The 63738-nt window shown below is 38.7% G+C and overlaps 1 protein-coding gene across 1 annotated transcript; it reads right to left on the reverse strand.

The window, feature by feature from the left end:
* Window positions 1-326: 326 nt before the first annotated feature.
* Window positions 327-41280, reverse strand: ADGRF1 (adhesion G protein-coupled receptor F1). Its single transcript, XM_077162005.1, has 17 exons — window positions 41155-41280; window positions 39686-39890; window positions 30556-30705; window positions 29506-29603; window positions 25821-25878; window positions 24064-24213; window positions 20721-20894; window positions 19008-19108; window positions 18156-18214; window positions 14864-15015; window positions 13578-13741; window positions 11985-12173; window positions 8584-9957; window positions 6931-6972; window positions 5779-5838; window positions 2111-2177; window positions 327-907 (listed from the first exon to the last, which is right to left on the reverse strand). Exons 4-17 carry the CDS (start codon window positions 29581-29583, stop codon window positions 834-836), a joined length of 2742 nt encoding a protein of 913 aa, XP_077018120.1. The 5' UTR covers window positions 29584-29603; window positions 30556-30705; window positions 39686-39890; window positions 41155-41280; the 3' UTR covers window positions 327-833.
* Between the last annotated feature and the right edge of the window lie 22458 nt (window positions 41281-63738).

A 63738-nucleotide genomic window follows, 5' to 3' on the forward strand; every position in this document is an offset into this window, starting at 1 on the left:
CCTGGATGCCTTTGATTGGACATCTCTATAGACTTATGTTAATTGGGACATTTTCTCAGCCTTAGAACTGTAAACTAGCAACTTATTAAATTCCCCTTTTAAAAGCCATTCCATTTCTGGTATATTGCATTCCTGCAGCTAACAAACTGGAACACCTCCATTTCCTCATCTCTACCTGAGGTCTGCCTCAGGTTGGGACCAGATGAAAGTGCTTTGCAGACAAAAAAAAAAAATCACATTATATATGAAATCACATTATTATACTTCCTGATGAATGGCTACAAAGACATATGAAATGGAAATTTTCATTTTATTTCTGATGAACTTTTTAAGTTAAGTGATAAACCAAAAAAATAAATGCAAACATAAATTCAGCCAGGAAATTTGGGAGGGAAGCATATTTTATCCAGGAAATTGCACCAGTGACTCTTTTTTTACAATAAAGTGAAAATGCCCCATCAGTTTACGACTATTTCATGTAGCTTTCTCACTCTAATCAGATGATTGGAAATGTTATGTGAATAACGTTTCGAAGGAAACTGTATTTTGTGGCAGTGAGAAGCAGGTGCAACCAACACAGACACCGCAAAACAGACTCTTTTGCATTTGTGGGGCCATGTCTTTGCATCAAACCACATGAAAAAATAAATCTTCTCTCCATTTAACTATAGGTAAAGGAGGCTGTGATGAAGCCTTTGAGACCAGTCCATTTTATTTCCAGGCTCCTAAATCAGAAAATTCCATCTAATACTGAGCTCAATTTCTTCACTGACATTTGGCTTTAAATGTCAAGCCATTCTGAAACATTTTCCTTGATTTTAGGGTTCCTGGCCTTATTCAGTTGATAAAAACTGAGTTAATATGATGTCATTTGAGGATTCTCCAGTATGAGAAATCATGTAGGTACCTGAAGGAAAAAGAGTATAAAATTTATTGTTGTATTGCTGAAATTAAGCATCAGACAAATAAATGAAAGTAAATCTATCTTTACAGCTGGGAATAACTTTAGGAAGATGTTATGGAATGACCTAGAATGTGACTGTCAATAAGCACAGCATTTCCCTGACACCATTGAAGCTTAAGCTCATCAGTCATCTCTCACTTGAAAGGAGAAGCCCTCGTGATCTCTTCATTTCAATTTACTGACTGGAGGAACAAATGTCCAAAAAGGTAGAGACATAAAAAGCAGGAATAACAGGAACCAAGGGTTCTAGATGGGCATGTTCTTCAGACACTTCTACTTTACCTGGGATCAAATTAATTTTGATGGGAATCTAAAATCAAGTGCCCATTTTCCTATCATCATGAGTGAGTATATTAACATTATATAATGTGAAATGAAACTCAGTTTCTTAAATATGACTTCAACTTGATTTGTAACACAGTGTCTGTGCCTCAACCCCCCCCCCCCCCCTTGTCCTCCAGGAGTTCCTTGACTATTTACAATGTTTAAATAGTGGTCTTCCATTAGCCAAATACCACAGACTTTAGGAATCACCAATATATGAACATAGGAACAACGCGTGTCATAGGTGGAAGGGGCAGTATCTGCTCACACTTAGGAAAGCATGGACCTTAAGGTGACGCTCTGATAAAGATACATTTGTGTCCATCTAATCACACTCCTTCACTGCCCCAGATGTAGACAGTGTCTAGCTGAGGAAACAGGGACAACTTGTGACAAAGGTAAAGAGCATCAGTTGTTGGTCTCCAGGAGCACCAAATTTCCAACATTGTTCTGCTGTCCCTGGGCACTATCCCGGTGATCCTGGACACACAGCTGGCACTCTCCCACTTCTCAGATGAATTAAAAACAAAAATCAGGGAGTCCAAGGGTAGTTCAGTGGTAGAATTCTTGCCTGCCATGCAGGAGACCTGGGTGTGATTCCTGGCCCACGCACTTCCCAAAAACAACAAACAAACAAACAAAAATTCAACAAAGGGTGCTGCAATAATGGGATTCTCACATGGAAAAAGAATGAAATGTGGCCCCTGCCATACAGCATACAAAAAAAAAAAAAATCAAAAGTTGTCACTGAATTTCTTTCATATGATGTGTTTATACTCTCTCTCCCTACATTTTATAACCTTTGGTTTTATTGAAGCTTACCTTTGTGTTGCAAAGGGTTGAGAGTGTTTGAGAATTTGGATTTGGCAGATAACTCCGATGAATTTTGCTGCATAAAAGATAAACAAGTCATTTGAACATTAGTAATACTCTTTCAGTGATGGTCTGCATTTCCTGACTTCTTGATGTCCTTTATTCTATCTACACAGTGCTTTAATCTCTTTTCAAGAAATTAGGGTTGTCCTTCCTTACAACCCTTGTTTCAATCTGTTTAAAATGCCTAAGGAAAAAAAAATGCCTAAGCAACTGATGTCTAGCAATTTTGTTTCCTGAATATTTTTGCAACTTTTACCAACAAAATAGAAAACAGGTTTAAAGGAGATATTATCCTTTTTCACATCCATGTTTATACTTCTTTGGTTCACACATCCATTCCTAGAAGATGAATTCATATAAGAGGAACAATATTCCCGGTAAAAAAGGTCTCCTTTCTTCATTCAATCTGTATAGCTTTATTCATTAATGCTATACAGATTGTAAAACATTTAAAACTAAATTATTAAGCTCAAATAAAAGTTTAAAACAAAGAGCTTGCATTGTTGAAAAAGAAGAACATTAAGATATGCTATATCTTTTTCCATTACTAATTTGGCATACATTTATTCATTAATTGAATGAATTGAGTACCCATTGTGTGGCCAGACACTGTTTAGAGACTGGGGACTTTAGAAAGATTAAGTTCCATTCCCTGCCACAGTCCACATTATGACAAAGCCAAACCAAAACAAAAGAAATAGATTCCTATTATATTCAGGGGCTAGCCCAGTCATGGGTTCCTGTTTCCACTAAGACATAAGCAGCTATCCCACACTGATCCCTAAAATTAAAAAATAAAAATTAAATCATAGAGAGCAATGAGAACTATCTAAGACATTCAAATCAAAGGAATTACTTTTCTAGAACTCGGGCTCAAGAAACATAAGGTCAGTATTGCTGCATATGAAACTGCATCCTGCCCCATTTGGAGAGAGGAATCTTAGGTTGCAACACTATCCAGGGCCTCTGTGTGGTCCCAGAAGAAGATGTCTCTTCGGGCACATGAGGTTTAGTGTCTAAGCTACTGGTCAAATAGCAGAACCTGAGCCATAGAAAGTAAACCGGAGCTCAACAAATCCATTCTTTGTGGGAGGGGCGCCTGTAAAGGCCACTAGAGTCTACCTCTTCGTGAAGCGTTACAGAAAATGTGGCTAGGGAAAATGGAAGGGTCAAAAAGGGATGCTGAAAAATAAATACAATAAAATTTTTTAAATAAAATAAGTAATAAGTAAAAAAAAAAAAAAAAAGGATACTGAGCCCTCTCAGAGAAAGGATTTTGATGAGAACATGGCTGGCTTCCTCTCATATTCCCTTCAGCCAACTCTGCAAACTTGCACTGCTCTTAACAAGATCCTTCCTTCACCACCCTTTTTCTCATCTCATGGAGGATAAGCTTGTTTCCTACTTGGGAAAAAAACTAAGAGTAAGCAAAGTCTAAATTCTCTCAGTATTAAGACCCCAATCTAGATAGTTGCTCTGTCTAGCTCGATGCATGTGCCAGGGGAAAAGGCTAATTTCATCTTCAGTAGTCACCCAATCTGTCTTCCCGGGAATCCTCTTTCATCAGTTATCCTCTCTCTTTCATATATTTTCAAAATGTTTACAGACTCATTCCTCCCAACCTGTGGATTTACTCCCACGCTACTCCTGGTCCTAGGTCTGCATCTGGTTACGACCCTCCCTTTCTTTTCACTCTTGAACAAATTATTTGACAGGAATTTTCTTACCTAATAGTACCTCTTCCTCACCTTCTCATATTCCTCAGGCATTGTACTCTGGGTTCGTGCCTTTTTCAACCACATCAAAAAATCATTAATACTTACTGTTAGGATTCCCCAGGACCGTCAAACCACACCCCTCCCCTCCACTCTCATTATGTGACTAGCCCTTAACAGAAGCTTCCACACAGCAGTTGCAGACTGCATTCCTTTGATAACTCTTCCACCCAACATCTGCCCTCAGGCAATTGCATCCCTGTGATAAATTCCCTCTCTCAGTGTCCAGCAGTCATATCCCTGCTAAAACTACAGGGGTGCTTAAATTCTAAACCTCACCAATGAAGAGCACCCAACTTCCCACTTGACCCTCATTTGTAGACTGACCAAATGAGAATCTGCCAAGTCCTTGCACCTGCCCAAACCTCCAGTCCTTCCACGAAAAATGGTCTTCCCTTGTCCTTCCTAGACGAGCTGGAGTCTATACTTCAGACCCCTTCCGTGTTGGCTTGCTAATAAATCTCTTGCCCGCCCTCATCAGTCTCTGTGTCCTGGTATGTGCCTTTTTCCTAACACTCCTTTTTGTCTCTGCAAAATGTACCATTTATTTTAAAGCGAGACACTTAGCCAGATAACAAGATCCTCTTTTAATAAGAGATTTGCAATCTCCAGAAGCAAAACCCTCAACGATCAATGCTGCCTTTTTGAAGTGATAGCTCTTTATATGAGAAATATCATAGAGTACTTTGTTTTTGTGATCATTTTGTTTTACTTTGGAGAGATTCTCTCTTTAATTTTCTAATGAGACAAATTCTGACTTCCTGCTTCTTAGATGGGGGAGTGTCCTGTTTTACTTTGTTAACTGAAAGTTTCTGTTTGATGTAGTCACAAGTGCTATAATTCTCCCCTTTCCTTAAGCATAAATTCACTCAAGAGTAGATGATGACTCTGGTTCAAAGGATTTGGTTTCTTTCAGAAACGAAAGCAAAGTAACAGAATTTAAGTACTTGTGCTTTGAGTAACTGACCAAATACACTATTTCACAGCAGAGCTTTCTGTTATGAAACACAGACCTAAGGCTATTTTTGTAATGCCAGAGGCTAATCTCTTCATTGACACTTATTTCAAGGTAATATTTTCCCTTGCAAAATCTCTAAACACTCATGTAGGTTTAGGTGCAGTTAAATCAGTTAACTTTCATCAAGCACAAAAATCTTTGCTTTACAGCCTTTACTGAAAGACTCTCAGTGTCTTCCTGAAAGACAAAAGTCTAAATTGACATCAAAATTACAAAATATGCATGCAAATACTTCTGTTTCTAACTGTACTATTCTTATACAGATTACACTTTTGTGGCAAAGAATGAAACAGAAATCACCTGTTTTCATATGAACTTAGTTCAAAAACTTAAGGCAAAAAATTGAAAAGGACAAAGTCAGTGAAACCAGCTTAAAAGAAAAAATTCAGAGAGTTTTTATATATTTGAAGTTAAACCAGACCTTACTTTCTATCTTTCTAGAGAAGGAACCTCTACAGAGGTTCCAGAAAGTCAGGCAGAGTAAGGGGTTGTACTGGTTCTAGATTGAAGGAGACAAATCAGACTAAAGCAGATGATACTGTTCAATAGCATTTGCTCACCATGAACACCCTGTAGCTTTCCATGCCTTCACATCCATTCATTCATTCACTCACTCACTCAACAACTCTTTATTGAGTATCTACCATGTGCCAGGCACCCTACCAGACACCAGAAACAAATGGTGAAAGAAGCTCAAGAGGTGAAAGAAACATAATGGTAAAGAAACTATGCAAAAGTAGGCTTGCTACTGGACCACAAAAAGAGAAAAAAGCAAAATTGGGGCTTCATGCATTGGATCCATGGCAGTAAGAGACAATTACCTTTGATGGTTGCATCCAAGAGCTTAATGGAGACAATTTGCTGGACAGAAATTGTCGCAGCTAAAAGGGCAACAAAGAAGTATTGAGAAGATACACATATACAATCATACACAAACAAATCAAGAACAAAATTTCAGATTGCAATTGTTATTTAAGAGTAGCATCTGCTAAAAGGACTGACTAGATCATGAACTAGGGTATCTGATAGAAAGGTTTATATTCTTAGACTCTAACTATATATAAAATTAGAATTAAATAAAAAGTTACAGTACCATAATGATTCAGATTCTACACATTAGTCATTGACAATAATTACTAAAATTGAAGTTTATCTTCTTTTTTTTCATGGACAGGCTCTGGGAATCGAACCCAGGTCTCCGGCATGGCAGGCAAGAACTCTGCCACTGAACCACCACTGTCCACCCTGAAGTTTATCTTTGAAATGAAGATTTCTTGACCATATGATACTGCCAACAAAGGAATTATTTATCCAGTTAAGAACAACAAATTGCTTATTTGTATATAGGAGTTTGTGCAAGTACACAATTGTGCTAATTATAAAATATTCTTATTAAATCGAAGACTCCTTTACACTGACTGTTTTCACCTTCTTTAACAAAGTGGTTCAATGTTGGGGAAAAATAATGAAACAAATGTATTTTTAAATTTTCTTTTTCGTATCATCCTTCATCTAAGCTGGCTGTTTTTCATTAGGAAATTTATTTAATATTAGAAATCATTTAACATCTATATCACGAGAAATATGGAAGTAGATGTATCTTTCAGCATATTTTAAATTGATGGAAACATGAATTCAAGGGACAAAAGGGGATTCACCCCTTAAAGAAGGCAGTTGCTCTTGAATTAATGTCAATTTAGAATTTAAAGTAGAAAAATTGAAGTTGAAATCAATTTTCCTTTTTTTCTTATAATGTTCATATTACATGCTGTGATTAGTTCTATATAGTTTTATCGGCAATGTTTAGTTCCTTTGTCTCCTGACTGAGCGCTCCTTTTATAAAATACAGAATTTTATTACAATAGTACCTGTAGTCCAACCCTCTTTTTAAATGAAAGAAAACCCTAGAACTAAAGGGGAGAGGTTTAAAGATGTCTGAGTTAGAGGGTAAAGAGGGAAATGAATACACATACCTTACTATCCAAGAGGATTCCAAAACACAAGATGAAAAAACCCTTAAAAATAAAGGAATAAATCACATGTGTTGTAAGCTGTATTTATGTATATCACTCAACATTAAAATTTTCACCCAACATTAAACTTGTTCCCCTCCTAGACTGAGGGTTCCTTGAAGGCAAGGACACTGTGCAGCTTCCAGGGTGCCTGGCACAACACAAAGTCTCAAAAATTTTTTTTGTTGTTGAACATATACATAAACAAATGATTAAGCAAATGAAGTTTTAAATGCTTGTGGGGCTTGACTTCTCTCCAGTGTCATCCATGACCTGAAACAAATAGCTTCCACAGTTTTCTTCAGACCAGGCATTTAATCAGTATTTACTAAATGTCTTTGATAGCAGCAGACACTGAGGCCCAATCCTGTAACCGGTCGAACAAATCAACCCCACCAGCATCCTTTTCCATCACCACAACCCTTAGGGAACCCATGGCAGAGGCTTTGTTGGACCTTGAAATCCTTCTGCCATTAAGCACACCCTTGGTTGGTACTTAATCACATAGCATATGACCTTGAGCCTACCCTCCCACTCTCCAACATGAGCCCCTTACACCTTGTCGTCTTTAGGTGCATGCGCTCCATGATTGCAATCTGTAGTAATAACCTAAATGTTAACTGGTGGCTGAAGTCGGTGGGGAGCTAGTTATTTCTAAAGAAACCTAGTGAACATTTTCTATGTGCCAGGCACTGTGCTAAGTGCTAAATTATCTCATCTAATCCTCACTTTTACTCTATAAGTATTACTATTATCCCAATGAGGGACAGAGAGATTAAATAATTTAAGGGACGCAGCTGGTAAAATGATATATTTGAGTCCAGCTCTATTTAATTCCAGAACCCAAATGTTTAATCCCATCCCAGGCCCCATTTTCTTGAGTAGTTATCTAGAAGTTGTTGGGCAAGACCTTTACTGAACCAGGATTGTAGGTTCTTTTCCAGATTCATCAAAATCCAAGGATTATTTTTTCTATCTATTCTCCAAACAGCTTGTGGTTGTGGCATGTAAAACCTATCTTCTGCAGCAGAGGTCTGCACACTTTTTTGGTAGAGAACCAGAGAGTAAATAATTTTGGCTTTATGGACTATAGAATTCCTGCTGTAACTGTTCAGACCTACTATTGCAGCACAAAATGTTAGTGACCAGCCACAGGCAATACATAAACGATGGATATGGCTGTGTTTCAATAAAACTTTAATTTACAAAAATAGGCTGCTAGTCATAGTTTGCCCACCCCTGCAATATTGCACTTTAGGGACTTTTACACCATTCAAAGTCCACAAATAACAGTGATTTGTTTCCTTTTCTTTGCTTTTTCAGAGGTCTACATGAAGAAGACTTAGCAGCAAGAGACATTAACATTAGCTATGTGAACTGCAACATATTTAAAACCCTGGAATAGATTACTTAGGAAGTAAAATATTCTGCTTCAGTATATGAAAGAAGCCATGGGGTAAAATGGATTTTTAAAAATATGTATTGTTTTCATGCAGTTTTGATTAAAGTCCTGCTGGAAATGGATGAGATAGCCTTCAGAGTTGTTTTACCAACCTGAGTTCTCTAGAGTTCGACCACTTACCTGTTGATACGAGCTATTCTTATTGAACTCACCTGGAATGCATTGAATAAAGAAAAAATAACATTCCAAGCCAGACTCTGGCTGTCCACCATGGTTCCTATGCCAAAACCCCAGGTGAGTCCCAGCAGAGGGGTCAGGATGAGTAGGCTCTTCCCTGTGCGGATGGCAGTGGTCTTGCTGTCCTGGTCCAGTCTTTCTCCAATCGCCGGCCTCCAGAGCTTTGTTAGTACTAACAGCACCACAACCGAGTTCACAGCCACAATTGTTAGTGCAGGAACAGCGAAGGCCAAGAGAGGTTTGCTCCTATTGGACCAGTTAAGCCAACATGCATCTTTCCTTTTGTAGTCATTGCTGGGTTGTGTGACTACAATGGTTATGACTGATATAATGAGAGGGCACCCATAGCCCAGGCAGAACCCGGTAGCCATTATCAAAGGCATGGCCATGTGATGGAACACGAAGATGATCCGATAGGCCAGCAGGATTCCAAGTGCAAGCATCCAAAAGAATAAGGAGAGGTAGAAAAAGTGCGTAAAGAATACTGCTGCTATGCAAACTCCGGTAGGGTTTGTAGTGTTCTCCACAGAGGCAGCAATGATAAACCAAACATCAGCAATCAGGAGGGACAGGGCTATGTTCACCATGCAAATATGGCGTGTATGTGAGGTTTGGTTTTTCTTGATCTGCTTCCAAAACAGAGTCTCAATAATCAGGCATAAGATCAGACTTGCGATGGAAACACCCAGACCCACATAGGTGATCCATTTCACAACAGGGTTGAATGCAGTGGGGACAAAGGGTGACATCAGCATGGAGAAAGAGGTCAGGTGAGTACATCGACACATCACTGTGTCTGTAGTTTCATTCACTAGGTGGCAACCAGCATTGTTCCATTGCAATTGACTGAAATCCCAAAACACACACTGAGGATGGCTCAGGTTTGACTCTATCTTGGAAAAAATCAGGAAAATCTCATTTATGGAATAGTTTTGGATAATCATGGATACCACAGGCCCATTGATTTGAGCATTTCCATTTTTGGTGATGGGTAGAATGTTTCCCAGGGTCAACGAGGCCATGCTAATGATAGTTTCTGGGAGAGACTCCTGAAATTGCTCTGATCCAATTAACACATGGCCTCTGATGGGAATGGAGGTATTTTGGGGGAACATTTCAGTTTGATAGCTGTAACCATTTTGGAGTTGGCTTTTGGTCACTGGAATCCCCTTCCAGTTAATAAATTCCCGAGAAAAATTCAGAGGCAGAGCTGTGAGAGGTACCAGAATGCTGATGTTCTCCAATGTTTCCAGTAACCGTGAGCTGACATGTTTTTCTTCCTCCAGTAATACTGTCCAATTGGCTACTGATGCTGAATTAAGGACATGGTCAGCTATATTGATGACATCCTGAAATACAAGGATGAAGGCTAATTTCTATTCTGGGTAAAAAGGTAAGAGGACTGAAGAGTCATAATATTAAGTACAGGAAAATTGCCCAGAGAATTGGCCCAGTCAAGAACCCCAATAAAGCTCATCAATTGAATTCAGCTCAGTTGCTCCCCACAGTAGGAGCATGACTTAAGAACAGGTCAGCAGAATCAAATTTTTACATTCTAGGGGATCACTGTGGGGCATCTGTAAGTATACTAGGGTTTTAGCATAGATGAGAAAGAGTCCTGCAATTTGGGCTGCATGAGTGTGCATTTATTTCATCCTGAAATCACCAGAATGACTACGCTATTACTCAGGCAGAGGCTCAAAGACTGAAATATTCCTTTTAACTGCTTTCCTATTTTATGCTAGTTTTGCTGACATCAGAAGTTGTAAATTCATGTCATGGATGTTCAACTTTTACTCATGTTTATTTATATTTTCTCATCTGCTTAGGGGGCTATAATCAAGATCCTTAAAAACTGGGCTTAACCTGAGTAACAAAAGTAAGGAGCTCTTTTGGGTTTTAAGCATCAGTTTTAGTTTGATATTTTCCTTTTCCAAGCAACTCCTTGAAAGTTGCTCCTTTCTCTCACAGAACCATATCTCTTGCTTAAGGCTTTGGTTCTCTGGCATTCTGTTGCCAGTGCCTTGTCTCTCCAGCTGAGTCTTACTTTAATCCAGCTCTCCCCACCCCCAGGAAACCTCTGCTTTCTTTCAGTTTGTGTTTGGCTACTCTGTTTTTGTTCTTCATTTTATTTTTAGTCTTTTTGTGTCATTTTGTTTTAATTGGTCTGATTACAAGACCCAACCTATGGTTGGGTTTTTTTTTTTTAAACAAATCTGAGCAGTTTCTTTCATCCAGGGAGTTTAATTTATTCATATTTAATGTCATCTTTGACATGATGTTCACTATATTTATATATTTTAATCCCCTTTTGCAAAATATTATATATTTTTTGCATAACACCAGAATGTTTGGAAGGATATTTATTTAACAAATACTTATTGAGTGCCTACTATGTGTCACTTTCTCACTCTTCTAGGCATTGAGGCTCTGCCTAAAATGTTAGCAGTAAGCATTCTCGGGGGACCAGATGACAGATAATATATTTCTCTTTTATTTATTATATTTCTTATAGTGACAAAATATTAATTGTGGGATTTCTAAGTTAATTTTTAAAAATGCAAACGCAAGTTTGAATTCCCCAGTCTGGAGAAGGGAGTTTTAAAATATATACCACTAAAAATCAGAGTTTATGGCTACAGGAGGAAGGATTATAGATTGCAGACATATGTTAAAAAAAAAAGTAGGCACCCATGTCAATGCAAAGGTTCATCCCTTCTTGAAAACAGGATGCTGCCTGGACAGCTTCTTACATTGAACTCACAGGACTGATTCCGTGAGTTTCTTGCATACTATGAAGAAAGCAGCAAAGCTCCTCCTAGCACTGTTCTGCAGTTCTTCGGTCTGTTAAGTAAAATAAAACAGCTGCCTTCACAGGGCATTGCTGGGAGGGACCCTTTCCGAGAAAGGCTTTTCTAGAAAACAACAATGAACCTGACGGGGATTTCTGAGAAAGTGGAACAAAGGAATACATCTTACAGAACCTGCTGGTAAACCAGTTTAGATTCAGGATAGATAGCTTATCAGATGGGACAATCATATGATGCTAATCAATGTAAATCTATCTATCCTCGACATTACAAGACATCCGCTCCCTCATGTACAATGGAAATTTACCAGCAGCCAATCAGAACGTTCCCTTATTTACTTCTTTATGTACCCTGTAAAAGCTCCACTAGTACCCATGCGGTGGAGCTCCCTTCTGCTTTCTGAGTGGGATGCTGCCCAACTCATGACTCACTAAATAAAGCTGGAAGATCCTAAATTGCATAAAAAGTTTTCTCTTGTCAGGTCCTTCCTATCATTCAGGTTTTTGTCATTCCTTTTAACAAGATGGAGAATTTAAAGGAGAAATTTATGCACATGCAGACCATACCTCCATTGTTGAATGAGACACTCTGAAATGACTTGCTAGTAACAGGGATGAAACATTTTCCAGAATTGACACTACTGAAGCCAGATTCCCAGATGTGGTTGATGGGCTTTGCCGAACAATGACTGAAAGATTTCTCACCAAAGATGATATTGATGCTTCAGTGACATTACCTGTGATTGCACTGAAATCCTAGAAATAAAAATGGTCTAAGTTCTAGAAAGCAGTGAAATACTTGCATTTCATCTAATTTAAATCAGATTTCTTGGCCACATATAACTAGCATTTGCATGGCTTATTGTAATGTAAGATAATTTACATAATAATAATAACTGTTATTCAGTCTTTTGTATATTCCAGACACTGTACTAAAAGCTTTTACAGAGGTTCATTGATACAATGCTTTCAACAACACATTGAGGTAGGTTCCATCATTATTTTCATTTTATAGTAAGGGAACTGAAACCTGAAGCAATTCATTGAAAAGCACTTTCATGTATATTATTATGCTAATTATAAAGAAATTGGGGTTCAGTAAGATATGGTGACCTTCCAAAAAGTACCCAGCCAGTCAATCTGAGTCAACCTAAAAGTCTAGATCCCACCTGTCCTCCTTGTTCTTTTCAGCTGATCGTGCTGTTCTCTGCCCAAGACACCTGGGATCTGCTGCCCTCATACTCCCCTGCCAGAAGTTGTGTCCCTGGGATGGCCTAATCCCAGAAACTGTCCATATCCAGAATTGAGTCAAAGAAGGCCAAAGCAAGAGTAGACCCCAGAGGTCATCTGGGGTCCCTTGATTAATACCAATTCAGGGTTCTCTACTGCGGCAGCAGGATCTCTGGCTAGGACAGAAATTCTGCTCAAAATGGAGATCTACTTAAAGGATGGTGCCTATGAACTGATCTCAGGTCCTTTTACCTTGTCACTTGAGGTCTGATTCCAGACCATTTGCTCTCTTTTGTCTGATCTAGCTTGTCTTACATCCTCAAAACTTCCTGAAAGAGCATCACGTGGAAGTCAGAGCACTAGATTAGGAATCAGTTTACCAGCACTATTGCCATTAGAGTGACCGTTAGCCCTGCAGTCTTCAGTTTCCTGATTGATAAAAGGCAGTTGGTAAACCAGAACCCTTAAGGTCCATTGCAGTTCCATCACCCTGTGGTTTGCCTCTGCCAGATCTATTTCCAGCCCCAATTTCTGATACGTGGTATATCCTGACTCGTTCTAACCTGTTGGCTTCTGATTCATACCTTCCCTCTGACCTTTCACTGAAGCTTTAGAACTTCAGATGTCAGCTTAGTTGCTGTCCCACCACCTATTATATATATTCACAGATCTGATACACTCCGCTGCAGGACCCTTCTCCCCAAACAAACATCAATTCTGACATATTCTTTCCTTCTCAGCTCCCACCTAGGCTCTGCCACTCATGTCCATATTCTCTGTTTCACCAGGGTCTGATGGTACCCTCACATTCTGCATACTGACCAATAATACACAATGATACATTTTACCCTCTACCTAGCCATACAAACTAAAGGATGCTCACTCTGAAATTCAAAACCATGGCAAGTCTGGCAGGTGGGAATGCTTCACCTTCTTCAGTTTCTCCAGCTGAGAGAGCACACAAGTCTCCTTGATAACCTGCCATCCCGAAGACTGGCACCTGGCTGTGATGTTTCCTATATAGCCACTGCTGCAGGGCAAGGTATACTCATCATCCTTAGACCCAAATCCAAAGACAATGCTGTTACACTGGGCTGGAAGAGCAGAAACAGAGAGAGGAAAAATGGCTCCAGAATATATTGAACATGTGGCAGTAGTTCAATGCTTTCCATGTCAGATTTTCAGACAAAACCCAGGCAAAATTAAGTAGCAGGAAAAAGTTTGTCTTTGAGGTACATCATTCCTAGTGGTACTATTCCTTCCTTCCTGATGCCAAACCCACTCTGAAGCTGACCCCTCTCCCTCCAGGTGCCTGATCTATGCTAACAATCTCACTTTTAATAGGCCTTCAACTACTAAGTTTTAGGTGGCATAAGGCAAGGTAAGATGACTCCTAGGAACTATTGTCACTCTTGAAGGGAATGCTAGAAAACCAGAAGAGATTCTATGCAACAAAGCAATAATGATATGGTCAGAAGATGAGCAGCTGCCATCGGGGGTGGGGTGACATTTCCTGCTTGTACCCCTTTAGCAGCTTTCCACATTGTGAATAATCACTAGTTACTCTTGCAGCTGGCCCTTAATTTTATGTATTTATCATTGAATAGAAGATGGAAACATTCAATGGAAGTTCCATGAAGGCTGAGATTTTTGGTTATTTTCCCAATTGTACTTCGTAAATATTTGTTCAATAAATGATTTTGAAAGCAAATGGCACAATGTTTGGCTGGAGAGGCTTAAGACTGAATACAAAGGTGTTGAAGGGAAAGGAAAATATCTGAAGAAAAAAATGTGTGTGTGTGTGTGATACAGAGAAACAGAGAGAGAGACCCAGATATATGTATTTTCCCCTTGGTTCCCTGGATTACGATTTAGGAATATTATCAACTTCAGGGCCCTTTTAACATGCATACCAGGAAACTACTGCTGAATCATTTTGGTCACAACCTGCAGTGAAATCTGTCTGCCTCAATGTTTACACTAAGGTGGAGATCATATCACCCATTAGCAAAGATCTGAAGCAGTCAGCTGAAGCTGGGCTTCATCATGGCCAGCAGGGATGGGGGTGGGGGAACAGCTGCCTGTTTCTACTGAAAGTCAGTTTTAGGACAATTCAGAATCAGAAACCTCTCCAATCTACTTCCTAAGAGCAAAACTGAGCTACCAATTAAAGGACTCCCTTAACCAAATCAGAGGATGAAATTATCCAGTATTACCTTTTCCAAACACTCTGAAAGAGCCATCTTCTAGTGGAAATAACTTGTGAAGAGCTGCCTTAGCCTTCTCAGTCACCTGTTCAATGGCTGACAGCAGCTCAGATGTGCTGCTGGAACCAACAACTTCATACCCAGCAATGATGCTCCCATCCCTACAGTGATTACATAGAAAGAAAAATGAGATTTATTCATTTTCATTCAATCACTCAGTGCCTACTCTGTGTGTACATGGCATTGGGGTCATAGGAATAAAGAGAATAGATTTGGTCTCTTCCTTCATGGGGTGTACATACAAGTGGAGAAGGCAAGTAAGAAACAGGGATTTAACAAATGAGTAAGACTGCTGAATCACTATATTAATATTCCTTCTAGCCACCAGTGTATTGGAACACTAAGAAGGAAACATCTGAGATGATGGAATGGATGAAACTCTGGGACCTGTTCTGTAGCTGCCTGTGGATGTGCACTTTGAAAATTATTGCTTTTTTCTTTCTTGCTTTGTATATATATTTTACAATAAAAAAGTTAAAATATATATAATTTCACATGCCAGAGATCTGGATTCGATTCCCAATGCCTGCCCATGAAAAATAAATAAATAAATATTTATTTATTTAGCAACTATATATATATATGCAGTTTCAAATTTTGTCAAGGGTTATAAGACATATAAATGGGTGTAATAAGAAGAACAGGTAGAGTTAAGGCCCCATTTTAAATAGGACTGGTCAGTGAAGGCTTCTCTGCAAGGAGATCTTTGAAGCTTAAAGGATGAGAAGGAAAGGCAGTGATGATGCAAAGAACACTGGAGTAGCCCCTCAGGATGGGGAAAGAGCAAGTGTGAAGGTCCTGATGCAGGAAAATGCATGGGAATTTGACAAAGTGAAGAAGGGAGAGAAGGGTAGAAGATAATACTGGCTAGGTAGCCAGGAGCCATATCAGAGAGGATTCTTTGAGTTTGGATTTTATCCTTTATTAAAAAGGTTTGGGGGTGCAAGTGTAGTTCAGTGGTAGAATTCTCACCTGCCATGCAGAAGTCCTGGGTTTGATTCCCGGTGCATTGCACCTCTCCCCCACCAAAAAAATTTCAACAAATGGTGCTGCAATAATGGGAGAGTTGTGTGGAAAAAGAATGAAATGTGACTCCCATCATACAGCATACAAAAAAAGGTTTTATTCTTTGTTAAAAATCAGTGGTGTGATCACACTTATTTTTTAAGACCCTCATTCTGGCTCCCATATAGAAAATAGACTGAAAGGAGGCAAGCAAAGGAGCAAGATAGTTAGGAAAGAGTGGTGGTCACTTGAACCAGAGGGGTAGCAGGGAAGCTTGTGAGAAGTGGTCAGTTTCAGGTTGTATTTGAAGATAGAGCAATAAGACTTACTAATGGCGCTGGTTCCAAATATGAGAGAAAGTAAACAGTAGGGAAGAACCCCAAAGAATGAAAAAAATGAATTGTGGTATACTCGTACAATGGAAAACTACTCAGTGGTGCTACTCAGAATGAACCACTACCACTCTGAGTAACATCATGCTGAATAAGAGAAGCCAGACATATAAAAAAAGTATATATTACATAATTCCACCCATATGAAGTTCTAGAATATGCAAACTAAGCCATGATAGAAATCAGATCAGTGGTGGCTTCTCATGGGGGAAGGTGTGAAGACTGTTTGAAAGGAACACAAAGAAACCTTTGGGGTGATGGAAAGGTCTGTCTTGTTAGAAGTTGTACATGAGTATCGGTCAAAACCGATTGAAGTGTGCACTTAAGATTTGAGCATATTGCTGCATGTATTTATACCTTAATAAAAAAAATTAAAACAAAGGATGGCTCCAACATTTGGGTCAATGCATTTGGAAGAACAGAGCCACGATAGCTGAGATGAATAAGGACTGCTGGAGGAATGGGTTATAGTTTAGGAGGGGAAGGTGTGGATGGCCTCTGTTTTGGACATGTTCTGTTTGGCATGCCTGCTAGAAAACCAAGTGGAGATGTCAAGTAAGCAGTTGAATATTTGCTTGTGGAGTTTACAGAAGTCAGGCTCAAGTAATACATTTAGAAACCATCAGCACATATATGGTGTGTGAAGCCACAAAAGCAAATGTGATCCATATCTATAGTGTTTAGAAAATATTTTCCTGCTCATTTGGTTCAATGAACTTAAATCAGGTTCAGCAGGTTTTTGAAGACAAGTTTGACAGATACGTAAACTGAGAGAGTGAGAGATTAAGAATTTCTTTAACTACTGTAGAGAGTAAAACCAAAATAGTTGTGTTTTATAGACTTATGCCTACTTTTACTGTGATTTTATCTACAAATTATTGAAGACAGCTTATAAGACAAATACAATAGAATATATCAGAAATATAGATAGAAAACCAGGACCCAGGAAAAGAAAAATATAAATATCGAATACAAAAATTTTTGTGATTAAGGTTCAGTTTTCTCTGTGATTTCTCTGGCAGCAAAGCCAAAAAGGAAAATATGATAAAGTATATAGGCCTCAGTATAAGAGAAAAAGGAGCAGTGTTTCTCCAAGCATTACATTTAAAAAAAAAAAAAATTTGTATGTGGGACTTTATATAAGGACACGCAATATATTTATAGCAAATGCTGTGAAAATTTCCTATGGCTGTTCTTTAAGTTGATTGTGAGACATATATAAGACTTTGTTTCCTCACCTCTAAGACACTTCCTCTATCAAGCAGACTATTCATAGTTGGTAATCAATACACACATGGCTAGCTAACCAAATAGCTTTTGGAATTAAAGCATAAACAAAAGGATAATTTACTAAATATTACTTTATTTGCTGTAGACAACGACGACTGGATTTTGAACTATACTGTAAACACAACATGCACACAAAAAATATACTATTTTACCCCAGGCCCCCTTTCTGATTCCCAGTTATACATCATGCGCCCTGTGGTTGTGGAAGGAGGAAATCTACCCTTCCACAGCCCACACATGCTTCTTCTCCGCCCTTCATCCCTTCCCGCACAGACACACCATGACCCCCTGCTTCTTTTTAACTTCTATCCTTCTACTGTGGCTTCACAAGCCTGATGTCTCACCCACGGCTTAGAGAAAGTTTCCCAGTATTTAAGTTACTAAATCATTTAAAAAGGAATCTAGGCTTTATTCCTTTCAGACTTTTTTTACAGCATCACAGACTTTAAAAATTCTACTAGAAAAACCGGTTCTGTCCTGTTCTTTCTCAAGGTCACTTCAGAAGAGCACAGGGCATTCTGGGGATGCCCTTCTAAAACCATTGTGTTACTTACCGAAATTGGGTGACTCGAACCGACTCAAAACCTTGGATTCTTTTGTATACTTCTTTAAGCTTGCAAAGAGAACAAAGAGCAATTTGTTGATCTTTGTCCCTGGACTTCAAAAAGCCATTTGAGAAAAAAATAGACAAGTACAATAAATGAACCAGTGGAACCATTGAACAAAGGAGAGAGACACAGTGGGGGTGTAGTTGCACATCACACAAATGCAATTAAAATGCCATTTGAGAGTACGCACATGTTATTATATTTGTGATTGCTAAAAAAAAAAAAAAATAGTAACCAGCTACTTAAAATAGGGGATGGGTTTGATTTCAAATAATATAATAAATTCATCAAAAATTTATTCTCTCCTTCTTAAAAATAAGCCATGAGTTTTTCACAGGCACTTAAATGGAATCTATCTGCAAAATATTTGCCCATGTCTTCCTTAGAACCATGCCTGATCCATCCTAGTTAGAGGTACATTGGTCTAATTTTTCATATCTTCATTTTGAAGTCCAGAGCTTTTCTCAATAAGTCACTTCAGCTTCCGACAAGAAAGGCTTTCTTACGGAACATATCCCAATCGCTGATGATTGAGCTTAGTTCATTTATTTGGGAATCTTAGTAAGAGTGTCCCAAATAAATGATCAAAACTGAATCCAAGAGAAGTGGAGAGAAGTCAATTGCTTATAGAAAGACAATGCTCAAAAGCCTCAGTTGTGGGAAAAACAAATAACTACTCTGTAATAACTTGTTGAAAATTAACAGTGAATAATATGATTGAATAGACATGTCAAAATGCAAACATACTAATTTATGTTTATCAAGCAATTCTTTAAATAGTAAGTAGAAAGTGCTCACTTGAATTTCAATTCCGGTTGTATATTTGGAGTATATAGCAGAAGATGAATTCAAAAGGTCTCTTGCAAATTTTTCATCAATTTTGAAAGTGCCCCAAACCTCTGTGGGAAATAGAAAGAAGTCTACAGATATAAAAATTACTAGCTGGATTTTATTAGTAGCATAAAGTTACAGAAGTATAATTTGAGCCCATCTATTCAACAAGTTGCATTTCAATTTCTTTTGATTATAGATTTTAGTCTAAAATAATACGGGAAGCACACCTAAAACCAGAGTTTGCAAATGTGCATTTGGAACAATAATGGGAAAATTCTGGTAATCAAGACAATCTCACAAGTATACATATATGCATATCTACTTGTGTGGCAAAAAAGGCAGTTACTTTATCCCCACTGAGGCACTGAACTTACCTTCATTACAATTTGGAAAACAAAACTAAAGCACTACTTGCTAACTCACAACATGCCCCCTGCCTGCCTATCACTGAGGTTTTTCTGCACTGGTAAAAGTCTTTTCCTGTCTCCATTTATACAAATCCTATTTATCCTTCACTCAAGGCACAGTCAAATTCCACCTCCTCCAGGATACTTTCCCTGATCTCTGGATGGAAATGCTTTTTCCCTCCTCCAAATTCCTACAGTACTTTATCTACACATCCTTTATAGCCTTTGTATCTATACATCTACTCATATACATGTGTCATCTTTCCCACTATATTGGAAGCCCCAAATATGCTATAATCTATGTCTGATCCATCTTTGTATACCTTAAAGATTGATCAGTCATGGCCCTATCTTTCAAAAAGTAGGCTTTAAATCAATATTTGCTGAAGGAATTCTATTGTCTTCATGCATATATTGCAATGTGGCCTCCCCAGCTAGACTGCTAACTCATAGAGGATAAAGTAAACACTTTCATGTGTCCTCCCAGATCTGGGTAGAAAAGTGGCACTCGATGAATTTGTGTTGCCTTAACCTGAATTGCTGTGGCCCTGGGAAGCAAAGTTGGAGATGCCCATGGAAGCTGGGCTGTTTTTGGCTCTTGCCTCACTCTTTACTCAGTTCTACCAAAGTCGATAGTGTCATGGTGATCTAGTGTGGTCCTTGGGGAAGTTTCTTAAAATCTTTCAAGCCCTGTAGCCCAAATAATTTGGTCTATCTCCCAATTAAGAACCTAAGCTAGCAGTAGCTCCCTCAACTTCCACCAGTTTCCTAACCTAGACTTTTACCTTTTGCTGTGTTTTGGCAATGCATTCCATACAATTGCCATATACGCTGGCAATTTGGAGCAGTTCTTTTAATATAGTGACTCTATTCTTCACTGATTTCATATCTCTAGACAAGCTTTTTTAGGCAAAAGAAGTGGGAAGGAGGGTAGGAAGAAAAATTTTATTTACTCAAGCAGTCCCTCTATTTGGGATTTTAGTGGATCTCCCCAAATCTCAATAAAATTATAGGATTGCAAAGATGGGGCCTCCTGAAAGTTGACATGATACCCAAAAGTTGGCTTGAGTTTCTGGATCTCCTGAATTTATGAAGCTCTCACTATGTCTAGCCAAGACTAATGTGGAGTCACACCACTGCCCTACAACCTACCATAAACGCTAGCCCTCTTATGGAGGCAAACAGCTAGAATCCCTTCTCTGCTGCATGATGGGGTGGGGATAGGGGGCCCGGCCCAGAGCTACACACATAGTATTCCATTTGTGCTTACTTGTTCTTTCGCAGAAATTGACACTCTGGTTGAGGTTGCTGAGATGACAGTCACAGTTCTGGAGTGATCCTGTCGTGTGAAGGTGGCATTTCTTGGGATCAAGACAAGTGGGAGGAAACCAGGTATAGCCATCTTCACAAGCACACTGCAGGAGTCCATTCAGGCTGACACAGTCTGTGCAAAAAATTGAATTTGGTCTCATGAGCTCTAGCTAATAAATTGATCATTGCTGAGTTCTAATCCTTGGCTCTGACTTGGAATCTGAACCAAATATTTCTCACTAAAAGCTAAAGGGATGAGACTTGGATAACAGTATGTTCAAGATAAGCAAATATCCAACTCAATAGATTTAGATTCTGAAGTTGATGTCAGAAGCCTAGGAGATACAAAAATAAAATGGTTGGGTTTAGCATCCAACAGAAAAATGTATGACCAGTGGATATTCTCTGCAGTGGAAGAGAAAAGCTGAAGAGAACATTTGCAACCTGGGAGTTATTTGAAGAGTTCCAAAAGATATTTAACCACTATTCAACCGGAGTCTATTCCTCGGCTACTTACCACTGTTCCAAGGTAGGCTCTGTAAGCAAGATGGCAACAGTAGAAAGACTGATTTTTTGTTCTTGTGTTGTTTTCAAAGAGAGAAAGTTTATTACTAGGCATGGGGTAGGAGAGCAGATGGTCTAGCAGCCTAAAATCTGTCTCCCTGAACTGCAGTGATTTGGATAGTTTTATTAGAGAAAAGATGGGTAGGGTTTAGGATAATGAGCACAGTGGTCCCAGGTGATATACTTAGAGGTGATCTGATTACTAAGCCTGTGCAGATTGATTAAACGCTTAGTCACAGAATGTATGAAAGAAAATGGCAGAATAAGGTATAGGTGACTTGTAGGTTAAAGTCTAATCTACTAGGCATGGAAAGACTGATTTTTGAGAGGCATATCGCAAAGTTCCATCAGCCAATCTTGATATTCCCTTCTATATGGTCTGAAATTTCCACAAAAAAAGCCATTCCTTTTTAAAAGGCTAAAAAAGATGAGTTGCTGTAACCAGACACCTTTGTGAAAATAGGCATGGGGTTGTGTGCGGAATGGGAAAGATTTTGAAATAGAAACATGTGGAGGGTTTGAATATCTCTTCTGTTGGGTGACTTTGGTTAAGTTATTTCATATCTCTGAACCTCAGTTTCTTTATGTATAAAATTGAAATAATGAGACCTATTTCTCAGAGTTGTTGTGACAATTAAGAGATTTCTTTGTACATTGTTAACCCTTGGGCACTCATGAAAAAAATTAACAACCAAATGAGAAGAGGTGTAAATAATATGCCAGTAGTGAAAATGAAACAGAATCTTACAAGATAGTCAGTCCAAAAGAAGGCAGAATAAGAGGGGAAAAGAAACAAAGAGCACATGCAACAAATAGAAAACAGCCTCATTCTTGCTCCCTGGATGGCTTACCCACTCCCACTTTCAGGGGGTTGAGGCTAGGACACCATCCATCAGCAAACCTAATGGACTCTGCATCTGTGTCCAGAATCTCACACTCTCGCACTACCACGACTGCTCCAAGGCACCACCAGGCCCTGCCTGGATTGACAGGAGCCTCCTATCTGGTCTCCCTGTTCCCACCAAACCACTTTCCCTTCGCCAATTATTCTCTAAACAGCAGCCGGCATAATCTTTTTAAAATCAGATCATATCACTTATTTGCTCAAAGCCCTTCTGTAGCTTCCAATCTCAATCAATATGATTTACCAAGTCTTTATAGTGCCTGACAAAATTCTATATGATCTAATTCCCCTCTTCCTTCCTGGTCTCTCATACCACTCTCTTCCTCAGTCACACTTCTCCAATGTCACTGGCGAATTACTGCCCCTTAAATACAGCAAGTATGCTTCTGCCTCGTGGCCTTTACATTCACTGTCTTCTTTGATTGAAATGCTTTCGCTCCAGTAAATTGCCTATCTTGTTTCTTCACTTCTTTCGGGTCTCTGTTTTAAAGTCAGACAGGCTTCCTTGATCACTTCATTTAAAATAGCAAATTGCCCTGCCACCACTGTACTCTCTACTGCATTTATTACTTTGCAGAGCACAATATTTAACATACGCACACAGGCACATGCATACACACACAATGTAACATATCTTATTTCTGCTTATTTTTTATTGCCTTTCTCCTTCCACTTTATTATGAGCTCATGACGAAAGAGATTTTGTTTTGTTCACTGCTCTATCTCCAGTTCTTGGCATAAAATAGGCCCAATACATACATGTTGAATGGATAAATGAATGAATGATATGGGCTCGATGTTGGCCCTGAAATGCTAATTAAGAAAGGGATAACAGACTTGTAGGTTCTTTACAACTGTCTTGCAGCAGCCCATTAGTAAGGTTTTGTTTATCAGAAGTCAAGGAAGACAACCCAAGTGAGAAGTAGCATGGTATAGCACAGCGGTTCTCAAAATGTAGTGCTCAGACCATCAGTATCAGCTTTGTGTGGGAAGTTGTTAGAAATGAAAATTCCTGGCCATACACCAGACCTCATGAATTGTAATTCTGGGAATGTAGCCCAACAACATGTGTTTAACAAGCCCTCCAGGTAATTTTGATGCACGATGCATATTAAAGTTCAAAAACTACTGAATTAGGAGAATGAAAATTAGCTACAGATCAGGAAAAAAAGAACTGATTCTAATCCTGATTTTATTATTCACCATCTTTAAAAACTTTAGAATAGTGTTTCTCAAATTTTAGCATGAACCAGAATCATGGGGAGGGGGAGGTCCTGATTCTGTAAGTCTGGGGTGGGGACAAGAAGTTGCATTTCTATTAAGTTCTTAAATGCTAATGATGCTGTTGTTTGGGGCACACACTTAGAGAATCCCTATTTAAACAAATAATTTGACGGCTCTGAATCCCACTGCTGTGGTCATCAGTAAATATTTCTTCTTTCTTTCAGGTACATAGTAGGATTATATATCCTGATCCCTTGAGGTTGGATGGGACCATGGAATCACTTCTTGGCAACAAGTTTTTATCTAAATCAATGTGTCACTTCTGAGTTAGAGAATTCAATTGCCTATGTGAAACTGTCCAGTGTTCCATTTCCCTTTAGTTCAGCAATGGGTACGTTAGAACTAGTAGCAGATTAATCAATTTGCGTCCCCATGTGACGATCGTGAGCAACCACTCTATAATGGACATGTCGCATGAGAAAGTGTTAAACCTTTATTCTTTGAAGCTTATAGCTTGTGGGGATGCCTGTTTCCACAACACAACCTAACGTATCCTGACTGTGCACTCACCCTCCCCATCATACTCCCAGTCACCAGAGAGTTGACTTACACGTGGTGGCTTTTGTTCTGATCATCTTCATTGGCCCATGTAACCATAATGAGGGAGGTCTCAAGAAATTCAGAAAATTCTTCAAGTTCTTTTTCTCATTAGAATCTCTGTAGGCCACCTGAAGCAGCAGCTCATATTCCTGGACTGGGTCTAAAGGGATAAAGATAGTCAGAAGCCCTTTTTCATGATCTGTGAGGGAAATCTTGTTGAGGATGGGACTGTGAAGCAATCATCTGATTCAGCCTGTAGGTCGTGGACCTCACGCTGCTTCCTACGGAGCTCTACTCATGCAGACATTGGCTCAAATTCAGTGTCCATAGCAAGGTTGCAGATGGTTTCCACATATACCCACTCTATGTATGTGCTCTCGTTTCTGCTAAGTCAGCTCCTCCCTATGCTCTATATCCACCCCCAGCATTGATCCCCTGATTTTACACACTTCCTCAGGGCTTATCCATAGTCAAGGTACAGGTGGCAAAACTGAAAAAAGAAGAGATGAGAAAACCTGGTCACTTTTCCCTTCCCTTGCCCTAACTCTGGCCTCCTTGGATTATCTCCAATATAAAACCTCCAACCTCACACTTCACTTTCCTAAGAACCCTTCCTTCTCCTGCAAAAAAAAAATGTTCCTTAGCCTTAGCTGAGATTGAGTATTCCCATGAAATGTCAAAACAAAACAAAACCATACTCAGCCCCTCGTGTACCTTCTCATCTGCACTATTATTGTTTCCGAGTACCTTTCCTTTCCTTAAGGAGAAATTTTCATTAAAAGAGACTCCTATCTGCCATGGCACCCACCATCTCATACCACAAGTGTCCCATCCCTTAGTCTTCTCATCTCTTTATAGACTAGGACCTAAGGCCCAGGCCTTGGGAGTCATCCTAAGTGGTGGGCAGGTAAGGGGATCCCCACTCCTACTGCCCAAACAAGTGAGAGGTGGAGAATAGTGGGAAAGACTGACCCCTGGTCATATCGTCAGGGGTTAATGACCCTGGAGCCAGATTTCCTAGATTTGAATTCTGTCTCCTACCCTTAGTCTGCATCTCAGTTTCACTACCTGTAAGGTGAAGATGATCATGGTAGCTAACTCCCAGGGTCAGCATGAGGATTTAACCGATCTAACACACTTGAATAGTGCCTGGCACATATTGACAATTCAATAAATGATTGTTGTCTTTTTATTGTCATCCTTCCTGTCAGGGAAGACATATTCATGGTCTTCCATGCTGAAATTTTTATTTCATTTTCCCAAAAATAGTAATTATGCACAGTGGTAGACTGTATAATGCCATTAGTACACAGTTGAGTGGAAGATTTGTTGAGGCTTTTGTGGACAGACCCAAAAAACTAATGACCAACCATGTATATCATCGTTTCCATGAGGGAAGCACTTAGTGCTCAGATCCTCAAATTAAATTTCAAAACACAACTCATCTGTAGACTGAAGGCTGAGCTCATTAATTTTATTGTTAGGATCATGGGAAGGAAGCATATGGGGCAGGTACTTGCAAGTTATTGTGCAAGATTCTATGCCTGTACTATGTCCTGTTATCCTCAACAGTGCTTTACTAGTAGAACATTGGTGAATTAGAAGAATAAGTTACTATTGTTCTCTTTTTTTTTATTTTTTACAGTTAATTTTGGGGTCATTTAATAGCTCACTAAAGATCATGCAATCCATCAGAAGCACTGCTAAATTTGAACCCAGTTCTCTTGGCATCAGAATATATTGCACCATGTTATCTATTGGTCTCACCTGTATGTTCTTTTCTATTCACAGTGAGTTGTCTTTTTGTTTTGATGCCATCATTTCTCTGTCAAAAAGAACAAAAATTTAGCTATGGTGAGACTTTGGAGTGTTGTACTTCATGTGACCATGTTGGATTTCTCAGATTAATTGAAATCATTGGTCTAAAATCCAAGCAAGAGCACACAATTCACTGAGGCAAATTTGATCAAATGCCTGAAGGAAATTGGGAGGTGAGGACCCTGAAGGAGGTGCTTTCCAGGCAGAAGGAACAGCATGAGCAAATATTCCTTGCATGTGGAGACAGAGCAAGGAGGCCAGTATAGCTGAGAGGAGCCAGGGCAGGAAGAGGAGCAGGAGGTGAGGGCAAAGAGTCCCTCTGGGAGGCAGGTTGTGCAGATATTTATAGACCATGGCAAGGGTTTCAGCTTTTACTTGAGTCAGGTGGAAACCCACTGGACACTTTGGATCAGAGGAAAGACCACACTGTAGCCTATCTTTTTTTTTTTTTTTTAATTCACTGTTCAAATCACTCTGGGATTTATCAGGGCATCCCTCTGGACTTACAGAAATCTCATGCCCTATTCAAGGTTCCATGTAATTATGGTGTTCAATTAAACTGTCCATATAAGTTATATTAAAAAAATGCACTAGTCAAAATAAATATTTGCACCTCCAAATATACATTTTTTGCTTTAGTCTTACACATAAGTTAAAATCTTAACATATGAATGACCATCTATTTTCAACACCCTGTAATATTGACATTCCTTTGTTCTTCCTCTTGCAAAAACATTTTTTAATTTGTACATTTAGTCACTATCATTGTACCCCTAGGCATTCCTAGATTATACTATCTCAGTCTTTATCGTCTATCTTTCCTTCTGGTTTCATTTGTGCCCCCAGCCCTCTTCCCTCTATCATTCTCACATTCAGCTTCATTTGGTATACTAACATTATTTTGCTACAATTAGGAAGTATTGTGCTATCCATTTCTGAACTTTTATAATCAGTCCTATTGCACAATCTATATCCCTTCAGCTCCAATTACCCAATATGTATCCTATTTCTGTCTCCTGATTGCCTCTGTTCTTAACTGAAATTCTCCAAGTTCATTCATTAGTGTTAGTTCATATCAGTGAGACCATATAGTATTTGTCCTTTTGTTTCTGGCTAATCTCACTCAGCATAATGTCATCAAGGTCCATCCACGTTGTTACATGCTTCACAACTTTATTCTGTCTTACAGCTGCATATTAACCTACTTTTCATAAAGTAAACCTGCAGCCATGTTGAGAATAGACAAACACAGAAGCAGTGAGAGCATTTTGGAGGTTACTGAATTAATATACGTGAGAGATGTTGGTGTACACCAAGATAGTAGCCATGGAGGTGGTGAGAATTCTGGTTATATATTGAAGATTTTTTTAAAAAGCTGGAGTGACGTTATCAACAAGGTGATGTAAGAAACCCCCTGAAAAAAACTCTGCAGAGCTTCAGTGAATAAAAGGACAAATCCCACTTGCTTAGAGTTCTGGAGGACTGTAGAAATTTGGAAAGGACTCCCAATCTGTTGAATCAAAGAATAGGAAAAACATCAAGAAAGGAATTTTGATTCCTGACCCACCAGTCCTTTCACTTCTTGCTCACTTGGTTCTGCACAGCTTGGGAGTTGTTCAGACAGTGGCCCAGGTCCCTCCCATAACAGACAAAGACTACGGAGCCTCTCACAGAGCCCCATGCAATCTAGGCAAAGGGACCCAAGTGTCCATGGACTCAAGAATGGGATACAAGCTTGGAATACAAGCTGCTGAGGAGTGCTGCATTTAAAAGGGCCCCACACAGGGGTGGGACACGGAGACCATGGCTGCAAGCGGTATGCTCACTCAACTCAGTTTCCATTCAAAACCGCAATGAGATATCATTTCACACCCACTAGATTGCTTACTATTGAAAAAACAGAAAACTGCAAGTATTGGAGAGGATGCAGAGAAATAAGTACGTTCATTCATTGCTGGTGGGAATGTAAAATTATGCAACCACTGTGGAAGACAGTTTGGGAGTTCCTCAGGAAGCTAAGTATAAAGTTGCTATATGATCCAGCAATCCCACTACTAAGTATACACTCAGAAAAATTGAAAGCAGGGACTCGAACAGATATTTTCACACTGATGTTCATAGCAGTATTATTCACAATTGCCCAAAGATGGAAGCAATCCAAATGTCCACCAACCAATGAAAGGATAAACAAAATGCTCTATATACAAATAATGGAATATTATTCGGCATTAAAAAGGAATGATGTCCTGATGCATGTGACAACATGGATGAACCTTGAGGACATTATGTTAAGCAGAATAAGCCAGATACAAAAGGACAGATATTGTTTGATCTCACTGTTATGAATTAATTATGATAGACAAACTAATAGTGTTAGAATCGAGAACATAAGTTACCATGGGATAGATTGGAGGTAGAGAATGGGGAGTGGATGCTTAACTGGTACAGAATTTCTATTTAGGTTGATTCATAAAGGTGAGTAAATGGATGGTGGTGATGGTAGCATATTACTGTGTGTGTATTTAACCACACTGAATTTTATATGTAAATGTGGTTAAAAGGGAAAAATTTAGATTATATATATTACTAGAACAAAAATTAAAAGATAAAACATAGGACTGTATAACACAGTGAACCACATTATTGATGATGGAGTATAGTTAAAAGTACAATTAGAAGAATGTTCTTTCATGAATTATAACAAATGTATGATAGTAATACATATTGTTAGTAATAGGGTGGCATATTGGGAAAAATGAAACTAATGTAAATGATGCACCATTGTTAATAACAGTATTTTAATAATCTTTCTTCAGCTTTAACAAAGGTACAGCACCAATACAAAGAGTCAACGATAGCGGGTGTTATATGGGAACACCACATTTTTTTACATGATTTTTCTGTAAACCTACAATTTCTCTAATTAAAAAAAGTTTAAATAATAATAATAAAAAGCAACAAAATGTTAAAAAAAAAAAGTTAATGGTTTGGATATAAGATGTGAGAAAAATAGAAGAACTAACTATGACACATAGGTTTTTGCCTTAGCAGCTGGAGGTAAGGTGATACCACTTGCTGAGATAAAGAAGGAGGAGCAAATTTGTTGCAAAAAAAACCAAGGGTTTGATTTTGGATATATTAAGTTGAGGAACCTGTTGGGCATTTGAGTGGAGACACCGTGTAGGTAGTGGATATGCAGGTGTGGAGTTTAGGGGAGAGGTCTGAGATAAAGAAAAATTGGGGAGGTATCAGCACATGGAGGACATTAAAACCATGAACCTGGATGAGACTATCAAGAGAAGGAGGATAGATAGGGAAGAAAGGGTCCAAGCACTGCTACGGCCAATGCATATGCTTTCTCTGCTTCAAAAAGCCAGATTAGAGAATCTGTTTGGTTGGAAATGATCTCCAAGGCAGTTTAGTCTGAGGTCCTCACTTGCAATTAGGTCATCTGAGTTCCAAATACATGAAATGACTTGTTGAAGGTCACACAGCCAATGTTGCTCATGTTGACACAAGAACCCCAGGCTCCTTATTCCAAGTCCATTAAAGTGGGCAGCTTCAATTGCCTAGTTGGTGAAGGATTCAAAACATGCAGAAGGAGAGAAGAAAATTGCTGCACATGCCAACTTACTTTCTGGAAGCCAACACTTCCCTCGGTGATAATGAAGAAAGAAATGAGCCAGAACACTCCAACCCTCATCTTCAGCATTCTTTCTCTTGGTCTCTGGACTGAACACAAAGACCTGGGTTCATGGCTTGTGACTAGACAAGCAGTGTAACATATAAGGCTGAGGCACAGACTCAAGTAATTTAAGCTAAAATCTAAGGAACTGTGCAGTGGTAGGGCCTAACCAAGCTGATGAGTAGTCTTGAGTGTTTGGTCATCTTTCTACTTCACATAACTTGAGACATCACTACTCTGCATTATTTGCAGAAAGTAGTATGTTTTTATGTCTTTGTAAACCTCCTAGAAAATTGTTCTTTAGCCCTCTTCCAGTTGATAAAATTAGACTAAAAAAAGGCTATTTTTTAAATCCTGACTTGCTTAATTTTGCAATTATGTGCATTTAACTTCCTGCCTTTTAAATTTCACTGAGGTTTTCTTTCTATCTCAGTAAAGACAAAAACAAAATTTTAAATCACTAAGAACCCTTAGAATTATTAATACAAGAATACAAGTTGAATGTTAAAACATACAAATAATAAAGAAACAATTCAGCAAATTTCCTTCTTATTAGTTGATGTAATTAGAAATAAGTTGTCCTCAAGCTTACAATTATGTCAAAATAATTTGGAGAAAATTCAGCATATAGTCATGGGTCATAAAATTAATCATAAGTAACACAGGTTACTTAGTGTCAAATAAAAACCAGAATAAGATAGAACTGTTTCATACAAAATGTAGCAACCACTAGCCACATGTGGCCCTTTAAATTTCAATTTGAATTAAAATAAAATAAGATTTAAAATCCTGTTTCTCTATCACATTAACCACATTTCAAGTTGTCCCAAACCACATGAAACTGATGATTGCTCTATTAGACAGCGCAGGTACAGAATGCTTCACTGAAAGTTTTCTTAGCCAGTACTGATGGAACAGAAACGAATATTTCCTTCTAGGCTCTCAAAATATCTTTTACATCTACATGAAAAACTATGATTCCTAAACTCAATAACCCACCATTAGAACAAGTGGTTTGATCAGCAGTTCAGAGGATGCAGAGCCGGGCTTTCCCTTCCAGCCCTCAGCCTGCTTCCTGCGTGGACTTTAAAAGCTTCATAAAAACATAGCCATCACTGCCAGAGCTGCCTCACGCTGCTGCTCTCTGACCTAAAAGAGAAAAGGCATTGGAAAAAGAGTATCGGAAACCATCATCATGGCCTACATTTCAGCAGACACCCTTTCTAGGGCTTCCAAGGGAAACATTTGGAAATAGGTAATGTGACAAACTTTTGCATGTACCTTCTCCCCTTCACCAAATGGTCCTCTCATGCCCTGCCTCTCTCGTTGGCTGAGGACTCCTCTGAAATCAGTTGCCTTCACTTCGGGTCGTTCTAGATCTCACTACATTTCAACGAAAATTGATCTGCTCCGAGTCCCATTCTCTCCGGACTGTGCTTTCTGCTTTACAAAAGTGATGGATATTTGTCTCTAGAGTGGTATTTTTTAAACTTTTCTGACCCAGTTCCATAATGAGAAATATATTTTATAATATGAATATATATATCCATAAATAATTGAACTGTTTGATGAAACAGGGCTTAATTCTTTCTGTGAGCTATGCCCTTGCATACCAACTCACTCAAGTGGGTCCTCAGCAGTGAAGATGCCAGGAAATGTTTTGGTGTGTGTGCAGGGTAACAGTCAAACTCACTTAATTTTGCCGTCATTAGGTGTAAACCATGCACTATTTTTAGTGTTTCCCTTTCAAGCCAGAAGAGTCCTAATTATTAAAAAATTCTCACAATTCACAGGTCGTTGCCAGAGATGAGGAGCTCTTATTGTCATCAGGGTATGGCATATTTCCATCACACCTCCCTCTGCAGCAGCTGGGGGTGGGCAATGCCTAAACTCCAGTTGTGTTGGCACCACCTTCCATGAGAAGGCTTGGTCACAGTAGCAGCCCCTCACTTCCTTGAATTCATTCAAGAGAACACATTCCTGGTAATCCCTGTCCTTCAGTTTACAGTGAACAATCATTAGAATTCGCTATTATGCCTCCGGAGACAGCTGTCCATTGTCTTCCTATGCTTCCAGTTAAATATTTATGGCCTCCAAATACCATGTATTTATGTCAACAGCTGTCTCCTTATCAACAGTAGGTGCTCACACCTACACTTTCCAACATTTTTAGCAGCAGTCTAATCTTAGGCACAGTCGAACTCTTGGGCTGCTTTCCTGGCATCAATATTTATGGGATTATGTTACTTCCTCTATAAATAGAAGAGTTCCCAGGAGAGTTGTCTACCTTTTCTCTGTCTCAAACTCACATGCATGTACATACACACACACACACACACACACACACACACACACACACACACACACATGTTAATGGAAAGGGCATGTTTCCATGAAAAATACAAAAGAAACAATGATTCAAAGAAAATTGGTCAGAGTCTGAAAAACAGTGATTTTTATTTTGCCTCTCATTTTTATCAGTATTTTGTAACATATTCATCAGAATCTGTCTTTGTATATGAATCCTGGGGCCACTTACCTTTGAACAATCTTTCCTTGGGTTTCTTTTTGTAGGCAGATAGAGTAGAGAAGTCAAGTGAAAGATAAACAGGCAGACAGAAAAGATAACCAATGCCACATCTGTAAAAATGTGTGGAGGTTTTGGTAGGATGATAATGTACAGTTATCTAAAAGCCCGTGTGCACAGGGTGGATGGGTGGTGCAGTGGTAGGATGCTCGCCTTCCATGTGGGAGACCCGGGTTCGGTTCCGGGACCATGCACCCCACCTCCCCCCAAAAAAGCATGTGTGCACAGTCAAACTTTAAGCAGACATTTTCCATTCTATCATGCATTAACATGTGATAACGTTATATAAATAGAGTGGGAATAGACCTGGGATGAATTAGACCCTAACCCAAGTTAAAGCAGTCTTTGGACTAGGTTTCTTCTGCTAAAATGAGATAAAATAAGGTGATCTCATATCCATTCACATGCAAATCCAATGCTTATATGCTTATTCCCCACTTTCTTTTTATAAATCTTTAATTTGCTTCTCTTTTTACTAGCGTCTGCCAGTCATCAAAACTCAGACCAGATAGAATCAAAAATTTTACTGCTGTTTATTTTTGCTTTTTCCTCAAATTGGTTATTATAATCTTTTAGGATGGACTGAGAGACTATTAAGAATTAAGCCCTGGCTTAATTGCTTTGAAAATTGTTGCTTTTTCTCTCTTTTCTTTGTATATATGCGTTATATTTTACAACAAAATAAAGGTTAAAAAAAACTATAGGCAGTGGTAGTAATATTAGATAAAATAAATTCCTGAAATCAAAAATTTGAAAATATTTAGTAACATTGCTCACTACTACAGCAAAGTTGATAACTGTAATAACTTTTTACTTGATATTTTGAGAAATGCACACAGTTTTGATAATCAAATAGTATTTAAGATAGTATTTAGTATTTAGAATTTAAGAAACTCTGATTCTGTATCTACAGATTTTTTCCTTCCTTGCTTTAATTTTAAACTGGCTTATGAAATATATTGTACAAACAGGCTTTACGATGATTACTTAGATTTTTAGATTTTTTTTTTTAATATGCCTATGGATCAGCTAACTAAGATGTCCGTTTTAGGTCATTAAGATTTTCATGTTAATTGTAAAAATATTTGTATCATCAGGAAAATATTTAGTAACATAGGTCATTACTATAGCAATGCAGATATTTATAAGAACTTTCTACTTTATAGTTTGAGAACATTCACAGTTTTGACAGCTGGTCAAATGGTATTTAAATTAGTGTTTAATAGTTAGAATTTAAGAACTTTCCCATCTGAATTTGTAGATTTTTTCCTTGTTGCCTTCATTTTAAATTGGTTATGAAACTTACTGCGCAAACACAGGCTTTACAATGATTATACGGATACTTTATTTAAATATGCTTATGGTTAAGCTAACTAAGGTATCCATTTTTGGTGGTTCTAAGTGTATCATTTTTTTCTTAAATAAAAATAATAATAATAAAATTTAAAAGAATTAAGCTCTTGGCTTGAAAATAGAGTAGAATTTTTAAGAATTCTAGAATTACAAAACTGAAAAAGTCAAGAAAATAACCAAGCAGCCTTTCCAGCAGTGACATTTTACCTATCTGCTAAACTTTAATTTCTTCAAGCACTGTATATTGAGAACCTACAAATTCCCAGGCATTGTGCCAGGAGCTGGCTGTTAACACAGCAGGGCAGGGCTTTCATACATTGTAGCTCATTAGGAGAAACAGTGGTACAGACTCACTTTGAAAACAACTGCAGGATTGCTAGTAATCTCTTTGTTCCGGAGTCCCCATTTAAACTCTCCTATATTTTGTTCAGTGGCTCTCCCTGCAGAGGTCAGTTGGTGCCCCTATCCCCTAATCTGGTCCTTTTTTGATCCCCAAATTGAAATACGCTTTTTGCAAAAATGTGTGTTCTTTGCACACAAAGAAGTGGTGAGATCAAGTCTCATCTCAAGAGCATTTCTCCTGTTGCTTGTGCTTTCAGCTTAACTCAGCTGTCGGGTCTTCCCTAACAAAGATTCTACTTCTCTATCTATTTAGTCTGTGCATTTGGTATGTTAGAAGAGCTGCGTTCAAGATGAATTTCCATTCTTAGCTCATAGCCCCATATTTGTTTTGGTGTCCCAGTAGAGTTCATTCCTCCACAGAAGACATGTCTAGTTCAGTTCTGTTGTAAAAAGCTTGACTGCAAAAGTCACAGATTGGCTCCATTTCAAACCCTTGAAACTGAAGATTCTCTCCTGTCACTTGTGGTTCTGTAGCACTGAGTTACCCCCAAGCCCTTAAAGGATGATTCATGGCATTCCAGAGAAGGTGCCAAGTTCTTTCTTCTAGCCAAGCCTTCAGCTTGGTAACAGGGCCCCAGCTTTCCTGGAATCCTCAAGTCTGGCCTATTTCTCTTAACCAGAGTGGGTAAAACCCTGAGAAACTCAGCTTCCTCCTGGGTTGTTTGCTTGGAAAAAAGTACTGGAATGGCAGTCTATTGAGCTGATCATTAGATGGTAAGAAGAAGTAAGAATAATTCTTCTAATTTACGACGTGGTTCATGTGTATTGATTTGATCATTTTGGCAATCTTAAAAATTAAGTGGGTATTCTTTCCATTCCTCAGCTGCAGAAATGAAAAGGGTAGGCTTAAATTCTAGAAAAAAATATTGTATCAACTATTTCTCTAAATTTCTCTCCCAAAAGAATCTAATATTTCCCTTGGACTGTGGGTCAGTTAGTTTTGTTGCTTGAAGCATGATTTTAATAAAGTCGTGATTGTTAATATGACCTCCATCTAAGTTCCTTACAAAAATAAGCTTCTTTTGTTCAGGCAGAGAGAATCTATGCATCCTTGGTATCTAAGGATGAGACACACAAATCATAAGACCTCCTGGAAAGAACCTACAGAGCAAGCTCTGCCCATGAGTTCTTCATAAGTAAATGGTCAAATTAAACATGTTAGAGGTCTTCTAGGGTGATCTATTTAAAAATAAGTATAAAACAAATACCTAATGTCTCACCTAATGCTTATACTGATGACTTAATTATTTCCGATCTACCAAAATCATTCACCCTTTCAGTTTCCTTACATCCATAAACAGCATTTTCCTCATAATTTCCTAAAGGGTAAAAGCAAGTTTTCAATCATATTCCCCAAATTATTCATCTAGAAATAGAACCAGTTGCCTGCGTTTCCATCTATCCTGAAAATATCACACCAATCAAAAATTTTCAATGGTTTCTCACTGTGGGCAGAATGAACAGCAAACTCTTTATCATGACATTTTGGACTTTCCAATTCTGCCCTCAAACTATCCTCCAGTTAAGCTTCCACTCTCGCATCCTTAAGTCCAGGCAAACCAAAATTTTTCTAGGATTCAGTAGAAGTGCTGCTTCAAACGGTTTATGCATTTTGAAATTGCCCTCAAATTTGTTCTAGTTTCACTCTGACAGGATGTGATGTGCCTATTTCATTGCACTCCCCCCAACACCTTCTTAATGTTTGCCAAATTGATAAGCACAATTTTTTATCTTATTGCTTTAATTTTCATATCTTTGATTATTAGTAAAATTAAGCATTTTTTCAGATGTTTATCGGGTGTTTGTATTTTTTTCTGGCTTGACTACTGAAGTCATCGCTCTTGGTTTTTGTGTTGGGTGTTCACTTTTTTAGAAACTATTTCTCAGGAGCTTTTTAAATAGCATGTATATTAGCTCTTTGCAATGTGTGTTAAAATATTTGTTCATTGTTTGTCTTTTAATCTTTTAATTGACATCTGTGAATCTTTTCCATTGTGGATTTTAACCTTGGTTTCAAGCTAAAAAATTTTTTTTCTATAAATATGTTGTGAAAATATTATCCTATATTTTCTTCTAATACATTTTAGAATTTTTTTTAGCACATTTAAAGCTTAAATACTTATGGAATTATTTTGAGTTTAGGTGTGAAATTGAAATCTACTTTCATTTTCCTCGAAATGAATAGCCAGTTTTTCCAAATATATTTCTAACTTAACCATTTTTTATCAAGGCCAAGTTGATCATTCTTTATCAATTTTAAAGGCCTTTTTTTCATATAATAAAATTCTGACAAGTATATATATTTTAATTCTACCACTACATATGTGTTTTTTCTTTTACCAATTACTTGCTTAATTAGTATCTTGGTTATCAACATAGTGGAGTGTTAGGTACCTAAAAAATACAACATTATCTTATTAAAAACAATTACCCTTGTTCTCTAAAACATTAAGCATAGAGAAGGCTCCATTCAGAGTCAAGTTAAAGTATAAATACATGTGTAAAAGGCTGTCATGGAAAATATAATCTGCTTTATACAAAGTCTCTTTACCCAAAACTTCACAGGTGTGAATCTGTTCCATTGTGACAAGCTGTACTAACACACAGATTTATAGTAAATGCCTGCTTATCCCTAAACAATAAAGGAACTCTTATGATCAGATTTGATTTTATTCTATCTTATGAGGAAGAGGCAAACGATAAGGAAATTATCTTAAATACTTTAGTTAAAGTCTTAAAGAATTTATTTTAAATAAATTTAAATTTATTCCAAAACAATAGCAAAACCCAAAAACTAGAGTTGCCAAGGTTTGTGGACCTCTAGAGATTAAAAACTGACATTTGTGTTGAGGATCCAGAGATTGTATGAGGACCCAGTAATTTTTCATCAGTGAAATGTAAATATGTTTTGCAGTTTTAGAGCTGCACACCTCATTGTGGCTCACCTCTTTGCATTTTATGTATTCAGCTACCTGCAGCCTTGGGAATTTAGTGCATCTGCAGCTTTTATAAAATGCCACGGCACTTTCACACTTCTATTATTAAATTCTTATGGATTTTCATTCTGGAAAAAAGACTCAAAATACCAAAGCCAAGGTCCACTTCAGCCTTTGAACAAAAATCTCTGAGATTATCTGTGGTTTGCTTGGGGATGGGATGGGGTGAATGAAAGGGCCTCCCTTCCCCTCTGGTTTTGTGTGCTGCAATTGTGGAATTCAAAAAGATCACAAACAGCTATGCATGTGCAGGAATATGTTTCATGCCATAATGTTAAAGACCTTTTGCACTGTCCTTCCAGATTTCAAAATATTTTCACTGCTAAGACCATGTATCAATCTGGCCAAGAACTATGGAGACCTTGGCATTGTATGAGCATTTCTCTGTTCAACAAACACAATCTTGGAGAAATCCCATGACATATTTGGGAACAGGATTCCCTTTCTCTGTAACTATGGATTTTTCCTGCCAAATTTAGAAACAAGATTCTCTTTCTCTGTAACTATGGGTTTCTCCTGCCAAAACAACTTTAAAAAGAGAACTAAGAGGAATTGAGAGCAGAAACTCAAACAGATATTTGAACTCCAATGTTGACAGAAGCAATATTCACAATAGCCAAAAGGTAAAAGCAACCCAAGTGTCCATGAACAGATGAATAGATAGACAAGATGTGGTATATACACATAATGGAATATTTGTCAGCCATATAAAGGAACCAAGTTCCGAGACATTTGACAGTACTGATGGACCTTGAAGACATCATGTTGAGCGAACTAAGCCAGACACAGAAAGACCAATGTTTTATGCTCTCATTTATGTGAAATATCCAGAGCAAACAAATTCATGGAGACAGATAGTAAATTACAGGTTACCAGGAGATAGGGGTTGAGAAGAAGAAGGAGTTATTGCTTAGCAGGCATGGTGTTCCTGTTTGAGGTGATGAAGGCGTTTGGGTAAAAAATGCTGGTAATGATAGTGCAACATTGTGGATGTAGTTAATACCACTGAATTGTCCACTTGAAAGGGCTTAAAATGGGAAAATTTGAGTTGTATATATGTTACTGCAATAAAATGATGAGAGAGAGAAAAAAAACAGAATATTTCAAAAGTTGCAAATACATACGTTTAAACGTGGCAGACTATTTGGAAGAAGGTTTCATAAAGGCTGTCCTGAAACAAAACTGAGAATTCAGTAACAATTGTCCTAGGGATGCCAGTCCTCTACTTTAAAGACATACATCCCTATTGTTGCTACTACCCTTTAAATACCAGCACCCTTTGCTTCTTCCGGTTTCCACCTGTTTCCAACAAAAGCAAGAAAATCAGTCACTTATACCTCGATGTGAATGATTGGGTTCATTTATTTTTTTCTAGAAGATTTGCATTTCTTTAATCTTGGGATAAAAGGCATCAGAGGGCAGATGGGTGGAAAAATAAGGCACCCCTCTTGTGTCCAGTGCAGCAAGGAATAGAACCTGTAAAGATGACAGTATTGCAGAAAACAAGGCCCTTTTTAAGAAACTAAAGAAGTTTGTTGTCTTTTTTGAAAAGCAAGGCATGCATACCTATGAGGCACGTCAGCAGCAATTCATGTTAGCTTGCAATAGTGCCTGCAGTGGGAATGTCTGCAAGCCGAGCCTCTAAGACTTGACATGCATACATACCGGTATGAAATCTTATTGCTTATTGCTACTATTTACAAATTAAACAACTGGGGCAAGAGAAGCTAAAGAATTTTCTCAAGGTCAATTTATCTGTCAATAGTTAAATAAAGTATTGTGTGGCCATTATTGTAAGATCAGTTCATTATAATTTTGACTATTGTTGGATAATTAATAATGGATTTTTTGTGTGGATAAGAAGAACTATAAAAGGCTTGTGCTAAGAATCTCATAAATTATATTTTTGTCATTCTCTCCTCTATTTGTAATCTCCAGACTATGATGGAGATTATTCGGTTTAAGCTGATGGATAACATCATGAAAAACACAAAGTCATGGCTTCTCCATGCCTCTCCCACCTCAGTCTTCTTTCTATACCTCCTTCAGTATCCTTCCATCTGCCATTCTGTGGCACTTTTGGATTAGGTAGGATATTAGGTTTGCATAAATGATTCATGTGAAAAAGAAGAAAAGAGAAAAAAAACCAACTCATTTTCAGGGTCAGCCAGTCAGAGAATAAAGTGTGTCACTTTATATTTATTTGGGGAAGGGTCAAGAAAAGAAGGTGATAAGGCTACTTTTTTGGATTTTGAGGAGGGGGGTAACCCAAGAAGGGAGTCACATTGGGAAATATTTCCAGGGAGTATATTAGTTTAGCAAAGCTTAGACTAATGAATTCTAAGGGGAAATAAACTTAATCCTCTCAATTTTTAGTTTGAGACATAGCTAAGGCTAGGATACTACCATCTGATGGAAGTGTGAGACTGATATTCTTAGCGAGTATGCTTGGCAGAGCCATTTTTATTCCAGTCAATCCATCCACCCGACACCCCAGAAGAGCAGGAAGCCCCATGTTATGATAGGGAGAGAGAAAAAAGGTGTGCTCTGAGTCAGAAAACCTGGAGTTTGAGACTTGGTAAGTCACCTCTAGTCACACAGGTAGCAAGGAGCTGAACCATGTTGTTTCTGCTCATTGCTTTTTTCCAACTCCCTTTCCTCAACCTCCTTCAGGAAATTAGATATCAAAATTTAAATATCCCCATGGAGAAAAAAGTACCCTCAGATCAATAGATAGTGCTGGTCCTAGCCACACAGGTTCTAAGGAATCAAACACAGCAATTGGGCTTACCTGAGGAGTCCTCTCTTCAAACCAGAGCCCAAGGGAAACTTTCCTCCAGTATAATTCTGGTTCAGTCACTTCTGTGCTGTTTGTAAAAACAATATGAATACGTGCACCTCCCCAGCTAGCTGGCACACATGCAGGCCCACTGATTCACCGGCACTCCTGGTGCACTCTGCTGCCCTTGCAGGCAGGCAAGGCCAGGACACACCCCCTTCAAGAAGGAAAAGAGAAATACTTCTGCTAACTCTCTCCCTTCCCCTTACAGTCCATGTCAGGTCTGGCAAGAGGAGGAATTCAGAATCTAAGTCCCAGTGATTCTACTGGCAGACATAGATGGGGTTCTGAAATCAGGGAAGGTAAATGCTCTAGGGGAACACAAAACACCATTGTCCTAAATCAGTTTACTACAAAATATCACTCCTTAAACCTTCCTTCCATCCAGCTTCTGGACAGCAGGCCATATTCCTTAAAGCTGAAGGAATGCAGTCCTTTGTGTGTAATTCCGACAGGGGGAGAAAGGGTAATTCCGGTGGGGTAGAGGTGGGGGTTAGATGTTGTTTTTCCTTTCCTGACTTTCTCACTCGTAGCTGAAGAGTTAACTTACAACTTGCCCAGACAAAAGAGCCTATAACTTCTGGATGGAGTGGGGTGCTGTGGGGGGCAGCAAAAGACAGCAAATGCATCCATGCTAAGGGAATGGGTTCAGTATGTTCTTTGTCTTTAGAAAACCCATAGTTAAACCTGTTCAACTTCTTTAATAAAGCGTGTTTCCCTGTTTCTAAGGAGTCACCCAATTTAAAAACTAGGAAGGGTCAAATTTCTTCATATAATATATCTTTAAGTACATTGGCTCATAAGTTACTTTGGGTGAAGTTACAGTATCTAACAACCAGATCTAAATTAGCCAGATGTCCTCTGTAATGGGATGATAAGGGGGACAATAATATACTAATCCTCAAGAATATCACCAAAAGGAAAGGAAGGGGTATCTTCAATTCAATTAACTTATTAATTTCTTTTATTTCCTTTGTTTCTTTAAATACTCCATATACTATGTAAACAAAATGTCTTGAGGTGGCTTACAATGCAAATATATCAAAATAATATTAGAATAGAAATAAAGAAATATAAACAGGGAAACTATAAAAGTAGAGAGGAATTAAGCAAAAGAGTACAAATGATAAGCTATGAGGTGTCTACACTGTTGTACAATTTGAAACTTAACTTTTGGGACAAGACTTCCCAGCAATCAAAGGGGAAGCTAGTCAGGTACATTGTTCTCATTGTCAAAAAAGAGGAAGCATTCATTTTCTCAGGATGGAAAAAAAAATAGCCTTTAGAGCATGAAATTCTAAAAGAAATATCTTTTTTTAGAGTGAACACTATTTCCAATAACATTTAACCAATAATTTCAAGGCACCTTTAGTGCCAAGCAAGTCTGAAATCAGTATGAGCCTCTTGTTTCACACACAAACCTAGTCCCTTGGTCCATATCAGAGCTCTTCACTACCAGGTGTGAATCCGGTCTAATGGAAAAGTCGTCAAGAGAATGGATCCTATCTGACAACATCCAAGGATGCCAGGCACCAACTCTTGCCTTTTTGCCCTTTGCCCTACTGGTCTCAGTGGAATAGAGCTGACCTCATAATTCACTCAAGTTGATTCCATTTCCCTTGTGTGCCCTTTCAGCAGGAGCTTTGCTTATTTCAGGATCCTGCAACTGTTAAGTGGAAACCAAATTGCAATGAAGTACAAAGGGTCAAGGACTTCTCAAAATATATTGCTCCCACTCAGCTGATTCAATATCTAAAGTCCTAAGATTAGAGATGCCATCTTTTCAGTTCCGTTTTGCCCTTTTCCTATTGTCTGCTTTAAAATTCAGGCGCCAGTAAGAACAATTAAATCACTGACATTTTAGTGGTTATGTGTTTATAAAATGGGACAAATAATTTAGCAATTAGTTGGGAAGGAAAGTGGCTATGGAGTTGAGGGTGAGATTGGGAGGTAGTAGAATGTCAGATAAAAATAACAAATTAGTGCAGAGCTTAATATGGTGAAGGTTTGAGCTCAGATGAAGCTCTGTTACTCATTTTCAGCTCAACTGGTTATTGAAGCCCAGCAACTTCTTAGGGACTAGTGTATGGCCCTCAGAACCAAAGGAGCCATATAGTTTCTCAATAAGACTACAAATAGTATAACATATACTAGAAATGTAGGCAACCAGTAAATATCATTGATTTCATGAATGCATTAGTTTGGGAGGAAATCTGAATCCAAACAAATGAATAAACTTAATAGTTTGTTAATATCATATTCAAGAAAAGGAGGACATAATGTGTCCAATATTTACGTTGTTTCACAAATAGAGTGTCCTTGTGGATATATGATGACTCACCAACAAGGCGCTTAATCATCCCTTTTAGTTTCCTCCTAAGAATCTGTTAAGGCATGCAACACTGAATTCTTCAGTACTTCCTGGTTAGGCTATGGGGCTCTCTAATTCTTGCAGAGTTCAAGAAGCAAAACCTAACATGGATTTTGCACTGTGGCAGCATTATAACAAATCATTGCTTTTCAGGCCCAAGGCAGGGCTAACTTTCAGCCAAATCAGAGTTAAGGAAGCATTGCTCCTTAGATATGATTGTGACATTCCTTCTGCCACAAAATCTCCCACAGGAGCCTATGAAGTGGGAGCAAAGGGGGCTTGTAAAGTCCATTAAACAATAGGATCTTGGTCCCTCTGGTCTATTGTACATTCTTCTCTCTGGTGACTTTGACCTTGGAGTTTCCTTGGGTAGGCAGGTGTAACAGTCCACAAATGCCAAGGCACAAGAAAAAAGACCCAGGTCTGAGGAAGAGCTCCAAGTCTTCTAACTTCCTCTGCTTGTTGGTATGGGTTTTGTGAGGTCTGATGGCTCAGTTTCCCAGCAAAAGGGCAAAATCACAGGAATAAATAGTTTCCTTTCTCCTGAGCCTCAGGAGAAAGCAAACAGTGAACAGAGTCATGTTACTAACTAGTTATCTAAACCACATAGCACCAAATCTTCCCTGAACAGCTACTAGGTGGGCGGCAGTATCTAAATTAGACTGGCAGGTGGACTGGGGAAGGACATGAGCCCACTCAGAGGAGAAGGAGACCAGACAGCAGTGTGTCCACCCATCAGAAATTCAGGACATTCTTTAAGCTGGAAAGGGTCTTAAGAGACGTTCAACTCCAAAGGCTGCAAATGGGAATGCCCAACTTGAATGACCAATAAGGTGATTCAAGGATATGAAGGACCCAGAATCATCGCATGTGGCTTTAGTTCATAACTGTGAAATGTTTAAATGCAGTAAAAATTATTTCAGGTATAAGCAAAAAAAAATTAAAAATGAAAAAAAGAGGTGAAAAGGAGAGTTAAGAGGGGAAGAACTGAGAATAAAATTTAAATTACAGTGAAAATGTTTTCTTGGTTGATATGGTAAAGGAACCAAAAAAAAATTAAGAAATTATTAGGATGTCCAAATTATTATACAGATGCCTTTTTCTTACTTTCTGGCATACTGTAGAATAGCCAAAAGGAAATATCTGAAATTATTGAAACTGACTTAATTGTGAATTTAGTAAATGAAACCTGTAAATTGTAAAAACTTTATGACTTGTGCCACTTGTATTCCCGATCCCAGATCTTGTTTTACAACTTTAGAGTCTTAAAATCACAAAACAACCCCTTAGTGTTTATTAATGACGGAACTCGAGTCTGCCTAGAACTAATCACTGACTACACTGTTTATATTTGCTTTTGTAATGTCTTTTTCTCTTAATTCTACCTCAGTTCCACCCCTTTACATGGTACTATAGTGGTTTATACTTGTTATTGTAATGGTAGCAACTCCAGCCTCCCTTGTTTAACTCCATAAAAACCCTAAAATCCTTAGACTCCTGGGAGACAGATTTTAGGTCTCAGAAAGACAGATCTAAACTGTGCCCATACCATACCAGAAGCATGGATTACAAACAAGGGAGCTGGTTTTGTCAGCAAAGTAAAGGAAGAGATGTACTGCCAATGAATGAATGAGTCGGTGGTTAAATGAATCAACTAATACTTATGGGCATTCACTATGTCCCAGCAAACCTGGGTATTACTCCTATCATCCCCACTGTATAGTAAGGAAATCCAGGCACAGGACAGTTAAGTAAATGGCAACCCAGGACATCACAGCTTGACGTCAAGTTCTGTCCCTGAATCTATACTCTTCTGTTTCTCAAAGACAGAAGAGAAATGCAAATAGAAGTGTCCTTTGCTGAACAACCAAAAAGGCACAGGCAAATGCAAGTGCTAACAAGAGACAGAGCACTTATTATTTGTACCTTCCAAAATACATTGGAGAACCACCAGAGACCTACAGAATCCACATTTCCATTTCATTCAGCAAGTAAACTCTAAGTGTCAGGAACTCAAGGCCCTTGGTAAATTCTGCAGAGCCAGATAAGACTACACCTATTTTCAAACTCTGGGATTTGCCCTATAACTACTTGTTGAAAGGTGCTTTGAAAACTACTGCTTTATTCTTTCATTGCTTTGTATATATGTTACATTATGCAACAAAAAAACTTAAAAAAAAAAAGACTCCACCCATTGCTCTCAAACAGCTCGAAATATGCAGTATTTGAATGTCAGAATAACACTAAGAAAACCACAGACTATAGAATTAGTGTGTTTTTATTTTTATACTTACTTTTATATTTCTTGCTCACCCTGCCTGTCTTTAAAATAAGAAGGATACAGTGCCAAGCAGCCACTTCTCCCAGCTCAGCAGATCCTACGGGGTCCCATGGAAAGCACAGTCACAGGCACTGGGACATACACTGTGTTCACGTGGTCACACAGCGGCAGGGCCACCGCAGGGGGAGAGCCCAACCCACAACAGTTTACAAGAACCCTGATTTTACCATGCAGATCCTAAAGCCCCAAAGCCTTAACAATAAGATACATTTCTCCTCCAGCCTCAAGCAGCAGAAGAAAGTGACACAAACAAGGCTTCAGGGACATAGCTGTGAGTCCACTGGATCAGAAGCTAAAACGCCACAGACTTCACCACGCCTGGGGGATGCATTCCTGAGGATGAGACGCTCTCCCGGAACAAAATAAATATGATCCTGGCCCCGGGCACTTTTTCTTTGACCTTGTGGCTGTACCCAACGTCCTCATGAGGACAAACATGTGAAGAAGATGTGTCTGAGATGAGGACATTCTTTTGTACTAAATTATTTTTCTTTTCAGCAAACTGTACTTTGTCTTCAGTGCTTCGGGATGATCTTTAGGCAAAGGGAGCCACCTAGTGTTCAACACCCACAAGGTGGCAGAGGCCACCTATTGACAAAATCACTACAGTGTCCGATCCTTTAGTTGACATGACGGTGCAATAAAGGACTTAGGGTTGGTCCAGACCACGTTAACCTCTGAGAACCTGGGCTACTTTGTCCGTATCTTCAGGGCAGGAGTTCTACTTGCAGTAGAGTTGAGCCATGCAACAAGCATTCATATTTAATGTCTACTAGGGACAAGGCACTGTGCTAGGCCCTGGGGACCTCAGAAATCTAGAAATCCTTCCTTCCAAGATCATATATTCATGGAAAGGCTAGGCCAGTGATGATCAGTTAAAATGCAACAGGATAAAGTGTGAGCAGTGAAAAAAGAAATAGGATCTCCTCAAAATTGAACACTTTTGTGTATCAAAGAACTTTATCAGGAATGTAAAAAGGCAGCCTACACAATGGGAGACAATATTTTTAAACCACACATCAGATACGGGTTTAGTATCCAGAATATATAAAGAGATTCTTCAACTCAACAACAAAAACAGAAACAGTCCAATTAAAAAATGGGCAAAAGACATGAACAGACAGTTTTCAGAAAAGGAAATACAAATGGCTAAAAAGCACATGAAAAGATGCTCAACTTCACTAGCTACTAAAGAAATGTAAATTAAAACCACAATAAACATCATCTCATTGTGTCTCACTAGAATGGTCAGTATCAAAAAATAACAGAAGACAACAAGTGCTGGAGATGTGGAAGGAGAGGCACACTTGCCCACTGTTGGTGGAAATGTAGAATGGTGCAACCACTCTGGAAGACAGTTTGGCAGTTCTCAGGATGCTAAGTACAGAATTGCCATATAATCCAGAAATCCCATTACTAGGTATATATTCAGAAGAACTGAAGGCAAGGACACAAATGGACATCTGCACACCAATGTTTATAGCGGCATTAGTCACGATTACCAGGAGATGGAAACAGCCCAATGTCCTTCAATGGACAGATGGCTAAACAAGCTGCTGGCATATACAAATGATGGAATATTACGCACTTGTAAGAGAGAATGGAGTCATGAAGCATGTTATGATTTGGATGAACCTTGAAGACAATATGCTGAGTGAAAATAGCCAGAAACAAAAGGATAAATACTATAGGGTCTCACTAATATGAACTGACACTAATGAGTGAAGTTGGAGAGTTAAGGTTAAGAACACAGGTTATCAAGAGATAGGAAGAGGGTAGAAATTGGGAAACTGATGTTGAAGGAATACAGAATTTGCAACAGGAGTGATTGTAAAGATTCAGAAATGAACAGCACAATACTATCTGATAGTAGCACAATAATATAAGTACATTGAATGAAGTTGAATATGAGTATGGTTGAGGAAGAAGGACTGGGGGCATATATGAAACCATAAGTAAAGATCAAGGATAGAGAGAGAGATGGTATAACTTAGGAATGCCTAGTGTGGACAGTGATGATGATTAAATGTACAAATAAAACAATGTTTTTGCATGAGGGAGAACAAATGGAAGTCAACATTGCATGGGGCTGAAAATGGGATGGTATACAGGAAAAAATGCAAGCTAGGGTCTATAGTTAACAGTAACATTGTAATACACTTCCTTTGAATGTAACAAAGGCAATAAGCCAAAACTAAATGTCAATAAGTAAGGGATATGGGGGAGGAATATGGGATTCTTTGAGAAAGGAAAGGAAATGTCCTCATATAGATTATGGTGGCAAAGGCATGGCTATGTGATTATACTAGGAACCATTGATATTTACTTAGGTTGGATTGCATGATGTGCAAATAAAACTTTTAAAAATGAGCAGAGAGATACAAGCGCTGTAGACAATGTGGAGAAAAAGATGTACCTATTCATTGTTGGTAGTGAAGCAGAGTGCTGCAGCCCTTTTGGAGGGCAGTGTGATGGTTCCACAGGAGACTAGGGGTGAGATTGCCATAAGATCCTGCAACCCCATTATTAGGTCTATTCTTGGAGGAATTGAGAGTGGGGACACAAATAGACATTTGCATACTGGTGTTTACAGAGGCAGTGTTCCCAATTTGCAATGGATGGAGTGCCGTAAGGGTACAACGATTCAGGAATGAAAGGGGGAACTTTGGTGGATATATACAATGGACTATTGAGCAGCTACAAGGAATGAAGTTGTGAGTCAGGCAACTACGTGAATGAAACTTGAGGGCAGTATGTTGAATGAAATGTCAGAAACAAAAGACAAATATTTTTATGCCTCACTCATATGAACTAAATATATATAATATACAAACTAGGAGGATTGAAGTTTAGAGCATGGGTTATCAGGTTAGAGACTACTGTAAAATTTCCTAGATAGTAAGTTCTAGGTTACATCTGTTTCAGAGTTGTAACTATTATTTATAAATCTGAGATGCTGAGCTATTTGTGTATAACCTGTTCTTTTCCTGGAACTTTGGGAATTTGTGTGACATCTGAAACTCAGAGTTAGAGCTCTGAAGCTACGAAAGTCAGCATTACCCCATACAGCAACTGCTAAAAAAAAACTGTAAAAGTGATCAGATTTCAACTAGAGCTATGAATTAAGCTGATCTGGGAGGGACTAAGGTAAATCAGAATACAGGGTAAAGGATAATATGGTCATATTTTAAAACTTCAATTCCTATGTGAGACCAAAGGAAGAGATGTTTATTTGGTGCAAAATTTACATTTTGGAAAGAGCATTATCTAATTTAACTTGTATGGTCAGTTTATTTGAACACCATAATTACATGGAATTTTGAATAGGGAGTGAGATCTTATTGGTTTGACAGATTAGTGCAATGCCCCATACATGCCTGAGTAATTAGGCATAGGGCAAAAAACTATTTGCGAAGTCCCCTTGGGGGAATGGGAAGAAAGGAGGAAATATTAAACTTCCCCATCTGGGAAATTCCTGATATTCTTGAAAGCACTGGGAATCACCAATTCAGTAGGCTGAGCTTCAATCTCGGAACTTGCCCCTATGAAACTTATTCCTGCAAAGGAGAAGCTTATAATTATGCCAAAGAGTCACCCCCAGAGAACCTCTTTCATTGCTCAAATGTAGTCTCTCTCTCTCTAAGCCAACTTGGCAGGTGAACTCACTGCTTTCCCTCCTGGGACATGGCTCCCTTCATCCAGGATATGGGCAGATGAGTAAAAAAATTAAGGAAATACAAATAAATAAATAAATAAATAAATAAATAAATAAATAAATAAATAAATAAATATTAGGGGGGATAAGGGGTAAAAAACATTGGATAAATTGTAATAGTAGGGTCAATGAGAGGGAGGGGCAAATGGTATAGGATACATGGGTTATTTCCTTTTCCTTTTCTTTTTCTTTCTGAAGTGATGCAAATGTTCTAAAAATGATCATGCTGATGAATACACAACTATGTGATGAAACTGTGAGCCACTGATTGTGTACTTTGATGAACTGTAGGGGGCATGTCAATATATCAATAAAAATATTTTTAAAATGCACTGGAATAAGGGCTGACCACCCTGTGCTATAGAAGCCCATAGAGGAGGCACTTCAATCTTTGAGGGTGAGAGAAAAAAATGCCCAAATCACAGGTCTTCAAACTAATACCCTACAGGCCCCATCTGGCTTACAGATGTGTTTTGTTTGGCCCATGAAGTGTTTTTAAACTCTGAACTAGTTGGCAACATTTTAAAATCACTGGATTTCACAGGAAAATCCAGATTTCAGTTTCCTTTGAAAAAATAGGCAAATATGACAACACTGATCCCATATTGTTGTAGGGCCATATTCAGCTGGAGAAGAATAAGGACTGCCTGCCACCCTGTTAGTTTTATTGTAACAAGCAATAATTTACTCTGTTCAATGAATTTTTGGTAGATCACATATGTTAATAACAGCCCAAAACTGTTAATAACCCAATTATTCATCAACAGGTAATGGACAGACAAATCGAGCTACTAATATACAATATCGTACAACTCAGAAAGAGCCATGACATTCTTTTTTTTTTTTTTTTTTTTTACATGGGCAGGCACCGGGAATCGAACCCAGGTCCTCTGGCATGGCAGGCAGGCATCCTTGCCTGCTGAGCCACCGTGGCCTGCCCTAGCCATGACATTCTTAGCAAGATATCTATGCCTGTAAGATATGATAAGGGCTTTGCACTCTTTGGAAGAACGATCCTTTGCAAACACAGGGTATCATTTTCCTTGGTTTTAACCTGCAAATGATGGAAAACCTACAGGATATCCATCACTCATCACCTGTTTTGAATTGCACCTCCTGGAAATGCCAGTTTATACTTATAGTGCCTTAGTTTTAAGGCTAAGAAGGATAACCTCAATTTTATTGAAAGTTTACTGAGAGCCTGTTGTGTGCCCCATGCTATGCAATAAGAATATGCCCATTCCCAGGATGTAAGGAACTGACACTTCTGCATGGGAAATGACACTAAGGCATAAACAGTTTGAGAACAATATTAGATATTACAGTAAACATTTCCAAAGCCTGCTGCCTGCTTACATTCAACAAAGGAATCAAGGAGGAGAATAACCACAATAAAACTAGAACCTAATTAAAGCCTTAAGACATGCCATAACTGTTGGTCCTCTCTTGCTCGCATCATTGGCCCAAAGGCACATGTCGTAGGACAGCCAGTTTGCTCTGTGTTGCTCTACGATGTCATCTTTCCAAAACCAGGGTTTTACTTTAAAAAACAAAACAAAACATTTTTATCATGAAATACAACATACATACAGAAAAGAGATAAATCTCAAAGTTCAGTTTAACAAGTAGTTAGAGAGCAAATTTCAAAGTATAGGATAGGTTACAGTTCCACAATTTCAGGAATTTCCTCTGGCTCTTCTAATACAGTAGAAACTAAAAAGAAATATCTATATAATGATTCATTAGGGATAAATCATTTGCTAAATCCTGACTTCTCTGTTGCAACTCCTCCCTCACATTTGATCATTCTTTCAATCTTCGGGGATATCTGGGCAGTGACCATTCTACCTTCTTTATGTTAAAAAGGGATGTTGACATTATGGGATATGGGAGTGCAACTGGTTGCTGCTCTAGGAGAGACTGGTACTTCTAAGTTTCAGGGTTTATCTGATGTAGGAACAATGTGGAGGTTTTAAGTTTCTGAAAAATAAACTTAATAAGTAAAATTTCTTCGTTTCCCAGTGCCTGCCCATGCAAAATCAAAACAAAAACAAAACAAAAAACATCTATAGAGGGCTTTACTTTTAATGTTGCTGCTTCTCTCAATAAGCCATGATGCAGCTATCATCTATTACTTTTTTAACTCTTTGCTGAGTTTATTATGTCCTCAGTGAGTAACAGTATCTCATGTAAGCTATGCTAACCTCTCTTAAAGACTTCCTATAATTTAACTTAGCTTTATGTTTTAGATCTCAAAACAGACTCTTATGAAAGTATTCCAGACCTTACTGTTTCTTCCACTAAGAAAAAACACTTATTACACTTACTCATAAAGTTTGATGAAATACATTCCCTGGCTTAGCCTTTATAAACTGAAGACCTAATTTGTAATACATCCTATACAAAACTTTTTAACAAAAATAGGCAAATATGAATTTCCTTTTAATTCAATTCCTTTGAACAAAAATTCACATAAATTGGAAGATTTGGGGGGTGAGGGTGTAAATTTGTATTTATAAATCCACTCTTGATCTCCTCACATAACCAGCAGCTCACAATTGGGCAATGGGGCAGGGTTAAGGGTGAAGATACTTAACTGTGGGAAAGGCACACTTAAATGGTACATCAAATGCCTGAGTATAGTACCATGGCCACATAAAAGCATGTTAAATTTACCAAATTAACTAGCCATAGTCTAGCCAGCCCAGAGTTCTCCAATCTGTGGTTCTAGATTTTTACATTGATCATACATGACTGAATTTCACCACACTCTTTGAAAATGTAAAATTGTACTATTTGTGAGACCCATCTATGTATCCAACCAGATATAGAGAAAAGTCAAAGCAGTTTTAGGCATTACAACAGAGACCAGCATCAGGTGAAGAGCCTGCCATCCTTTATCACTGGAATGGGAGATTTCTGATACTTCATCTGGGTCACCTTGAAGCCTCCTGTGACCTTGGTAGATGATGGGTAGTTTGAAACACCACACATCAAGATCCCAATACTGAGTCCAACAGCTCCCAACAACTCTGACTAGTTAAAGCAATTGCTGGACGCTTACCATGCATAATTACTGCGTTCACCACGGCCCAACATCCCAAGAGATGTCAAAGGGCAACACCTTTTTGAAGTTACCACTTAGGAATGGAGAACATACTAAGAGTTACTAATATCACCTATTCTGGCCCTCAGGACACTTTTAAGGAGTTAGTTTCCCTAATAGGTGCAAAAAAAAAATCCAGGGGAAATATATTTTCTGTTGAAGGTAGAGGATTTTGAGTGATTATTTGGAAAGAGGTTTAAATGATTCACAGAAGAGATTTCTATACTAAGAAACAAGGAGAACTGCCGTTCAGGGAAAATGTGAGAACCCACCTTTTCCTGGAGGGGGTAGGGAGAAGGCAGTGGTGAATTTCCCTCAGGTTTAGCAATAATTGAGTAATTCCCCACTGACTCATGGAGCCTGCTTTAGCAGCTTTTCCTTGAGGCTGTCCCACAAAAAACACACAACACTTCCTCCACCCATCCCCCTTTCCATGTACCCTTTCTTGAAGACACAATTAGCCTTTGAATGCAAATATCTGCTACTAATTTATCCCCCTCTTAATGGTAACTCAACATTTATGGAATGCTTACTAGTACCAGGAACTAACTTTGCATGTATTTTCTGAAAAAAATTTCATAACAACCAACTGTGGTGGGTTCTATTTTTTTTTTCCATTTTACGAATGACAAAACCAAGGCTTTGAAATGTTGGCTATTACACCCAAGGTCACACAATTAGTAAAAAAAGCTAACTCTGGAAATCAGGTCCATCTGCCTTGGTTCCAGAGATTTTAGTTATGTATCTTTAAATCATGCCTTGGTGCCTCTCTGTCCAAATTTTAGGAATCACAAGATTCCAAGTATATGGGTTAAAGAAAACTTACAGGAAGTCTTGGAGCATTTCAAAGGACAGAGGTTTCCATATGTGCAATTCATAGAAGTTTGCTTCTGATCCTATTAGTTAAGATAAATGTCCCTTCTGAAGTTTTACTTGGGTCCCAGGATATAAGTTCCAATTATTGCTTTAGCTTCTTAAAAAGAGTTCATCCAGGGCAATGCAACTGTGGCTCAGTGGCAAGAATTCTTGCCTGCTGAGCTGAAGACCTGGGTTCAATTCCTGGAGACTGCCCATGCTCCCCCCAAAAAAAAGTTCAGCCATTTGAGGAGCTTCTTTGTATCTCCATGGCAGATCATATGGCTGAAAATAAATTTGATTTAATTAACTCAGTGGGGTGGACTGGTGAAATTGGAGAGGTTTAGCTTAACTATTAAACACTAATTAAACCATACACTAGCTATCCCCACCCTCGGGGAACATAGAGACTAATAAATGACATGGACAAGTAAACAAAAATTGTGAAATCGCCTCACCTATAATTATTGGAATTTGGATCTAACAGAATTCATGATTTGCAGACGCATTCAGGTCATTTCATTAGCCTCCCAATGAGCCAACCATCATACAAACATTATGGTCCAATGACTATCATACGAAATTTAATTTTGGGGATGTCATTTATATAGTTATGGCAGGGTTTTCCACACACTGAATATAATTGTTAAGTGTTAGGTCCGGAGATACCCAAGGAAGTGCTGAGAACCTGCCCATGTCTGACCACAAAAAGTTTATATAAATTGCACCCACTCAGCCAATCCAACTCCACTCTTCATTTCTTCTCAGAACACCCTCTTGACTCTCCTATTGTACTAGGAGAAGAAGTAGAGTACAAGGGTAAAGAACTAGAGCTCAGGAGCAACTGCTGGTTTTGAATCCAATTCCACTTAATCATCTGGGTAATGTTGAACAAGTAATTCTGCCTCCAAACCTCCAATTTCCTCATGCATAAGCCTAAAATAATTAATGCCTATCTCATAGGGTCACTGCTAAGAGGAAATGGGATATTGTACATGGTGCGCTTTGCTGATGATGAGCATATAAAAAATGGAAAAAACAGGGCAGGCCGCGGTGGCTCAGCGGGCAAAGTGCTTGCCTGCTATGCCGGAGGACCTCGGTTCGATTCCCGGCCCCAGCCCATGTAACAAACAAACAAAATACAATAAAACAAGAAAATGTTTAAAGATGTTTCCCTTCCTTCCTTCCATCCTTCCTTCCTTCTCTCTGCCTTTCCTTCCCTTCCTCTCTCTTAAAAAAAAAAAAAAAAATGGAAAAAACACAGCAGGTTCCAAAATGTCCAATTCTATCCTTACCATCTGTTCAAATTCTACTGAGCCATTAAAGCCCAGATCAAGTTCTCCTCTTCCATGAATTCTCCTCGACTACTCAAGCTTTTATGAAAGTGGCTTCCTCTAAATAATCTGTCTATACCATAGAATTAAGCCTTGGATAATAGGCTTACTAGACACAAAGGGTGGTAGTGTAGGGAGGAAGAGGCAGCACGCAAACAGAACTCCAGGGTTGCTCATGCTGGTCTAGACTGGTCAGGTTGCCAGCGTCCACAAGAGGCAGATGCTATTTGTGCTCTAGGAGATCAGAGACTGTGTTTCTGCCTTCCCTTCCCTTTGTTCCCCCCTCAATGTCCCACTATCTTGTTTAACCTAAGGCAAGGCCAGCCTGGGTTGTTTTATCTGTAAAAGACATCCGATTTCACCTAGCTGAGGTCAGAGAGCTGAACCAGATGCTGATGCAAGACCCCTTCCAGCTCCAGATCTTGGATCCTCCTGGAACACATGGGAAATGTGTCTCTACCTGATACCAGGTGACCTGCACATGTGGCCATTCTAAAAGCCTCTATACCGTTTGTGTGAAAAGGGCATCTAATGCTTGATTACCTCCACCCCAACCCGAATCTGGGATCTCGCTCCAATCAGATCATGAACCAAAAGCTACTAGCACACGGGGTGCCAGGGCAGTGCCCAGATGTAAACACTGATGAGGAGGATTGAGTTTTGGCTCTGCCTATCACTTTCTATGCTATCTTAGGCCAAAGGTCCGAAGTTTTTATTTGATAAGCAGAGCAATGTTAAATAACAATAGCATCCTCTTTCCTGTCTTGACTCCCACCCCTCCCTCTGGCCGCTGTCTCAAGGGAAATGACCAGCAAGAACTGGACAGCCCCTGTCATTTAGATTTCCTGTTAATGGGAAAGTTACTTGGAGAGAGATCCAGCTTCTCTGCACCCTTTAACACTGGCCAATGACTAATCCCAGGGAGGAAAGAGAAACAGACAGAAGAGGACCTTGGAGAATTCTTATGGCTGGGAAAGAGGGGACATTTCTGATCACAAAGGCTTAATCTGATCTGTAATGAGACAAAATTTGTCTGCCTCCAAATTCTCCCCTAGACATGGCAGCAGAAGTCCCCTGACGGGGGTGACTCACAGCCTATGGTCAATTCTGTACCTAAGACAGTTTGGGGAGGTAGTTGTCCATAGCAGCCACTATCAGGACCACTGAATACTGACCTACAGGATGTGCCTTCCCAAGGACACCTGGACTAGTCAGGGTTGAGACCCAGCCTGGTCTCCACTTGCCAAACCACGTGCCTCTGGTATAGCCTTGCATCTGCCCAGAGGGGTTGCCTTTCCTAATTCTCCCAAAGGCCCCATAAAGCCTAATGTGGTCCCTGCATGTCCTCATGTGTTTGTCCCTGCATGTCCTCATGTGTTTGTACTGCTATACTAGGTAGTTTTGTAAATAGGAAATGAGGAGCATCTTTACAGTCAGATGCTCTCCTGCAACCTTATCTCCCAGAGTTGTGGCTTATTTCTTCTTCTCTCTTTTCTCCTCCTTTTTCCTTTCCCTTTACCAGTTATTCCTTTTTCCTTTTCCACTTTCCTTCCTCTTTCCTTATACTCTCTCACCGTCTCTTCCTCCTCGTGCCAATCTATTACCACATACAGGTTGAACAGAAGATCCCCAAATACTGAGAAACACTTTGGAAGTGGTAGCAGGAGACAGGTGGGCATGGAAGGGAGCCACAGGGAAGAAGGTCTTTGTATTCAGGGCACAGATATTTTTTCTTCCTTTTTAAAGTGTTGCTTCCAGGTTATGGCAATTATTGTTGAGTCGGCAGGTTATTATTGAGTCGGCACTGAAAGTCAGGAGAGGATTTGAGAAACTATGACCAGAAAGAATGTAAAAAGATCATTTAGTTCTGCAGGTGAACTCAATGGCTGCTAGCTACTAGACCTGAATCTTATTTTGACTGCTGTGGTGGGCAAAATAATGTGCCCCTCCCCCACCAGATGTCACATCCTAATCCCCACAACCTGTTAATTATGCCATTTGTCAAAATAGATTTTGCAAATGTAATCATAGTTACTAATCACCTGACTTTAACATAAGGAAATTATTCTAGATTACCTGGATAAACCCAATCTAATCATATGAACCCTTAAACACAGAAAACTTTCTCTGTCTGAAAGCAGAAGAGAGATGGAACAGAATAGGAGGCAAAGAGATTTGAAGTGTGAGAGAGGCCAATGGCCCGTTGTTGGATCTGAGATGTAAGGGCTAGTGTGCAAGAATGGGAAAGAGTCCTCTAGGAGCTCCCAGAAAAAAAAAAGATGTAGTTAATCTCGAGGAGCAAATACTGGCCTATAGCTGACAGCAAACAAGGACACAAGGACACAGACCTACAACCACAAGGAATTAAATTCAGCCAACAACATAAATAAGCTTGGAAACAGATTCTTCCCCAGAGCCTCCATTAAGGAATACTGCCCTTTTGATGTGTTGAATTTAGCCCAGGGAGATACATATGAGATTTCCAACCTACAGAACTATGCAATAATAAATGGATGCTATTTTAAGTCAGTAAATGTGTAGTGATTTGTTACAGCAGCAATAGAAAATAACTAGCAAGGACCTCTGATCCAAGTCAAGTAATTGCTTTTACATCAGTTTCTCCTTCTATAAAAGAGTGTTCTGGTTATTATCATTGTATAACCAATTGCCCTTGAACTTTTAGGTATTAAAAAACAACCATTTATTTTGCTTCTGATTTTATGAACAAGGAATTCAAAAAGAAGGCAGCTGAGCAGTTCTTGGAATCTCTCATGCAGTTGCAATTAGATATTGGCTGGAACAGATTTTTGAAGGCTTGTCTAGTCTGGATGTCCAACGTAGCTCATTTACATGGCTTGCAGTGTTGCTGGCTGTTGGCTGGGAGTTCAACTGGACTGTTGGCTGGACTGCCTACATGCGACCTTCCAGTATGATGTCTCAGAGTCAATGGACTTCTTATATGACACTGACTTCCCAGAACAAGAGTCTCAAGATAGCCAGGTAGAAGATGCATGGCCTTTTCTGATCTAACCTCAAAAGTTATCTCCTGGGAAGATGAAGTAGACATACTTTTTCCCATTCTGGCTGTTAAGAACAACTAAAAACTTTGGGCATTAAATATAAAATAAACATAAAGAAACTCTAAAGGTGGAAAGAAGAAGGCAGACTAGAAAAGGAACTTGGGACTTGAGGCATAATACTGCTGTAAATTCTCTGGGTTTTCTTTTTCCCTTGTATATCTCAGAATTGGAGCTGAAAAACCCAGCAATCCAGATATTAACAACTGGAGCTGACCAAGCAAATCCTGCTCTCTCTAGCCCAAGGACTGAAAAAGGGCAGACTAGCAAGGTGGAAAAATTTTAGACAATAATCATTCTACTCCAGACAAAAAAAACAACAGAGAAAAAACTGTGGCCCTAAGCAGGGATAGACTTCCACCCTCACCAGGCTGTAATGGGCTGCCCCAACCCCCTGCCAAGGTGGTTTCAGGGAAGGTTGAGTAGGGAGTTAGGATTTCATCCTTGCCATGTGGTAAAAATACACACCTTCCTGCTCCTGTGATGTCAGTGGAGTCCACATGAGGAATCTGAACTCCTCTCACCTGGCAATAAGCAGGCACTGCTCACCCTCCCTTCTGGGATGATGTAGAAGGAAACCTAGTGAAGAATAATGATGTTCACTAAAGCCCAGAAGTAATGAGGCCACTCCCTTTCGTAGGGTCATCGGAAGCAACAGGGAGCAGTAACAAGGTGGTAACAGGCAGGGAGGTATCGGTGGAGAACTAGTGGGGAGTCAGAACTGCCACCCTCACTCAGTGGTAACAAGCAGACCCACCACTTGGGTGTCAACAAAGGCCCAATGGGGTCCCTGGACCCCACAGGACAGTAATGACGCAGTTCTTAATCTTCTGCTGGAGCAGTGTCAGAGAAATGCAGCCAGAACAGATCCAAATAAGATCCAGAGACCCATATATAATTGCTAAAATGTCCAGCTTTCAATAACAAATTTTCGGGCCTTCTATAAACAAGCAGACCTCAAATTGAATAAAAAGAAACTACCAATAGCTGCTGCAACAGGGGAAGTCAGAGCTTACAGACATGTCGGAACTATCTAACAAAGACTAAAAGTAACCGTGATAAAAATGCTTCAATGAGAAAATTTTTCATTTGCCTTACACAATGAAAAAAATAGAAAGCCTCAGCAAACAAATAAAAGACATAAAGAAGAAGTAAATGGAAATTTTAGGGTGGAATAATATAGTAACCCAAAACTTTGAACTCAGTGGATGGGCTCAATAGCCAAACACAGAGCACAGAATACAGAAGAGTCAGTGAACTTGAAGATAGAATGTTAGAAATAACCCAGTCTAAACAAAAGAGAGAAAATAGACTAAAAAAAAAAATGTATAGAGCCTCAGAGACCTGTGGCTCTGTAACAGAAGATCTAATATTCATGTAATCTGGAGTCCTGAATGGAGAGGGAAATGAGAGTAGATTGCAAAAGTACTAAGTATAATGGCTGAAAACTTCCCAGTTTGACAAAAGGTAAAACCAAGAAGTTGAGCAAACGCTGAACAGTGAATTCCAAAGAAATCCACAATAAGGTACATTTCAAAGCTAAAGACAAAGAAAAGATCTTGAAAATCATGAGAGAAAAATGACACCTCACCTATAGGAGAAAAAACAACTTGAATAACAGCAGATTTCTTATCAGAAACAATGCAGAGATAACATTTTTCAAGTTCTAAATGATAAGAACTGTCAACCCAGAATCTCATATCTAGCAAAAATATTCTTCAAGAATGAAGAAAAATCAAGACTTTCTCAGATGAAAGAAAATTTGCTACTAACTAACTCACCCTAAAATTACAGCTAAAGGAAGTTTCTAATTTAAAAAATGATAAAAGAAATTCTGGGGCATCAAGAAGGGTGAAAGAATGTGGTTAGTAAAAAATTGAGTAAACGCAATAGAGTTTCCTAAATTATGTTTGACAGTTGAAGCAAAAAATTATCAATCCCCTCCTCTTTCAAAACCAGCCCCCCATCTCCATTATTTAATGTTCTGCCTTGCTGGACTGCTTTTCAAAGACCTCCTATCTGAGATATAAGCATAGAAGGACTGGCACAATTCGATACCTATAGTATGTCTAAGGCTGTCCAATGGATTTGTTTCTGAAAAGTGTAAATTGTGTTTTGTCAACTACATTGTCTTTTAAAGTCCTTTAAGAGACAACTAATGAAAAGACTCTATTGACTTTAATAACTACTTTCATGAATTGTCCCCGTTTTATGTTCTAAATTGTCTTAGAGTCATCCACTTTCCATAGAGCAAATTATATCCTTTACCTACTTGGCAATAGTTTGCCTACTATTTCCTTTGTGTTCACCCTAATGCTGTAAAACTCACTATTAAGTGAAAATGAACAAACAGACCTCAAATTGAATAAAAAGAAACTACCAATATATGATGCTGCCTCATGAGAGCTGCTCTTCTACCAGAGAATGACTTGGACGTGAATTGTTTTGCCAGTTTGGGTGAAGAATTTGGAGACGTCCATCACCAACCTCTTGGTTGAGGTCCCACTGATGGTTGTACTACAGCCTGGGGGTGGTGACGCTGTTACATTGTCTCTGTTGTAGAATGAATGGGTAAATGGTTTAGATAAATTGAAGGAAGAAGGTATGTTCTACCCCACTTGGCATACTTTTTGTTCAATCTGTGAGACAAACTGAAGGCCTCAATATGCATTCATGCTTAAAATAAGGTATGGCTGGGGTGGTGATGCAAGGGTAGTTCAGTGGTAGAATTCTCACCCACCATGCAGGAGATCTGGGTTCAACTCCCCAGCCCATGCACTTCCCAAAAGCAAACAAGCAAATAAAAGAAAGAAAAACAAACAAAAATTCAACAAATGGTGCTGCAATAATGGGGTACTCACATGGAAAAAGAATAAAACGTGACCCCCATCATACAGAATACAAAAAAAAAGTTAAAACAAGGTATAGCTGAATTTCAAAAAATGATTTCACAGTAAGTGCCTGTAATTAGAGATAACATTTTAAATATCATTCTCCTTAGGAGAGAAATTCATTGGCTTGAATTCATACTTAATACTTAATATCTGATTATCTGATTTAATAAATGCGAAAGTATTTATTAAAGTCAAAGTGTTCTCTTTAGTAAAGTCTCCTAAAGGGCTTTAGGAGACAATATGGTTTACAACACAATTTACACATTTCTGAAGCAGATCCATTGGACAGATTTAGACACAATAAGATTTTGCTACGTGTGCTCTGTGTATGCGGAAGGCTAGGAAGGAGTTAAATGTAGAGCAGGTGAAGGGACTACAGTGGCTCAGAACAAAAAAGTAAACCATGCAGGAGTTTAAGAACTACAGCAAGGGGAAGCTATAGACCTACCATAGATATCACCATTTTTTCCTTTTTATTGATTCTAGGTCTAACATGGACAGTGACTCATCCAATCAATTTACCTATTTTGTTCTTTGAAACTTTTCACTTCTCTTTTATAGTCTTTAAGATGGCAATTCAATATTTGGGGTCCTTCGATGTTTGAACACTTTAGAGATGGTCATGTCCATCCTTCTCTAGGTCCTGGCAATCTCCCCCCTCACACAGAGAGCAGTGGATAGCATTAAGGACAGTTCGCCCAAAGAAGGAATTCAGGAAGCACCATGGTTGTCTTAAAATATTTGGAGGGGCTGGGAACAGTGGCTCTGTGGCACAGTTCTCGCCTGCCATGCCGTAGACCCAGGTTCATTTCCTGGTGCCTGCCTATGCAAAATAAAAAACTTAAAAAAATATTTGAAGGATTCTCCTGTGAAAGGGTTATTAGGCTTGATCCCTGAACCCAGGGTATCAGATTCCAACTCAATACCAAGAAAGACTTTCTTGGGCCAGGGCATCCCAATATAGAAAAGTAATAAGTTTCTTAATACTAGATGTGATCATCTATGGGAAGAATGGCCACTTAGCATGGATGCTTGGTGGGGGTTCCAAGCACTCAATTAGTGGTAGGATTTAATGATTTTTGGGTTTCCTTTCCAGCCTGAGATCCTAGAACTGCACTTGTCAAATATGGGAGCCACTAGCCACATGTGATATTGAGCACCTGAAATGTGGCTAGTCCAGTATGTAAAATGCATACTAGATTTCAAAGACAAAACCAAAAAAAAAAAAGTAAAATATTTTTAACAATTTTATATTGATTTCAAGTTTAAATGATAATATTTTGACTCTATTAGACTAAATAAACTGTGACATTAAAATTAAGTGCAAAAAGTAAAAATAAATAAGCAAAAATAAATAAATACATTAATTAATTAAATGCATCTTTCTTTTCACTTTTTTATTATTTGGAATGTGGCTTCTAGAAAACATTAAGATATACTAGAAAACATTAAGATATACACTATATATACATATACATACAGCGAACATTACGTTTTTATGGAACAGCACTGCTCAAGCTAATTTGAGGCCCTTTCCCAATTCAAAGCCTCATACTTTCCTTAAAATAGCCTATCTTCTGGCCAATTGTGACATGGCCCTTTCCTATTTAACGTTCTTAAAATTTACCTAAGATTAATTCTTTGGGTAAACAATACTGGCTGGCACTGCATGACATGATTTCCAGAAAGCATTTAATATGAATTTTTGACCTGAATGGAGAAGACAGAGATTCTTTAAACCCACCCGCATCAATTCTCCCTAACTGATTAGTTTATAAGATTAGAAGATTAGTTTCTTTGATCTTGAAAAGAATTTTTTGGCTCAAATTGCACTTCAGAGGGGCTGGATTTCAGGGAGCATGGAAATCGGTGAATCAAAGAAGCAGAGCTGTGTGATTAGAGGGACGACGATCTCAGGGCAGGGTAGGGCCCAGGTTGACTGGTGGATACAGGAGACAGCTGATTAGAAAGGATTCCATAGATATTTGGAATTTGCCTCTTGACTGGTTTCTGCCCAAAGTCATCACCAAAAGCAAAGAAGGCTCTTGATGAACGTCCCCTGCTGGGCAGGATTCTTTCCACTGAATGGCATGCATAAAGCCTCAGTTTCCTCATCTATAAATGAGTCCTGGCATTGCAGGGTTGTTGTAGGGCTAAAATGAGATGGTATGTAGAAAGTGTCTAGTATACAGTAATGCACAGTAAATAATGTGTTATTTTTTTTACAGGTATGGTGTGTCTTTCCTCTGTCCTTTAAAGTAAATCTCCTACACAGGTAGACCTGAGAATGTGTTCATAGCTACCAAGGATGAAACACGTGCTTGCAAAAAATAAAATTGCAGGTCACAAATTCAAATTAGCACATTGGTAATATATAAAAATCAAATACAAACCCTTTACAAAACTTATAAATCCAAACGGATAATGTGTTCTCTAAACAAAAACTGTAATTTTATCTTCAAAATATTAAAGAACATTAATGGTACTTATCCTGACAGAGTTGTTTTAATGTTTGACTAAATGCAAGGAATGGTTCTTGTGATACCCAACATTCAGTAAGCACTCTGCAAATGCTAAATGGGAGAAAAATCTTATCTTCTGGATATTAAAAATCCCAAGTAAGCCAGATGGCCTTAACTCCTTTCTCATAGCAGACTTATCATTTAGGGCAGAATTCTTCAATTGTTAATACTTGAGATTTGTAAGCAACACTTGTCAGAAATTATGAGTTCATTCATTCTTGCATTCAGAGAAACATTGAATTCTGGCACTGTAAAAAGTGTGAAGAAATATGAAAATTAGTAGTGTTGGCAATAAAAGACTATAGATTTCACAGCTGAAGAAGATACAGAATATCATGAGGCCTAATGGAGGGAATGGCTGTACCTGGAGGTGAGGGAGGAGGCTGTTGATTCAGGAGAAGCCTCCTAATGGTTAGAGGTGAAATAACCCTGGAATTTGATTTTAAAATAGATATGTAGATAATATATCATTGAATGGGGTGAGGGATAAAGGGAAGTGGTTGCAAGAAAATTAAGTTTAGGTTTCACACAAGATGGCACAGGAAAGTGCTGCAGAGTAACTCAAACCGGTTTTGCAGGCAGGCAAGGAGAGTGCCTCTGATCTAAGCCTAGAACTGGCTGGAAATAGGTAGAAACAAAGTTTAAATAAATAACAACCAGGGTCATTGAAATGTAAAGCGAAACCAAAATCGGGAACCTTCCACCGGAAATTTGAATTAGTTAGACTATCCAGATAGACTGTAACTTCTGGAGTGTGTAATCAGTGGAGAAATACAGGAGGGGCCTGTGTGCTAAGTTTAGGATAAAAATACCTGTGGCATTGTACTGTTTGGCACGCTGGTCACTGTTTCTCGGATGGGCACCTATTCTTGTAAGATCATGAATAAATTCTTTTCTTCTCCACAATCTGGTGGGCACTTAGTCTCTTTGAAGTATGGTGTTCTTTCTAACAGTGGTATGATAGAACAAATAAGGAAAGCGAAAAAAGAAAGAAGGTCATTCTAGTGAGGATGAAGAGAGAATATCTGTTTAACATCTCTATGTAGGGGATGGAGTGTGACAGGTTTAGGTGAAAGACACAAGTAGAGAGCTGAGGTGTAAGCTGGTGCTAGATGTGTCAGGTATTGTGTGCCCCACCAAGGAGTATGAGCCACCTCCTAAAAGCAGTAGGGAGCCATTGAAGAAAGTTCACTACATCAACTTTGTGGAAGATAGATTGAAGAAAAAAAGAGAAAAACAAAAAAAGCTGGAGACATTTCAGTAATCCATGGAAGAGACCAGAGAAGGGGAAGAGTGCAGCAGATAGGTATCAGAGATGCTAAGGAAGGGGTGGGGGTGGTGAGTCTACAAGACCTTGCAACTGATTGGTCATGAAAGGTGAAAGAAAGAGAAGAAGCTGCAATCACCCCAGATTTCTGACTTGAGTAAGTAGATGGAAGGTCCTGTCATTCCCTGGAATGAGATTACCAAAGGAGGGTGAGAAGGGCTGAGACCCACTGCTCCTGTCTTAGTTTGACAGGGCTGCTATAACAACGTGCCACAGACTGGCTGGCTCAAAGCACAGCTTGCAAAATGTAGAGAGATTGTTAAATATAAAGTATCCTTTCAAAGATCTTATCTGGGAAGGGAAGGGAAAGGAAGAAATAGGAATGCATTGCAGAAGGGGAGGAAAGCCATCTGTTAAGGGAGGGTGTTTTAAAAGATAAGAGAGACCTGAGCCTCTTTAGAGGACATGGAAATGGAGCCAATAAGAGAGAAGAGGAAAACAGAGCAGAAACAACTTGGAACAA

This window comes from Tamandua tetradactyla, chromosome 5 (genome assembly GCF_023851605.1).
Source record: "Tamandua tetradactyla isolate mTamTet1 chromosome 5, mTamTet1.pri, whole genome shotgun sequence".
Classification (NCBI taxonomy): domain Eukaryota; kingdom Metazoa; phylum Chordata; class Mammalia; order Pilosa; family Myrmecophagidae; genus Tamandua; species Tamandua tetradactyla.

Bases quoted from the DNA above. Each gene is read 5' to 3' on its own strand.
- ADGRF1 (XM_077162005.1), bottom strand. From the start codon at position 29,583: ATGCTGAAGATGAGGGTTGGAGTGTTCTGGCTCATTTCTTTCTTCATT. The intron at 19,109-20,720 runs GTAAGCACAAAT...TATTTCCCACAG, and splicing joins CAATTTCTGCGAAAGAACAA to AGGTTTGGGGCACTTTCAAA. The intron at 2,178-5,778 runs GTAATTGTCTCT...TCTTTTATGCAG, and splicing joins CTTGGATGCAACCATCAAAG to CAAAATTCATCGGAGTTATC.